The 72,089-nt window shown below is 35.4% G+C and overlaps 4 protein-coding genes and 1 long non-coding RNA gene across 5 annotated transcripts; 3 read left to right on the forward strand and 2 right to left on the reverse strand.

Moving 5' to 3' along the window:
* Positions 1-15,241: 15,241 nt before the first annotated feature.
* On the forward strand, positions 15,242-17,368 carry LOC105789543 (uncharacterized). The gene is made up of 5 exons (XM_012616915.1): positions 15,242-15,265; positions 15,416-15,547; positions 15,601-16,586; positions 16,681-16,894; positions 17,042-17,368. Exons 1-5 carry the CDS (start codon positions 15,242-15,244, stop codon positions 17,366-17,368), a joined length of 1,683 nt encoding a protein of 560 aa, XP_012472369.1.
* Positions 17,369-19,909: 2,541 nt separating this feature from the next.
* Positions 19,910-21,103, forward strand: LOC105789544 (uncharacterized). The gene is made up of 2 exons (XM_012616917.1): positions 19,910-20,168; positions 20,271-21,103. Exons 1-2 carry the CDS (start codon positions 19,910-19,912, stop codon positions 21,101-21,103), a joined length of 1,092 nt encoding a protein of 363 aa, XP_012472371.1.
* Positions 21,104-33,624: 12,521 nt separating this feature from the next.
* Positions 33,625-34,522, reverse strand: LOC105789812 (uncharacterized). Its single transcript, XR_001132319.2, has 2 exons — positions 34,254-34,522; positions 33,625-33,921 (listed from the first exon to the last, which is right to left on the reverse strand). It is a non-coding gene; the product is annotated as an uncharacterized LOC105789812 (long non-coding RNA).
* An 8,997-nt stretch (positions 34,523-43,519) lies between these two features.
* Positions 43,520-44,905, forward strand: LOC105784849 (uncharacterized). Its single transcript, XM_012610771.1, has one exon. The coding sequence runs from the start codon at positions 43,520-43,522 to the stop codon at positions 44,903-44,905; it is 1,386 nt and encodes a 461-aa protein (XP_012466225.1).
* Positions 44,906-51,055: 6,150 nt separating this feature from the next.
* On the reverse strand, positions 51,056-54,421 carry LOC105788085 (protein LIGHT-DEPENDENT SHORT HYPOCOTYLS 10). Its single transcript, XM_012614792.2, has 2 exons — positions 53,676-54,421; positions 51,056-51,337 (listed from the first exon to the last, which is right to left on the reverse strand). Exon 1 carries the CDS (start codon positions 54,218-54,220, stop codon positions 53,693-53,695), a length of 528 nt encoding a protein of 175 aa, XP_012470246.1. The 5' UTR covers positions 54,221-54,421; the 3' UTR covers positions 51,056-51,337; positions 53,676-53,692.
* Positions 54,422-72,089: the final 17,668 nt, after the last annotated feature.

Here is a 72,089-nt window from a genome sequence, read left to right on the forward strand (position 1 = left end):
ACAAGGTTTGAACCATTGGAGTTAGAAGTTAGAGAATTTGTGCCACCCAAGTTGTCAATTGCAGAACCACCTAAACTCGAACTAAAGGTACTCCCTTCCCATTTGAAATATGTTTATTTAGGTGAATATTCTACTTTGCCTATGATTATTTTAGCAGAACTAACGAAAGATAAAGAGGAACAACTGATTACTGTTTTAAAGAAATTTAAGAAAGCAATTGGTTGGACCATAGCTGATATTCGAGGTATAAGCCATTCTTTTTGTATGCACAAAATTATTTTAGAGGAAGGAGAAAGAGCTCGGATTGATGGGAAAAGGAGGCTCAATCCTATTATGTAAGAAGTTATGAGAAAGGAAGTGATCAAATGGTTAGATGTAGGAATCATCTATCCTATTTCAGATAGTTTGTGGGTAAGTTCGGTGCAGTGTGTGCCGAAGAAAGGTGGAATCACGATTGTTGAAAATGAGCCTAACGAGTTAATTCTAACGAGAACCACTACCGGTTGGAGAATATATATTGATTACAAAAAGTTGAACAAAGCCACTCGGAATGACCATTTTCTGAATCAGATGTTAGATCCTAAGGTAGTCATGCGATTCCTACATAAGCATGTGTTTACACGATTTGGGACACCAAGAGATATTATTAGTGATAAGGTTCTCACTTTATGCACAAATGGCTTAAGTGGTTGCTTGACAAATATGATGTGACGCACAAGATTGCTACTGCCTATCACCCCCAGTCCAATGGGCAAGTTGAAAGAGTGAACCATGAAATCAAAGGTATCCTTGAAAAGGTAGTACATCTTAGCAGAAAAGATTGGTCTTGAAGGCTTGATGATGCATTATGGGCCTATCAAACAGCATTTAAGACTCCATTAGGAATGACTCCTTATCGGTTAGTCTTTGCAAAGGCATGTCATTTACCATTAGAGTTGGAGAATAAAGCTCACTGGGCTTTGAAGCAGTTGAACTTTGATCTTAAGCAAGCCGGTGAGATAAGGATATTACAACTTGATGAGTTGGAAGAGCTGAAGTTGTTTTCCTATGAGAATGCCACAATGTGTAAAGAAAGATCAAATAGATGGCATGATAGTCATATACAACTTTGCAAGTTTAAAAAAGGTCAGAAGGTGTTGTTGTTTAATTCAAGGCTGAAGTTATTTCAAGGGAAGCTGAAATCCTGATGGAAAGGACCCTATACCATATACCGAGTTTATCCTTATGGAGCTATTGAATTATATGACAATTACGGAGTTACGTTTAAAGTTAATGATCAACGTCTCAAACATTACTGGGATGGTGAAGTTGAGCGAATTGAATCTTTGCTCAAATTAGCAGACCCTTAATTTTTCATAAACTCATTTTGTAAATAAATAAATAATTACAACTTATTTTCTTAACTTATTACATTTACTTAATTTTGTCTAAGGAGATTGGAACTTAAGCGGGAATGTTGTGACCCCTCCAACCTTTCCTGAGAATTAATTTAATGTAATTTGTTAAGAGGAAATTTTCTAATTAAAATTTTTAAGTTTCATTTTGTTCAGTTTAAATTTTAAATTTTTATGTTAATAAAGGAGGTCAAATTTGGCCCAAGTACTAATTAGTTTTTTTTTAAGATACAGTCTGAGTTTGAGGCCCAAGATAGCAAAAAGGAGGAAAAAAAGGCTTTGTCGTTACACCCATTACTTGCCACCCAAGTAACTTTAATGTAGCTAAATTTTTGCTACATGTTGCCCTAATATTTCCCTATATAAACCTTTCTTCATTCTACTAATTTTCATATCCCTCAAAGCAATTTTCTTCCACCCTAAAAATCCCTACATCTCTTCCTTGTGCCGTCAACCTCAAATCCCGAAAGAAACCCTAGTCTTTTTCTTTCTTTTTACTGAAATCCCCTATTGTTGCCGCAAAAAGATTGTCGCCGCACCATCCTTGCTATCACAAGATTTTTGCCGTAGCAAGTTATACCAACTTTGCCGATTTCTCTTTTCTCTCTTGCGTAGACACTCTGCTGAATTTTCGAGAAAATATCATGTCTCACAAAAGAACTAGATCGTCAAAGACTACTCCTGAAAACCTAATTGTGGTTGATGAAGAAGTGAAAGAGCGATTTGTTTTAATTTTCAAGCATCAACCTACGATGCCGAAAAAAGTTTTTAACTTGAAGAGGAATGATGTGATGGTTGTTCCTGTGCCAATTAAAAAGATAATCAATGCTCTCAAATCAAAACTATTATGTGATGCTTGTTCACTTCTCGATGATGAACTAGTTCGAGAATTCTATCCTAGTTTGACTATGCAAGATGCTGCTGAAGTCATCGTTCGAAAGAAAAAGGTACCCCTTACTTCTAAGTCCATCAATGATTTGTTAAATTTACCTAATGTTGAAGAAGATGAGTACTACCCTACGATGAGCAATATCAATTGGGATTTTCTTCAACAAGTGCTTGATGTTGTGACAAATCCGAGATCCCAATGGATTATAAGAAAGTATGAGAGTCATTCTTGTCGAAGAGATTACTTGAAACCAGTAGCAAAGGTATAATTTTATTTTGTTCGCTATAGTTTTATGCCTATCTCACACAATTCCACCATCTCGATCGAACGGATGCTCTTGTTAAATGCAATCTTGATAGAAAAATCCATTAATGTTGGGAAAATTATCCTCAATGAGATTCATGATTGTGCTTAAAAGAAGGCAGAAAGTGCTTATTTCCCATCATTCATCACTTCACTTTGCTTAAGGGCCCGTGTTAAAACACAAGCAAATCTGAAGGGGCAATATGTTCAAGGGTATATTACAAGTCATGATCTTGAAAGGTTGGTAGAAAGAGTGCATGAGTTGAACCGAGGTGAGCAAGAGGAACCAACTGAGCCAGAAATCGAAGAGTCAACAAATAAAATAGAAACTGAAGCTGATTCAATTTCAGACACTGAAGAAGAAGAATCTAATGAGGAACCAAATAGTCCTCAACCAGCTGAAGGAGCTGAAAACCCTGAACCTAGGGTTGAGCCAGAAGAAGAACCAGTCAAGCTAAGTGTTGAACCTGAATATACAACTCCATGCCGACTTCTGCAAGTTCTTCAAGGATATGTGCAAGTTCATAGACAATCAACAACAAACTTAATGGAAATATGCAAAAATTAGAGATGATTCAATTCGAAACACTTTAAAAAATATCTCTAATACTTTTGTTTCTGAGTTCCCAGATGCTATCTTTGAGACATGGATGGTAGAGACTAATGATGCAAGGGAAGATGGAGCTAAAGAAGATAAGGGGAATAAGTCAGAAAAATAAAAGGGGAGATTCTTGTCTTGTTATTTATTTAATTGTTTTTAGATTTTTAAGAATTTATTTCTTTAGTAATTAGGATTTAATTTTTGCAAAATAAAACATAGCAAGCATGAATAAATACTTCTTTAGAAAGAAAAAGATTAAGTGATGTGGCAATGGGAATGAACATGTCTAGGATTGGGTTATTAAGAAAGACTTGGTATTTAAGCAGTCTTAATGACTCACCTCTCTTTCTTTACAACCCTACCTGGTGTTCAGTTTTCATTCATTACTTTATTCTCGCAATTAGGACATTGATCATTTTTAAATGAGGGTAAGGCAAATTGCTTAAATTTTTAAAATTTTCAAGTATGTTTCGAATCATTCTTTCATAAGTATGTCTTAATAAATGAATGTTTAGAGAAATTATTTTTAATAAGATAGCTTGTACGCAAGCATGAATGATGATTTTATCTGAGTGATTGTATGTTATCATGAAAAATGGAATATTTTTATGATCTTAGTCTTAGGTAATGTTTGCCATGAAAACTTAGTTTCTCTTGAGATTAGACATGCATGAAGGTTTATATCTTTAGAATTGACTTAGTAACTTTCTTGAGGCGAAATCTAGGGACATAAAATCTAAAATGATATAGGCACCATTTTTCTTTGGATCGTTTGAGCCTTTTCAAGCCCACCTTATGATATTAGACCCTTGAAACTATAATTTTGAGCTTAAAGGTCTGTTCATTGTAATAAACCTACATTATAAGTCAGTACCATCTTTTTAAAATTATCCTAATTTTGTGCACCTATCTTAACTAAAGTTGTCTTGGGAATCAACATTTGAGGAAATTTTCATAAAGATGTATGTGCTTATACTTAAGAAAAACAATAAAGACAAAGATAGAGTGAAGAAAAGTTCGCTCAGTCTCCAAAAAGGAGAAATTGTATGAGCTTGAGTTCAAAATAAGTTTGAGGGTGTTCCAAAGGTTCAATTAAAGAAAAAGGTTGAATTTCAAGAAATCCAAGACAAGTTAAAGGTTAAGATTTTGAAACCGAAATGTCTCATCTCTTAAAATCCCCACCTTCAACCAAGCCCCATTACAACATTATAAAAGACCTATTGATTTGGTGATTATGTCACCTACATTAGTGGGGAGGAAGTACTAAGTTCAACATATGAAGATCATAAATAAGCCTTATGATTGTTTTGCTTGATTGATGAGAAATTGTGTTGAATAAAGAATATTATCTATGGTTGTGACATACATGCAAACTATGATTCATGTTGATATCTCTTGAAACTTAGAATAAAATTTTCAAAATGTTTGTATATGAGTTACTTGTTAATAAAGAAGGTCTATGAGCATGAATTTATTGATGTATGATTATGAGAAAAAGATTGATGCTACTTACACTCTTAGCAAAATTTGCCTTAGCAAGACTTTGTGTTGTGCATGAACATTACTCGGGACGAGCAATGATTTAAGTTTGGGAGTGTGTAAACTAAAAAATATATAGGATTTTTCCTATATAATTCATCACCTTTTTACTTAAATTTGTTGTTAAAACCAAGTAATTGTTTAATAAATTAATGAAATATGCAAAAATATGAAATTAGGACATAGAAATTATTAAAATGTGATTTTATACTTTATTATATAGTTTTCATGCATAAAATGGCTTATTTTATGTTAATTTGAGCATATTATATTTTTAAGCTATAAAGTGGGTCATGCATTATTAAATTAAATAATAAAATATAAAGTTATATTTAATAATTCATTTTTAATATTTCATTAATAAATTGGGTTTTAATTAATTAAGTAAATTGATTAATTAAAGTGGTTAAATTATATTATTTGGTCCTCTAAACTATCTACTATTTTTGGATAGGTCTGAAAGTTTTCTTCTAATTGCAAAACCGTCCAAATTGGGGACCAAGTCAACCCAATTTTTGGCTGCACATGGATGGCATAAACCATTTTTTGGTTTAATTATACAAATTCCTTGAAGAGTTAAAGAAATCAGAGATTTTCTCAAAGATTTACTGATGACCGAGTCTTAGTCTTGAGTTGTTGTGGCATTCAAATTGATCAAAAATAAAGGAAAAATCAGCCACCTTTCCTCAATTCATGGCTGGCCACTCTTGGATGAAGTTTCAAAGGATGGACACTCCTATTTTTAGCAAACTAGCTCAATTGCCTCACCTATAAATAAGAGCTCATTTCTCACTTTTTCAATCATCCCTCATCCCATCATCTCTCACTCATTCATCATTCTCTTAACTCTTTTAGCTATCTTTCCCCTTCATCATCCTTTCGTAAGGATTTTAGCAATTAATCCTCTTAAAGAACCCTTGGTCAACCACCTTGGAGAGTCATCAGCAAAGGAGCAACGCAAAGAAGCAAAGCAGTCTCGTCAGTCAGAGTCTTGGGTGACAACCACTTTGAATTGGGTTTAATCTTTCTTTTCTTTAACTTAATATAAAGATGTTTGCTATGTTTTCTTTGTTCTTGTTTACAACAATGTTAGCTTAATTTTATTTAAGTTAGGATGATTATTTTGATTAAATAATATTTATTTGATTCATGCTTATAATGTTTGTGCCTCAATCGATCATGTTTTCAATTAAAATTAAGTCTGTATTTCATTCATACGTGATTGAAAAGCACCTGAATTAGCTGAGCGATCCTAACTAGACGACGGCTAATGGACGCATAATTGAAATGTGCATGCTCAATTTAGATCCTAACCCGATTGAATTGTAGGCTGCAAACAACTCTTAGCAAGCTCTATTATCTGCATAGTTTTTAGATTTGTGTAATTAAATTGTTTCAAACCTAACACGTCTCTGTTACCTCACACGAATGCTAAGAAACCCTTAGTAAATAAGGATCAGTAAAATGCATATTTACTAAGTAAAGGATTCTGAAAAGACTTGACGTGGTTTCCAAACTCATGAAAGATCGACTTGCTATGGAATGTTTTTCTAAATGTTATTAAGCGTGTTGATAATAAATTGAGTTTAATTAAAGTAATTGTCCTAGTTTATTTATGTTATAATTGTTGCAAATTGTGTTTAATTTTACTAAAATCTATTTCATTCATATAGTTTGCATACTTAGGATAATTTGCATTAGGGATCATTGCATTTAGTTTAATATATTTTAATCACCACTTCTCAACATATTGTGTTTTTATTTACCAAATTGTTAATATAATTTTACAAATTAAGTGACTTAGCACAAATACAATCCCTATGGAGATGATAACTCGATACTTACTTATTACTTGATAACGACTGTGTACACTTGCACAAACCCCAACGTTACAGGTATTTAACCTCCCAATCAAATTAGAGGATTATTAACATTTCTGTTGCAATTCAGAAAAGGAATCTTCTTCAGTCTTTACTACTCTTTCTAGACCCACCAACTTGTTGTGATAATACTTGCTAACTTCTCTAAAAGCCCCCACTCCAAAGGTCATGCTCAACAGACATGATCTCCAAGACTTGGGCCATAAGTGTTAGACGATCTTCATCAGAAGTGGATGTAAGGTAAGAAAAGAAAGATTCTCTTAGCTAGGGAGGTAACAAACTCTATTGTTGCTAGAATGTAGAGTTGAGAGACAAATAAATGGGCACTGACTCTAAAAGAGCTCACTAAGGGAAGATACTTCCTGTTCCATCAGGGAAGCATTTTGTATTTGAGGAGGGGAAATAGTTGATTCAATCCCTAAAATTGACTCCAATGGATTTTCTAGCAATATAAGATCAAAGGTAAGTATAGGAGAATTCGGTAAATGGGCAGACTCTTCAAGTGATGGAAGGATTTCAAGAAGGGCAGGAATTGTTGGTGTAGGGATAACTGCAGTAACAAGCTCCCTATGTGGTCTGTGCCATAAGAGTGGAGGGCAATCGCTACTACCAGACTCCTGAGTGCTCTCTTTCGCTCTAATTCTTTTCTTAGTTTTCTTTGTTGCTGCCTTATTGGAGATCCGTGTATCCGATTAGTGATAATAGAGCTCACTTTTACGTTTCATAGCTCAAGTGCCAAATTATCTTAAATTATGAATATGTGTGTATTGTGATATGTGTTTATATGATATGTGACCATATTATGCAATTTATCTATAAACATGTTTTTTAGTATTGTGATATATGCTTGAATGCTAAGTGATTATATTAGTATTATGATATATGTTTGAATGTTACGTGATTATATAAGAATTGTGATATATGCTTAAATGTTATGTGATTATATGTGTAATGTGATATATATGCTTAAAAGTTAATGTGATTACCATGTAAATGAACTAGTAAATAATGCATGAGTGAGTATAATATGACACTAGAGGTTGAATTGTTGTGGTTGTGCTTTATGGTTGTTTCGTTAATGATTGATGAGTTGTTTGCATGGTAGTTTTTATAGGTATTCACTGAGCTTGTTAAGCTCACCCACTCCTTTTAAACCCTTGTAGAGCAGTTAAGTGTCAGTGTGCGCAGTGATCCAAGCACGTCCTTTTCCATTATTTTGTAGGTGTTATTGTTATTTGTTTTCATTTTGGGAATAAGGCAATGTGGTAGACTTTTACTAATATTTGTCATGATGTTTTGGATGCCTCTATAGACTATTTGTTCCTAAGTTATGAGATTTGTTTATATTATATTGATTATTTCTCAGACTTCCTTTCAATGTTTGAGACTGTTATTACTGTCGTTTTGATGTTTGTTTGGTGACGATATGTTAGCATGATGGATTGGTGCATGTTGAAATGATTTATATGCTCAAGTATGTTGTATTTTTCTAGTTTGGAGCAGAGGTATCGATATTCGTGTTGTAAAAATGATACTTTTATGATTTTCAAATGTGTAGAAAGTCAAAATCGTAATTTGGTATCGATACCATACCAAGATTATCGATACTCGGGGTAATTTTATCAATACTTTTTCAATTATATGGATACTTTCCAGGTTTTTATTTTTAAACGAGAAACAGAATACTAATTTGGCACTGATTTTGCAAACGATATCAATACCGTGCAAGGAAAATATCGATACCCTTGTCCTAGTATCAATACCTACGTCATTGTCTTGGAAATTTTTCTAAGTGGTCTTAATGCATGTTCAATTACTACTATAAGTTTATTTAAAGTATGTTTGGCATGTTCTAATGATGATTGATATATGTTTGATAGATAAAGAGGACGATTTCTTAATGATGTGACAATTTACTATGAGTATGACATGAGACGATAATGTGGCATCCTGATATTCGGGCTTGGTGACCAGGTCGGGTATAGGGTGTTACACTAATTACAAACCTAAAAATAATTAAACCTAAATACAACAGGTCTAATTTTAGGAACCATAATTTTTGGAAAAATTATAAAATAAAAAATATTATATAATATCCAAAAACATCCATTCACATACATAATTTGAAAACATGCATAGATTAAGAATGCCACTTATAAACTTAATCAATCAAATAGAGAGTGTAGATAATTCGGTAATCAAATTACATTATAAACGTAGCACAACCTGGTTTTGGTACCAAATGTTGAAAAACTCAATTTAGAAAACGAGTTTGTATGCACAGCCGATTTTTAAAAATCTTTTAAGACTTGAGCACTTAGTGTTATTTATAACAATAAAGTTAACAAAATTAGTACGTTTGTTTTTCGCTTGGCGAGACTAGTAGATTCCAAGCTTTTGACTAACACAAACTTTTTTTGTTATTCTTGAATCCTCATTGTGCTTAGAGAGTGAGTTCTAAATCCTAAAGTGAACACACAACAAAAAAATGTAACTTTATTGTGGGGAAAGTTAATTCTCTCCATCGGTAAGAAACCAAAATCGAGTTCTCATGAAAATAGAATTTATTTTAGAAAAATAAATATCACTATGTTTCAACAGAGTAACTACACTTAGAGTTGTTTTTCTACTTAACTCATAGTCCTTATATATTAGAGAAGAACCACAAGAGTTTTACTTAACTAAGAAGAAAAAATAATAATAATATTTTAATAGAAAACACTAACTCCCACTAGAAGTATCCATAGTGGACAGTGCACATTGCGTTCAAAACTCATTGTGCCACTCATCCCTCTTAAAATGAGCTTATTGGGCCTCTTTAATATATTTAGTACACTAATATGTGTTATCTAGTTTTTAAATCAACTCATATAATTTATTTTACTCAATAATAAGTTTTATATTTTCAAAATATTATTTATTTAATTAACTTAAATAAATTTAATTAATTTTGTCAATCATGTTTTTTTTCCACAAGAATTCAACAATTATCTAAAGGTAACCACAAGTTTTCTAGCACGAAACCTACATAAAACTATAATTCGCTCAAACTCAAGACTTCGTTGTACAAAACCAATTTTCAATTTATGCCATAAATGGTATCAATATCATTCTAATAGTCAACTAACGAATGATTGGATACTATGATTCAAATCAATATACCTGTACGGGCCCAATTTTACCCCGGCCTTAAACACCAAACACAAAACACAAAACATAAATAGATTTAAAAACAAAAAATCCCTAAGCCCAATAAAGCCCTAACCCAACATTCAAACCAAACTACCCAAAACTACCCAAAAGCCCAACAACCCGAGGCCCAATATCCAAACCCCAATGGCCCAAAGTATCAAACCAAACAAGTCAAACCCTAGCGCTACAGTGTCGCGCCTAGGGTATTCAGACCCTCGACCTTCTGGCGTCGCCACCTACCACCGCCGTTCATCACGTCCAATCTGTCCCCTACTCTCTGCCTCTGTAGTCCGTCTTCAAGTACCTACAAACAAGCAAGGAAGTGACAACAACAATAGTAGAAAAATAGTAACACAATCGGCTATAAAAGTCGAAGCAAAATGTAACCTTTTTCTCTCCTGGACACAAACATTTTTTTAAGAAAAAAGAAAAGAGAAAATAGTTTCAAAGGTGATTTCTTAGCATTTCCGATTCTTATTCTTTTCTTCTGCGTTCATTTTTATTTTTTTTATTTTTTACTTTTCTATCTCTTTATATACGAAATAAATAGATAAAAAATGGGAGTAAAGAACTTACCTGAAATACCCCTCGGCCGCTTATCGGCCTTGATAAGGTGGGTTCAAGGTTTTTTTTAACTCTCGAGTTCATGTAGTTCGGCCTTCAAAAGGGTTTAAAACGGAGGCCAAAGGTAACCCCTCGCGCAACTCCGGCCATAGGCTATGGAGGCGGCGGCGGCTATGGCCAAAACCCTAGGACAGGTGGAGGACCGAGAGAGAAAAGCTAAGAGCTTTCTCTGTTTTTTAACAAAAAAAGGAAACTGAATAGGTTTTTTATACTATTTTTATTTTTATCGAGAATGAAACAGCTGCTTTTGCCCCGACCGCTCCGGGGGATCCGCGTTTTCATAATGGGGTTATTTTGCATGCAAGACCCTCCCTTTCGTCTTGTAAGCGTAATTGGGTCTTTACTATTTTTATATTTTGGCCATTGAATTTACTAATAGTTTCATTTTGGTACAACCTGAAACACCGTGATTGGGGGTTGGGAATATTTCCCAGTTGGTCCCTCGTCCTTTGAGCGTGTTTCATTTTGGCCCCGAGCCACCTTCTTTGTATATTTACGATTCTGACCCCTAAATTTCGGCCCGTTTTCAATTCGATCCTTAATCTACTTATTCATTTTTTTGTTTGATTTTATTAAAAAAGGAAACAAAATAATTTTATTTATTACTTCATTTAATGTTATTTATTTACTTTCGTTTTTTTATTTTTCTTTTTTATGGTCAACATTACATAGGTTTTATCTTATTTATTTATTCATCTTTTTATTTGATCCGTTTATTAATTTTTAACCGATTATTATTGCAATCTTATTCTATTAGTTATTTAATTGTTATTTTCAAGCATTTTTAATATTTAGATTTATTAGTATTGTTATTTCATTATAATTATTGTTACATTATCACTTCCATTATTATTATTCATATATTGGCCCTAATGTTTGTTAATTTTAATGTTATATGTATAATTTATGATGATGTATGTTATGTCATTATTGTTATTGCATTTTATGATTTATTATTTACCCTTTAAATATTCTACAAATATAGTTATCTTATGTTGTTATCGTGCTACATCATATGAAACAATTGTTTGCCTTCACATGATATTTGTATAAATTAAATTTATATCTTGTTAAATATTATACTACCTTTTACTCAAAATTGAAAAAAGAAAAATTTTAAAAATAAAATAACATTCGTATTTAGAAACTCAAGAAAATCGTATCCTAACTTACGGGGTTTTGATTTTCTCGAAAATCTAAATACACAAATCATTTCAATTAAATTTTTTAAATCTCATCGGGAATTAAAAAAAATTTGTGTCCTAACTTACGGGACATAATCTTTTTTTATTATAACATGGGATAATCAAACTCTTTCAAAATAAAATTTTTCGGCATTTATTCTCGTATCGAGAATTTTAGATATCGTGTCCTAACTTACGGGATGTGATTCTTTATCTTGAATAACGCGAAAGTATGCTTCTCTCTTTAAATTTTCATTTTAATACAAGGATCGTATTTTTAATTCTTCCAAGTTCTCAATTTTCGACATCAAGACATTAGCTAATCAACTAGGTACCAATTTTTGGGCGTTACGAGGGTGCTAATCCTTCCTCGTATGTAACCGACTCCCGAACCTGTCTTCTGAATTTCGTGGACCAAAATTGTTGTTTTAATAAAATCAAATCGTTTATTAAAAATAACCACTTTTCAAGGTGATCCGATCACACCTCAAAAAGGATTGGTGGCGACTCCCATTTTCATTTTCAAAATCCAAGTCGACCTCATTTTCATCAAAAAAAATGGTGTCAACAGCTTGGCGACTCCTTTGGGGTCTAAAATAAGAGAGTCAAGCCATGTGTTGATTATTTTTGTCTTTTGTCGAAGATTGAAAACTTGACAAGATCCTTTTATTGCACTTCATTTGCCTTTATTTTGGCCTTTATTATTTTGTTTATAATTACTACTTTATTCTGAGTTTAGATGTATATTTTTGCACATTGCATTGCATCACCGTTGGTCACCCCCTATTAAGTGGGAGTGAGAAGCTACGCCTTCGTTAGGTTTTCACCTCCGCATGGGATAGTGAATCGCTTCCGGGATACATCTGTACTTATGTCTTCGTGAGATTTTCATCTTCGCATGGCCATAGTGAAATGTATTCCCCTGAACTGAACTCGGTCCATATGAGCCTATAATGGGTGAGGATCGAGGAATCTGCTGGTTCGGGTACCTTTACTTTAGAACCAAACCACATGTAGTGAGCCATAGGAACCCACCTAGATGGAACTACGCCAAACCTTAGTGCTTACCCAAATGGATGTTGTATTTATTGTCATTTACTTTAAATCTTCCTCTGTATTTAATACTAATTTGCTTTGTTTGTGATTGCATGGCATTTTCATTCTAAAAGAGGTGTCGATTCACGTTCAGTATCTAGATAGAAAGCTTATCATGGAAAAGGGGTTTTTTGATAAAATATAAGATAATGCGGCTGTGCGAATATGGGCTGAGATGACACAACGGGAGAAAGGCGATAGTCTTATTGAGGGGCACATGTCAAAATTGTGGGATTTCACTCGTATCAGTGTAATCCAGAATGATCTTCGAGAAATGAAGGAAATTTGGGATCAATGGGATAACGAGACCAAGCAGCTGTTCTTTTGTAACTACGGTGACCTGCCTTATCTGCTCAGTGTCAAAGTGGACAAGTATTTATTTCGAGCCCTTGCTCAATTTTGGAATCCTGCCTACAGTTGTTTCACTTTTGGAAAAGTGGACTTGACGCCTACTGTGGAGGAGTATACGACCTTGCTTCGGTGCCCAAAGATTAAAGTCGACAAGGCTTATTCTAGAGCTGCTTGTGTCCCTCCGTTGTTAAAGAAATTGATGAACATCACTGGGATGAGTGAGTAATGGGTTGTTGCCCAAATCTAGCAGAAAGGCGACAGTAAATGCGTTCCTTGGAAAAGCTTGCGAGATTTAGTGCTAGTACACCCTGATGTAAAGAAAAGGGTCGATGTCTTCGCTTTAGGTATCTACGGATTAGTTGTTGAATGGAGGGCTCCTTGGTTGATTCCTGATGATATATTATACTGGTGCGGAGATTTTGACTGGGTTCCTCTGCTCGGGATATGGGAAGCTATTGGATATGCTCCTCTACTTGTATCAAGACAGTTTAGATCACGACAATTCATACCAGCAACGCAGGGACTGGCCGAATGTGAATTTTCCTATAAGGAGGATAATTACAAGAAAAAGGTTCGAGAAATGTCTATTGCATGGAACCAAACTCGTCGAATGAAGATCTTAGTTGTGGGATCGGTAATGACCCCCGAGTACAGTCAGTGGCGTGATCAAAGGGTTAACAATAATATCTCGGCGTCAAATCCAGAAACTGCTCGATCTTTAGAAGAACAAGAATTTGAAAAGAGGAGTTTTGAGTTAGGGAAGAAAATAGAACAACTAGAAGAAGAAAAAATGCAATTAGGACTGGATGTGGACATTCAAAGAATAGAGGCCGACAAATTAAGAAAAGGAAAGAACAAGGCAGAAGAAGATTTAGACAGCCTGAAGATGGATTACAAGAAGTTGCGTAGGTCAATAAGAACTGCCGACTTGGGTAAAACGTCTGACCAATGGTGACAGGAAATCCAGGAGGAAAAGACGAAAGCTAATCAATGGAAAAAGAAATTTCAGGATTCTCGAGCCAGAGAAGTTGCTTTGAAAAAGAGTCTACTAGTCTGCCAAAATGAGAAGACGGAGTTGAAGGTCCGAGTAACTGAGCTAGAAAGGTCACTTCACCAACACCGTAGTCGTAATTCTGCAGTTGAATTAAAGGAAAGCTTGGACAAAATTGAAGAATAAAACGGACAAGTAGGAGAGCTCCAGGATGCATTGCAAAATAGGGAACTCCGAATAGAGCTTCTGGAAAGAAGTAATGAGCAGTGGCAAGGGCAATTCCATCGGTCTCAAGATCAGATTAGAGACAGAGATTATATTATGGGCGAGGCAGTGACTCAAGTACGCGAGGTAGCTGATTACCTGCAAACCCTAGCGGTTCGGGCAGATCTATTAAGTTTAAAGTATGAGTCAGAATCGGATCGCGGCCAAGAATTAGCTTGGCTTCTTAGAAAGGTTAAGGCTTTGAGTATAATGGCAAAGTCGTATATGTAATCTATTTTATGTAAAGAAACTTCTTCTCTAGTAAAGTTTTCTAATGAAGTTGAATTAGAATCAGTGCCTCTTTTTGGATTCATATCATGCATTTACATTACATCATATGCATCAAGTTCATAAAATGACTCTAATAATTTAAAATATGACAGTTACCCTGGAAACTGACAAAAACCCGTCGATCAAATATCGCTACGGTACTCGTCGTCAAAAAAAAGTAATGGATCAGAGGTTAGAAAAGCTAGAACAAATGCAAAAAGAAATGCAGGATAAGATGCAAGAACAATTGGATAAAATCCAACAAGACGCACTGGAATCCCAAAGAATTATGAGCCAACTGGCACAATTATTGGTTGATAAAGGAAAAAGCCCTCTAATCAATTCGGGAGTCGATCAGGAGGACCCTGTTTATCCTCCAGGCTTCACTTCGACGAATACCTAAGCACAACCAGAGATGCGCCCGCAGAGAGCACCTGTCACTATTAGGCCCCAATACCAGGATGGCACCGCAGTACCTACGAATTTTCAAACAGGTTCGGGTTCTAATCCCGGAGAGAATCCTACCAATCCCATGGTTCCTAATCTTGATGACGTGGCAGAAATGGAGAAAGCAAAAATGGATCTGTCAAAACAACTAGAAGACCGGTGTAAATGGCTAGAGGAGAAGTTTAAAGCCATGGAAAATGCTGATTACCACTGAGGAATGGACGCTAAAGATTTGAGCTTGGTACCTGATTTGGTCCTCCCTCCCAAATTTAAAATGCCGGAGTTTGAGAAGTATAACGAGACAAGTTGTCCTGAAGCTCATATGACTATGTTTTGCAAAAGAATGATCGGATACATCAACAATGATTAACTACTGATTCATTTCTTCCAGGACAGTTTGATCGGGTCGGCGGCTAGATGGTACAATCAATTGAGTCGGGCCAACATCCATTCATGGAAAGATTTGCCGCAGGCCTTTATAAAGCAGTACAGACATGTGATGGATATAGCACCCGATCGAATGGTATTGTAAAACATGGAAAAGAAACCTAATGAGAGCTTCCGAAGTATGCTCAGAGATGGAGGGAGGTGGCAGTGCAAGTTCAACCACCACTTTTAGAGAAAGAGATAACCATGCTTTTTATCAATACTTTGAAAGCTCCATTTCTCAATCATATGTTGGGCAGTGCCACTAAAAGCTTTTCAGACATAGTGATGTCTGGAGAAATGATAGAGAACGCCATAAGATGTGGCAAGATAGAAGCAGGAGAAAGCACTAAAAGGTCAGCACCAAGGAAGAAGGAGCACGAGATAAACAATACAAGCACATTTAACAAGGACCATTCTAAATCAATCACAGTGGGACAAGCAAGAGCAGTAACTGCTAATCAGCAAGGTTCTTCGAAACAGGAATCTAGTCCAAGGCCAAATGTAGAGAGACCTCAATTCACACTCATCCCAGTGACGTATAGGGAGTTGTACCAGAACTTATTTGATGCACATGTGGTATCTCCATTTTACCTAAAACCTATGCAACCTCCATACCCTAAGTGGTATAACGCAAACGCCCAATGCGAGTATCACACGGAAACTAAGGGGCACTCGATTGAGAACTGCACTACACTCAAGAAGTTAGTTGAAAAACTTATCAATTTGGGGATCGTAAAGATCGGTGACTTATCAGGACCAAACGTAGCAGGGAATTTGTTTCCCAATCATGATGATAAAGGGGTGAATGAGATAATTGAGAATGGAGGAAGGAGAGTTAAAGCCAATGTAGCAGAGATAAAGACCCCCATCGAATGGGTTTGGAAACAAATGATGAGAGAAGGTCTCATCAAGCAAGATTCAATAAAAAGGTCTGAAGGAGCAAGGAAATTTTGTGAGCTCCACGCAGAAGAAGGCCACGACATCCAAAAATGCACTGAGTTCAGAACCATGGTGCAAAACTTAATGGATAACAAAGAGTTGGAGTTTTATGAAGAAATCAAGGGACAGAGGGAGAAGTTTATGCTTCAGAGGAAGGATCTGAGGGGAAAGCACAAAAGGATAATTACCCAGTGGTGATTATTTCAAACCAATGAGCAAAGAATCTGGGATACAAATAGCGCCAAAGGTCATAATCTAAAAACTTGTATCCTTTCCCTACAAGGATAGCAAAAAGGTTCCTTGGAATTACGACTGCAATGTGACAATCACAGGAAAAGAGAGCTTGGTAAATGCTTCAGAAGAGGACGAAGGATTCTATACACGAAGTGGAAAATGCTATGATCCGGCAAATGCAAGAGTGGAATCTGGAAAAGGAAAAGCCTTAGCAGTTGAGCTGGGAAAAGCAAAAATGGACAAAATTGAATCGCATGTCAATCAGCTAGTAACTAAAAATGAGGCTAGAGAATTTCTAAAATTCTTAAAACATAGCGAGTACAGCGTGGTAGAACAATTACATAAGTAACCGGCTCGTATCTCGGTGCCTGAGTTGCTTCTAAGTTCAGAGATACATCGTAATGCGTTGATTAAGGTGCTAAATGAAACTTATGTCGCTAGCGATATCTCAGTGATTAAGTTGGACCGCTTGGTTAACAATATAAGTGTCGACAATTTCATTTTCTTTAATGATGATGAAATACCGCCGGGGGGAAGAGGAGCCACCAAATCCTTACATATCACCGCTCGTTGCGGGGAATATACGTTGTTGGGTGTGCTAATTGATAATGGATCGGCCTTGAACGTCTTACCCTTATCCACCTTAAGCAAGTTACCAGTGGATAGCTCTCACATGAAATCATGCCAGAATATAGTGAGAGCATTTGATGGTACCGAAAGGAGGGTGATGGGAAGAATATAAATACCCCTCTTGATTGGCCCAAATACATACGAGGTGGATTTCTTAGTCATGGATATCAAGCCTTCGTATAATTACTTGCTGGGAAGACCCTGGATTCATTCAGCAGGAGCGGTGCCTTCATCATTGCACCAGAAGTTGAAATTGGTAACAGAAGGCTGGTTAATTACGATTAGCGCTGAGGAAGATATCATTGCATCGGTAACTAGTGACGCACCATATTTGGAAACGGATGATGAGGCGATCGAATGTTCCTTTCGATCCTTAGAATTCATAAATGTGACTTTTGTCGTTGAGGGAAAGAAGATCCCGATGCCCAGAATATCCAGAGTCACGAGGATGAGACTACAAATGACAGTTAGGAGAGGAGCTGTGCCCGGAAGAGGACTGGGAAGATGCCTTCAAGGAAGGATAGAGGCATCAATGGTAAAGGAAAAACGAGACCGTTTCGATTTAGGATTTAAACCAAATGCTAAACAAATAAGGAAAGAGTTGGAGAAAAGACAAGAGAGGAGGAAGGCGCGTTTGAACGGAGGAGAAGGTGATTGGGAACCTATGACTTTCCCTCAAATATCCAGGACCTTCGTATCAGGGGGAACCGTGTATTCTGGACTAAGAACTCCAAGAAAGAAGATCACGAAGGAAATGTTAGGAACCCTGAACATCAATGCCATATTTGAAGAAGGACCTGAAGAAAGAAGTATATCAGGCATCTATCCCTTTGAACCCGGGAGTGTTCTAAATAATTGGACCGCAGAAGAAATGCCTGAAGTTTTTAGAGCTTTTCCAGAGTAATATTCAAAACATACTAATTGTTTTAAACCTAGAGAAAATGAAAACTTTTTGTGAGATGAAATGGGCTTATATTTGAACATTTTGACTGCAATGAAATATATATTTGCAATTTCTTTTTTTGAGTATATATTCTTTTAAGATTCTTTCATTCTTTCGTATGAATAGTCATCTTGGATGCTTTTATTCCAAATCATTCTTTCATTAATTCATGACCATACTATAAATAAGAATTCTTAAATTCACACATTCCCTGTATATTCTTTGGTACCTATAACAGGTCCCAAGATATCAATGACATGACTGACTCTACTATGGACTTAGAAAACCCTTTTGAATGAGATATGTGTTTAGAGCAATCTCAAGATTTTGAAGATAACATAGATTGCAACCTATCTCTGGACTTGTTGAGGATGGTAGAGCAGGAAGGGAAACAAATCCTACCTCACGAAGAGACGGTAGAGACGGTGATCCTGGAAGAGGGAAATGTGGTGAATATTGGCACATGCATAGCTGAAGAAGTAAAACAAGACCTTATTGAGTTGCTTCGAGAGTTTAAAAATGTCTTTGCATGGTCATACCAAGATATGCCTGGGTTAAGTACTGATATCGTAGTTCACCGTCTTCCTATAAAGGAGGATTGCAAGCCCATTCAGCAAAAACTCCGAAGAATGAGGCCGGATGTTGTATTAAAAATAAAAGAGGAGGTGCAAAAGCAATTCGATGTTGGATTCCTGCAAGTAGTTAAATACTCCGAATGGGTAGCCAACATCATACCCGTCCCTAAGAAAGATGGGAAAGTACGAATGTGTGGAGATTACAGAGACTTAAATAAAGCTAGCCCAAAGGATAATTTTCCCTTGCCTCATATTGACACTCTGGTAGATAACACGGCGGGGCACTCACTGTTTTCTTTTATGGATGGTTTCTCGGGATATGAAGAAAACTATATTCATAACCCTATGGGGGACTTTCTGCTATAAAGTGATGCCATTTGGATTGAAAAATGCGGGAGCCACATACCAAAGAGCCATGGTGACCCTTTTCCATGATATGATGCATGAGGACATTGAAGTATATGTTGACAACATGATCGCAAAATCCCAGACGGAAAGAGAACATGTGCAGGTCATAAGAAAGTTGTTCTTAAGATTAAGAAAGTTCCAACTCAAACTCAATCCGGCCAAATGTATCTTTGGAGCTAGGTCAGGGAAACTTCTGGGGTTTGTAGTCAGTGAAAAAGGGATTGAAATTTACCCAGACAAAGTCAGGGAAATTCGAGATTTGCCTCCACCACGTACTCAGAAAGAAGTTAGAGGTTTCTTAAGAAGGCTGAATTATATTGCTCGATTTATTTCACAATTGACTGAAAAATGCGACCCCATATTTCGTCTTTTGAAAAAGCACAATCCAGATGTGTGGAATGAAGAATGCCAGGAGGCTTTTGACAAGATAAAACAGTACTTGTCCAATACTCCAGTATTGTCGCCACCAAGGCCAGATAAACTATTGATTCTGTATTTAACAGTGTTCGACAATTCCATGGGATGTGTGCTTGGTCAACATGATGAGACGGGAAGAAAAGAGAAGGCGATTTATTATCTTAGTAAGAAATTTACTGAATGTGAAATGAGGTATTCGCCTATTGAAAAATTATGCTGTGCTCTGGTCTGGACGACGCGAAGATTGAGATAATACATGCTCTATCATACGACTTGGTTAATTTCAAAGTTAGACCCTTTAAAGCATATGATGGAGCCGACTGCGTTGAATGGGAAGATGGCTAGGTGGCAGATTCTACTCTCTAAATTTGACATAGCCTATGTAAATCAGAAGGCTGTTAAAGGAAGCGCGATAGCAGAATTTTTGGCTAGCAGAACTTTAGAAGACTATGAACCTCTGAATTTTGATTTCCCAAATGAAGATTTGATGTATGTTGCAACTGCTAAAGAGGATCCCCACGAAAATCACCCTTGCAAGTTAAGCTTCGACGGAGCTTCAAATGCTATAGGCAATAGAATTGGGGCAGTCCTCGTGTCCCCTAGTGGAGATCATTATCCTTTCACTAGCAAATTGGACTTTGATTGCACCAATAACATGGCTGAGTATGAAGCTTGCATTATGGGCATCCGAGTAGCCATAGAGCGAAAAATTAAGATTCTAGAGGTATACGGAGACTCTGCATTAGTAATTTACCAGCTCAAAGGGGAATGGGAAATGAGAGACCCGAAGTTAGTCCGCTATCGAAAATTGGTTTTGGAATTGATTAAGGAGTTTGATAGTGTCACCTTTTGTTATCTCCCACGAGATGAAAACCAGATGGCAGATGCTTTGGCCACTCTAGCCTCTATGATCAAGGTAAACAAACTAGAAGATATGAAGCCTATTCAGATCAACATTCATAAGGCTCCAGCCCATTGTTGCAACATTGGCAATAAAGAGGAAAAGGATGATCACCCCTGGTATCATGACATATTACGATATGTAAGGATTCGTGAGTACCCCGACCATACGACAGAGAATGATAAGAGGACATTAAGGAGATTGGTCATTGATTATGTCCTAGATGGGGAGATTTTGTATAAAAAGGGAAAAAATCAAGTATTGTTGAGATGTGTGGATGCTGTCGAGGCCAAGAAAATTTTGGAAGAAGTGCATGAAGGTATCTGTGGAACGCATGCTAACGGTTTCACGATGGCAAGACAAATTATGAGATTTGGGTACTATTGGTCCACCATGGAAGTGGATTGCATTAGTTACGCTAAAAAGTGCCATAAATGCCAAATTTATGGTGACAAAATGCATGCACCACCTTCACCCCTTCACGTTACGATTTCTCCATGGCCGTTCTCCATGTGGGGAATAGATGTCATCGGGCCAATATCTCCAAAGGCTTCTAATGGGCATCGTTTTATCTTTGTAGTTATAGATTACTTCACTAAATAGGTGGAGGCTGCTTCATATGCTAATGTCACGAAGTCAACAGTTAGCAGGTTTCTGAAAAAAGAGATCATTTGTCGATACGGGATGCCTAAAAGGATCATATCCGACAATGCGCTGAACTTGGACAACAACTTAATAGCGGAAGTTTATAGTCAGTTCAAGATCAGACACCATAATTCGTCACCATACCGCCCAAAAATGAATGGTGTCGTGGAAGCAACTAACAAAAATATCAAGAAAATTGTAGGGAAAATGACTGAAACCTACAAAGACTGGCACGAGAAATTACCTTTCGTACCTCTGTCATATCGTACCTCTGTTAGAACCTCTATTGGGGCAACACCGTTTTCTTTAGTCTATAGGATGGAGGCAGTTTTACCCATAGAAGTTGAAATCCCTTCTCTCCGAGTATTAGCTGAATTAAAGTTAGATGAGGCCGAATTGATTAACTTTTTCTCATTTGCTATCTTGATTAACTTTTTCATTTCGAGATTTGTTCTCAATAACATTTTGTTTGTTCATTGTGATAATCTTTTTTTCAAACAGCTGAAATAACGATTAATGGACTGAATGTTCAAGCAAAAGGAGTTTTTCATATTACTTTAGAAATTTTTAAATAATGCTGGAACCTGAAGCAGGACTGTTGTTTAGAACACACCAATTTTGAAGTTTGAAATGTCTAAAAGGAAAAAGTCTAAGTCAAGACTATCCTTTCAAACTTTATTGTTCAAACATGGATTAAACAAAATGACAAGATGTCATATTGGTAACAAAGCCTCAATGAACAAACAAGCATTGAATGATAAGAAGAGGTTTCTCGGAAAGGAAAATTTTGCAATTATGCATAAATCTTTTGGCGCGACACCCTGGAAATGGTGTAGATAACCAAGGAGATTCAGATCCTGTACCCCTAAATCACAGTAGGAAGAGGATGGTTTTCAATTTTATGTCCCAAATTACGATGGGCTTAACCTTCAAAATCACAACGAGTTGAACTTTGAAGATTACAATGGGGGCAATCCGACTAAGTAAGAGATGAGCATTACCAACCGGACAAGATAGCATTCGAACGCATCGGCAATAATAACTCAAACATTGAAAGATCATTTTCATTTTTGCATTCATGCATACACATTTAGCCAAGATATTTTGATGCATTTCGATCATGATCACTAGGCATAAATAAGTTCATATAGGTCATGTTCCCCAAAGAATAGATCAATGAAGATGGCAGGTCTTGCTTTCCTGAGTTGACAGCGAAGCAGATCGAAGAAACCATAGTTTGCAATTAAAAGATTGAGGCCACAACGGCGAATCTTACCTTCCCAGGCGATGCAGTGGAATAGATTGAAGCTAGAACGGCAAATCTTCCTTCCCCGACATTGCAATCTCATTTCCCTAGCGGTGCAGTGGAACAGATTGAAGCTATGATGGCGAATCTCGCTTCCCCGACATTGCAGTCAAATAGATTGAAGCTACAATAGCGAATCACATTTCCCTGGCAGTACAGTGGAATAGATTGAAGCTACGACGGCGAATCTTGCTTCCCCGACATTGCAATTAAAAGATTGAGGCCACAACGGCGAATCTTCCTTCCCCGACATTGCAATCTCATTTCCCTAGCGGTGCAGTGCAACAGATTGAAGCTACGATGGCGAATCTCGCTTCCCCGACATTGCGGTTAATAGATTGAAGCTACAACAGTGAATCTTACTTCCCCAACATTGCAGTTGAACAGATTGGAGATGGCAGACCTTATCTCTCTGAAGTTGCAGTAGAGCAGATCGCATCCAGTCTGATCTCCCTAAAGTTGCAGTGGAGTAGACCAAAACCATGGATCTTATCCCCTTGAAGTTGCAGCGAAAAATATTGAAGCTACAAGTCAAAACTCTCTGAAGTGCAGTGGAATGGATCGAAGCGACAAGACACAGTGGATCGAAATAAAGCTACTTGAAAAGAGAAGTACCAGGATAAGTCGAGATTCAGCGAAACCGGGCAAAATTGGCCCTTTTAAAGTCTTCGCTTTGTTCTCGTTACACGACAACGAGCAAAGAGGGCCAGCTGTACGGGCCCAATTTTACCCGGGCCTTAAACACCAAACACAAAACAAAAACATAAATAGATTTAAAAACAAAAAATCCCTAAGCCCAATAAAGCCCTAACCCAACATTCAAACCAAACTACCCAAAAGCCCAACAACCCGAGGCCCAATATCGAAACCCCAATGGCCCAAAGTATCAAACCAAACAAGTCAAACCCTAGCGCTATAGCGCCGCGCCTAGGTTATTCAGACCCTCGACCTTCTGGCGCCGCCACCTACCACCGCCATTCATCACGTCCCATCTGCCCCCTACTCTCTGCCTTTGTAGTCTGTCTTCAAGTACCTACAAACAAGCAAGGAAGTGACAACAACAATAGTAGAAAAATAGTAACACAATCGGCTATAAAAGTCGAAGCAAAATGTAACCTTTTTCTCTCACGGACACAAACATTTTTTAAGAAATAGGAAAAGAAAATAGTTTCAAAGGTGATTTCTTAGCATTTCGATTCTTATTCTTTTCTTCTGCGTTCATTTTATTTTTTATTTTTACTTTTCTATCTCTTTATATCTGAAATAAATAGATAAAAAGGGAGTAAAGAACTTACAGAAATACCCTCGGTCGCTTTGTGGAGGTCCCTCCGTCATCCGATATCGGCCTTGATAAGGCGGGTTCAAGGTTTTTTTTAACTCTCGGGTTCATGTAGTTTGGCCTTCAAAAGGGTTTAAAATGGAGGCCAAAGGTAACCCCTCACAACAACTCCGGCCATAGGCCATGGAGGCGGCGGCTATGGCCAAAACCCTAGGCAGTGGAGGATCGAGAGAAAAGCTAAGAGCTCTCTGTTTTTTAACGAAAAAAGGAAACCGAATAGGTTTTTTTACTGTTTTTATTTTTCAGAATGAAACGGCGCCGTTTGGCCCCCGACCGCCCGTGATCCGACCCGCCTCGAGGGATCCGCGTTTTCATAAAGGGGTTATTTATGCAAGACCCTCCCTTCGAAATTGTAGCGCAATTGGGTCTTCTTGTTTTATATTTTGGCCATTGAATTTACTAATAGTTTCATTTTGGTACAAGCTGAAACACCATGATTGGGGGTTGGGAATATTTCCCAGTTGGTCCCTCGCCCTCTGAGCGTGTTTCATTTTGGCCCCGAGCCACCTTCTTTGTTTATTTGTGATTCTGACCCCTAAATTTCGGTCCGTTTTCAATTCGATCCTTAACCTACTTATTCATTTTTTTGTTTGATTTTATTAAGAAAGAAAACAAAATAATTTTATTTATTACTTCATTTAATGTTATTTATTTACTTTCTTTTTTTTCTTTTTTTTTGTCAATATTACATAGGTTTTATCTTATTTATTCATCTTTTATTTGATCCTTTTATTAATTTTTAACCGATTATTATTGCAATCTTATTCTATTAGTTATTTTATTGTCATTTTCAAGCATTTTTAATATTTAGATTTATTAGTATTGTTATTTCATTATTATTATTACATTATCACTTGCATTATTATTATTCATATATTGGCACTAATGTTTGTTAGTTTTAATGTTATATGTATATTTTATGATGATGTATGTTATGTCATTATTACTATTGTATTTTATGATTTATTATTTACCCTTTAAATATTCTACAAATATAGTTATCTTATGTTGTTATCGTGCTACATCATATGAAATAATTGTTTGCCTTTACTTGATATTTGTATAAATTAAATTTATATCTCGTTAAATATTATACTACCTTTTTACTCAAAATTCAAAAAAGAAAAATTTTCAAAATAAAATAACATTACGTATTTAGAAACTCAAGAAAACCGTATCCTAACTTACGGGTTTTGATTTTCTCGAAAATTTAAATACACAAATCATTTCAATTAAAGTTTTTAAATCTCACCGGGAATTAACAAAAAATTTGTGTCCTAACTTACGGGACATAATCTTTTTTATTAAAACCTAGTATAATCAAACTCTTTCAAAATAAAATTTTTTGGCATTTATTCTCGTATCGAGAATTTTAGATATCGTGTCCTAACTTACGGGATGTGATTCTTTATCTCGAATAACGCGAAAGTATGCTTCTCTCTTTAAATTTTCATTTTAATACAAGTATCGTATTTTTAATTCTTCCAAGTTCTCAATTTTCGACATCAAGACATTAGCTAATCAACTAGGTATCAATTTTTGGGCGTTACGAGGGTGCTAATCCTTCCTCGTACGTAACCGACTCCCGAACCCATCTTCTGAATTTCGTGGACCAAAATTGTTGTTTTAATAAAATCAAATCGTTTATTAAAAATAACCACTTTTTAAGGTGATCCGATCACACCTCAAAAAGGATTGGTGGCGACTCCCGTTTTCATAAAAAAAATAGTGTCAACAATACCAATAATTCAAATAAATAATTCAAATCAATAAACAGACGAAATTTAGAAGCCAATATGGTAAAACAAATTAACATCCACCATAACAAATATAACAAAAATAACAACGAAGGTCTCAGTTACATGTCGAATCAAAATTGAAAGTTTAAATGTATTAGAAAGATCTTTATGAAAGAAATGTTGCAACTGCGAAAGCTTAAATTTACTACAGTACCAGACCTCCTTGTTACTACCTTGAATATGTGCACAGAAAAAAACAAAACGATGCGCTAAAAAAAATCACTCAATGATGATACATTACATTTTAAAATTCAAGAAGTGTAAATATTTAATTTTTAAATTTTGCACACTATAAAAGAAATTGAGATTGAAATAAGCATTCTAAAAGCATTCAATAGCCAACAATAACATTTAATCACAAAAAAAATTCATTTAATTAATTTATCCAAATAACACAAGAAGGAAAACATTCAAACATATCAATGTCGAACTCAGCTCCCAATGACAATCAATAAATAGCTGCACAAATGCCAACAATGATAATATTTCATTGCGCGATAAATACGACCTAATTGATGACCAACCAAACACCAAATGTGAAAAACATAACAATAACAATATTCTCAGACGTTCAAGATAATCCGCACAATAAACAATGATGGGAATCCCTATAGTCTATCACATGTCGACTATATCCGATAAAATTCCAATTAATTTTATTGAATATTTTTAACAATTTATAAAAGTAGCAATTTATACAAATGACCATTATTAAAAACATTTAATGAACTATTACACGAAGTCAATTCCGAATACAAGTAATCACAAATCGAATTTCTAAGCAAGTTTTGCTTAGAATGTTCAATCTTTGACAACTTGACTTTTTACTTCGCCTTGGACGTTTCAGCTACTTCGTTCTATTTAAGAATTAAATCCAACAATTAATAGAATAAATCCTATAATTTCATGAATACAAATACTAAACAAAGTTCACTATCCGATACCGAAAACTACCAATAACTAATCCAAAATTTATTTTGAACAAAGAGAAACTAATTTCGACCATATAAAAACTTCGATACTAATTTAGAAACACGATTAAAAAAAGCTTACCACTAGATTCAGATTTTTCCTTTTTTCCTTTTTTTAAATTTTAAAAATATTAGAAATTTGAGTTTTGATTTCCACAATTCAAAATCAAATTGGTTAAATTAAAATCACTCTAAAAGCGAAGAAAATGTGTTCCCCACTTTCAATTTGGTTCGAAATGAAAAAGAATCGATAAAAAAATTGAAATAGAAAGAAAAAAAAAACTTCCCTCGATTTCGAAGGGCGTGCGGAGATGGTGAGGATCAGGTTTTTTTTCCACGCTTAAATCTTAAAAAAGAAAAATTAAACTTTTAACTTTGGTAAAATGATGTCATAAATACTTTTAACTTTCAGCATTTTACAAATAAGTTCTTAAGCTTCAATTAACTCAATTTTCTCTCTCTTTACAATTTAATCCAAGACCAATCAATACCATTAACTATCGAAAGCCCAACAATAAAGTCTCAACTCCAGAACTAGAATTTCCGATATTAAATTCACTATGGAATAATAAATTCTCAACAACCTTGCAATATTTTATTGAAATTTCACGAAATTTGATACCGGAAAATTTTGTGGCGTTACCTTAAACTTTTATTTTTAAAATATATCACATAAAATTTAAATCTTATTTAAGAGTTAAAATAATAATTTTAATAAATAAAAGGCTTTATTAATATAACATCGATAATTTAAAGATATAATTATAATATTTTAAAGTTTAAGACCAATTTAAAATGAACCATATAATTTAGAGATATATAATACAATTAACCTTATCCCAAAAACATTCTTCGAAGTTTGAATATTTGGGTTTTCTCCAACCATATTTTAGTTTAATTAAATATCAAGTGGTTCCATAAATGGAAAAAAAAGAATAAACACTCATTTAATTACCAAATAAAGTGCATTAATTTAAGGCTTTTAAATCAAAGCTTTACTTGACAGAGACGAAAGAAAATTAGCAAGATAGGATAATTGAAAGATTAGAAAATATATTTACTCTTAATACGTATGATTGGTAAGAATTATAAATATGAAAAAAACAGAAAAAAAAATAGTTTTGTTCTTATTTATTGTATGGTAGAATTAAAAAATAGGGAAAATGTTAAACTATAAGAAAAGAATGAAGAAATCAAGAAAATAATATTTTCTATTATGTTTCAACATGCAGGCTTCTCATGCATTTATACACGAACGTAGACAACTGACGTAAACCAACTAACTGCCACCTAACTACTAACAGACTAACAACTTCAGCAGTTACAAACTAAACAACTTCATTAATTACTCTAACATTACCCTAGCTTGTTTGATTTCTGAACACTAAACTCACTGAAAGACAAGACTCGAAGAGCATGTCGAAAAGAAGAAAATAGCTTAGGCGTAACTGGTTTAGTGAGAACATCTGCAATCTGTTGAAAAGATGGAACAAAGTTGACTTGTAGAAGCCCGGCAAGGATTTTTTCACGAACAAAATGATGATCTATTTCAACATGCTTCATCCTGGCATGATCTATTTCAACATGCTTCAATTCTCAGCTACTGAAACTGCAGAGGAATTATCGCACCAAATGACTGGCAATTTAGACGGGAGGATGCCCACTTCAATCAACAGTTGTTGAATCCATAGAAGTTCAGATACGCAGTTGGCTAAGCTGCGATATTTTGCCTCAGCAGATGACCTTGATACTACTGGCTGCTTCTTTGAGCACCAAGAAACCGGATTTGATCCTAAGAACACCACATACCCTGAAGTAGATCGTCGATCTTCAATGGATGAGGCCCAGTCAGCATCAGAGTAACATACCAGCTCTAGCTGACCTTTAGCAAAGTACAGGCCATGATCCATGGTGCCAGCCAGATATCTCAAAACTCGTTTGATGGCCCTCCAATGAGTGTCACTTGGGGAGTTCATGAACTGACTAAGTTTATTGACATAGAATGACAGATCAGGTCGTGTAATGCATACATATTGAAGCATACCTACAACACTTCTGTACAAATGAATATCAGCAAACGGAGGACTGCCATCTGAAGCAACTAACTTGGGGGTGCTCACCATGGGTGTTGGTGTGGGAGCTGCCCCGATCATTCCAGTTTTGTGAAGTAGTTCAGTAACATACTTCTTCTAACTGAGTAGCATTCCCTGTGATGTACGTTGCACATCAATTCCCAAAAAGAAGCTGAGATCTCCCATGTCCTTAAGACCAAATTTATTGTGAAGATGAAGGACCACATCTTCTATATCTTGATCAGAACTGCCCGTGAGCACAATGTAATCGACATAGACCATGAGTAGCAGATACTTTCCTGCAGATCCTCGAATAAATAAGGAGGAGTCAGCTTTGGATGCTCGAAAACCAAGCTGACCAACAAGGTACTGCTTAAGAGTTTGAAACCATGCGCGAGGAGCTTGTCGCAGGCCATAGAGCACTTTATTCAGCTTGCAAACAAGTTTCTGACCAGAGGCATCCGAAACTTCAAAACCAGGGGGTTGCTCTATGTATAACTCTTCAGTAAGCTCACCATTAAGAAAAGCATTATTAATATCAACTTGTCTCAATGACCACCCTTGCATAACAGTAAGAGCAAGAATAGTGCAAATAGTAGACGCTCGAACCACCGAACTAAAAGTGTCACGAAAATCAAGCCCTGCATGTTGAGAGAATCCTTTTGCTACCAATCGAGCTTTGTACCTATCTACAGATCCATCAGCCTTCTTTTTAACCTTAAAGAGCCACTTCCACCTGACTGGTCTTCGATTCTCTGGTAGTGGACAGAGTGTCCAAGTATTATTGTGGATCAATGCTTGTAACTCACTATGAACTGCCACCTGCTAGCACTCAGATGCCATTGTTCTATGAATGTCAGAAGGAACATCGCAAGGAGAGCAAGGTGCTGTGCTCAAATATGCCTTTGGCTTGAATACTCCAACTTTACTCCTAATAACCATGGAATAGGTATTACATGGGACAGGGTGTAAGACTTGTAATGGTTGAGGTGTAGGTGACCTAGGTGAAGCAGTTGGGGTAGGTAGAACTTGTGTCATATTAGGATAGTCAGACTGAAGTAGGCGTTGTAGGTGAGGAACTAGGCGTTGTAGAGTGATTATTAGAAATAGTGATAGTTGGTGTGCTAGTACAAGGTACTTGACTTAGAGTTAAGACAAGAAGTTTTGCACTAGACTGGGACACAGGGATAGATGAGACGGCTGATGAAAAAAGAGTTTTGTATGGAAACGTATTCTCATGAAACGTGACATGACGAGTAACATAGATTTTACCAGTTGTATCCTGACATTTGTAACCTTTGTATAATGGGGAGTAACCTAGAAACACACAGGGTAAAGACCGAAACTGTAGTATTGTTCTGTTAAATGGTCGAAGGTTGGGAAAACACAAGCAACCAAATGTTCGAAGAAAAAGGTAGTCTAACTTTGTTTTAAATAGTTTCTCACAGGGTGATATATCTCCCAAGGGATGAGAGGGTAACCTGTTGATCAGGAACACAACACTGCAGAAAGCTTCATTCCAGAATGTTAAAGGCATGGTGGCATGAGCTAGCATGGACAGACCTGCTTCAACTACCTGTCTGTGTTTGCGCTCAACATGACCATTCTGTGCTGATGTGTATGGACAAGTGAGACGCTGTATGATCCCTTGCTGAGCCAAATAGCTCTTTAATGCCTGAAATTCCCCTCCTCCATCCGTTTGTAAAACTTGAAGTTTTGTACCAAGTATTCTTTTAGCTTGGCGATGAAACAGTGGAAACACAGTAATAACCTTCGACTTATTCTTCAAAAAATAAAGCCACGTATAGCGTGAGTAGGCATCAGTGAATGTAACGTAGTAATGAAACCCGTTGGACACAACCGGAGCTGGTCCCCAAACATCAGCAACTACCAACTGTAAAGGAGCGGTATATGTAGTGATCAACTTAGAAAAAGGAAGCTTATGTTCCTTACCCAAATGACAAGCAACACAACCAATAGATTTATTATTGTCAGTAAATTGTATATTACATCGTAGAAGTGCCTTTGTAAGTATAGCTCGACAGGGGTACCCTAATCTAGAATGCCAGTCACTGAAAGGAAGCATTGTGCTAGCTGTAAGACACTGAGCATGCTTTGAAGACACACCATCTTCAGTAGACTTGTTGAGATGAAGCCGGTACAAACCATGATGCACGGAGCCTCGAAGAAGCACCTCTCTTGTCCGTAAATCACGCACCTGACACTGAGTAGGAAAAACTCAAACATCACCTGATTGTCTTTAGCAAACTTGGACACAGACAAGAGATTTTTAGTAATGCCAGGAACAAGCAACAAGTATCTCATGTACAATGGTTGAGACCGAGTAAGTAAAGATGATTGCCCAGTAGACAGAATAGGTAGAGCTGAACCATTGCCGACAAACACTTTACTTGGTCCTTTGTATGATCCACTGTCACCAAGTGAGGTAGCCAAATTTGTAAGATGATGTGTGGCACCAGAATCTGGATACTAGGAGTTATCAACCACTGTTTCAAGAGTTGCCACATAGGCCTAAGACTGTGCTGCGCTAGGGGATGGCATACTGACCTGTTGTGGAGAACTACCAACGAATGGATTAGACCAAATAGATGAGGGATGAGTGGGAAAACACCAACCTTGTGAACACCACTGAGCATTTTACTTAGAAGAAGGGATCCAAGGTGCAGCAGTAGGACTGGAACCAACCATGTAAATATTTGCTTGTGGGGGAGGCCTGTAGTTGTTACTCTTGTAGGAAGAGTCAAACCGATAGTAGCAACGGTCAGTAAGATGACCAGCTTTCCCACATAACTGGTATTGAATCCTCAAGCTAGAAGAATGCCCTCGCCTACGTCCACGCCCCCGAGCTGTAGACAACGATCTATAAGCAGGTATTGAACCATTATCAATAGTAGACTCGAGAGACTGATGAGACACCATGTTTGCAGAACTAGAGACTTCACAACTCACAACCTGCTGTCGAGTTTCAGCATCAAGAAGCATGGAAGTTACTCCTTGGACTGTGTAGGGCACCTGACTTGCTGTAACAATGGTAATGACAGATTCATATTCGGGAGAAAGACCATTGAGGATCGCAGTAACATACCCGTGCTCGCTGATAACTTCACCGCAACTAGCCAAATTATCATAGCGGCTTTTAACCTTTATCAAGAACACTTTCATGCTCAATTCACCTTTGCGTTGAGAGTGCAAAGACCTTCGATAGAACATCAATTTAGAGTAGTTTTACTTTCATACAAAGTGACAATCGCATTCCAGATTTTAGCACTGGTGTCCATACCAATAAGATGAGGAAGAACCGTTTGACTAATAGAAGATAATAACCATGACACAAGCGCACTATCTTGTTGTTCGAAGCGTGCGAACTCTGGGTTTTCATGAAGACCACCATTACCATAAGAAAGAAACTGAGTGAGAGGGACCTGCTGCGAGTCCAAGAAGCCTTGAAGCTTATGTGCTTTTACTTCCAAAAGTACCTGTTGTCGCCATAACAAATAGGTATTATCATCAAGAAGAACACTAATCTCTTTGTACAAAAGAACTGACTGTCAACAGCTCCGTCAGTAGTATTGAAAGCCATTTCGACGATGCAAACTGTACAGCAGACAGACTAAAGAAATGACGCCAGGAAAAAACCTATATCTGATACCATGTTAAACTATAAGAAAAGAAAGAAGAAATCAAGAAAATAATATTTTCCATTATGTTTCAACATGCAGGCTTCTCATGCATTTATACACGAACGTAGACAACTGACGTAAACCAAATAACTGCCACCTAACTACTAACAGACTAACAACTTTAGCAGTTACAGACTAAACAACTTCATTAATTACTCTAACAGAAAAAAAATAATTTTTTTAAAAATGCATAATTTTGAATAAACATATATCTCTTATATATTTTCTCTCATCTTAGAATGATTTGCTTTTATGAGTTAATAGTTCATTTGGATAAACAATGAGTGTAGCTCTAGTGAGATTGAAAATAGAGATGACGGTGAGATTAAAATAATGTTGGATATTTTTTTGGATTAAAACGCAATGGTAGTTATGAGATGAAAATGAAAATTTAGTTTGCCTCCTAAACTTATCCAAAAGTACTTAGTTGGTATCTGAATTTTTTTATGGACCTAGTTGGTACCTGAACTTGTATTAGGCTAGTATCTTTGCACTAACACCATTAGTTTATACTGACGTAGCATTGATAGTCAATCTGTTGGTAACACATTACAACCTCTCAATATTACATGTGATAGATACAAATTTAAAAAATTAAAAAACTTTAAAATATAGAAATTAATAAATATATATATATTTAATTTTTGACATAAAAGTTGAACCTAGAAAAAAAATTATACTTTTTTTATTAATTTATTTATTTTAAAGATTTTTTTATTTTTTTAATTTATACTCGTCATGTGGTATATTGAGAGGCTGTCATGAGTAAACACCAAATTGGTTATCAATGCCACGTCAATACAAACTAAATGTGTTGGTGTGGAGGTACCAACTTAGATGACAAAATTAAAGTTCATATACCAATTAAGTACTTTTGGACAAGTTCAAGGGTCAATTTACATATTAACCCATTTTTTTAATTATATTGACATGACAATTCATGTGACAATTCACGTGCGATTTATGATGACATGATACTATTTTGTTTTATATGCTACGATAAAAATAATTTAAAAATTATAAAAAATATTCAAAAATACAAAATTCAAAAATATATAAAATTGATAAAAATTTAAAAGAAAGCATGAAATATACGAAGATTGTCATGCGGGCTATCATATTTAAAACTTAACATGTTATTCAAGATTTCTATTAAAAACTCAAATAGACTATTTTCCAAAATGTTAATAGTTAAATTTGACTTTGTTTTATAAAGTTGAAGGCTAAATTAAGCTCTCTGAAAATAAAAAATTATAAATATTAAATGTTAAATTTAATATTATACCAAAAGTAAATGAATAAATAGATATAATTAAAAGTTAAGAAGGAAGAGAAATGGTTAAAAGAGTAGTGTAAAGCCCAAAATCTGCCCGGGCCCAACAGTCCAATTACAAAAAATAAACCCAAACAATTATAGCCCAAATAAATCAAAAAAAAACTTAAAGCCCAAATAGCCCACAACAAAAACTTTCAGCAGCAAAGGGAGCAAAACCTAACCCTCTCCAGCGCCGCATGCACGCCCCTGCCCTTGGGCGCCGCTCCAACTCCCCGCTCGCCGCCGCCGCACTTCACCATGCTCGTCTGACACCTGCAAAGAATTGAATGCAATAACAAATGAAGAAGCACGCCGGCAATACTAGTAGTTAATAGATAATAAGGAAAAGAAAACCATTTTGATTCGGCTATAAAAGCCCGAATCTCACCGTTGTATTTGTTACGAACACACATAAAAGAAAAGAACACAGATATTGAAATAAAAAACAGATTGGAGATTCTAAGAGGTTGATAAAGATCTTATTATATTCTTTAGTTTTCCGTTTTCATATTGTTTATTTTTCTCATTTATTTCATTTAGTTGTTCACTCATCTATTCTACAAATCCATTTTTAACAAACAAAATAAAATAAAAAAGGAAAATACCTCAAACCCTCAGCCGCATCGTCGGAGGTCTCTCCGTCACCGAAATCGGCTCTAAAGGGACGGAGTGAAAGGCCTTGTCTGGTGGCCATCGGGCCAGAAAAAGTGGCCTTTGAACGGGGTTCAAAACGGAGCTCAAAATAGCCCCATTTGCGTATCGTCGGCAACCGCTATGGCGGCGCCACGGCTCAAAACTTGGCCGGATGTTAGGGGGAAATGCCGAGAAGAGAGACCGATGATTCTCTGTTTTTTTTTTTGAAAATGAAAGAGGGAATGATTTTTTTTGTTGTTTTTTAGTATTTATAAAGGAGTGAAACGGCATCGTTTCAAGAGTGGCCGACCCGCATGCGCCCTTAGTCCCTCCACATTATTGTTTTGTTTTAATTTAATCCTTCTGCTTGTTTCTTTATTTTTTTTAATTTGGCTCGGCAAATTTGCTGCATGTTCCAATTTAGTCCGCGCATAAATGTTGCGCTTCAGGACTTGGGTATATTTCCCGATCAGTCCTTTGTACTTTGCGCGTGCTTCATTTCAGCCCCCCTGAACCTTTTATTTGCGAATTTGGCCCCCAAATTATTGGTCTGATTTCAATTCGATCCTCGGCCTTTTAAACTTCAAGTTTTTTTATTTTTTTCTATAAATATACATATTTAAAAATCAGTCTTATTTAATATTTTTGTTTAATGTTATTTACTTATTTATATATATATTTTTTTTTAAACTTCAGATTTTGTCATATACATATACATGCATACATTTTATAATACACATACATTTTAATACACATACTTATACATGTTTATATTCTATAATCTATATGCATTTTATATATATATATATATATACATACGTCTTTTATACTTTATAATTTTAAAAAGATATATGCATATATACGTTCTTATAACTTATACATATATTTTATAATTCCTAAATATACATTTTTATGTTTTATCGTTTTAAAATATGTACATGTATACATATATTTTTATATAATATTGATATATATTTTATGATATACATATATACACATTTTTATTTTATAAAATTGTCCACATAAATATACATATGTCTTTTCACATTTTTAATTTTATTCATCTTATTTATTGTTATTATTATTTATTTACTTATTTACGTGTTTATTATCATTTCAAAAGGATATTTTAATTCTATTCGTTTATTTACTTGTTGTTATGTGATTGATTCGTCTCTTATATTTATTTATTTCATTTTCGTTAATTATTTGTATTATTTATGCTTAACTTGTCATATTCATTATCGTTTTGTTATGCATATTAACACCATACATCAAAAAGAAAATTTTCTACATAAGGCAATTTTTTGCGTTTGGAAAATCGAGAAAACATACCCTAACGTGCTGGGTTTCGATTTTTTATTCGACCAAAATAGCCAAATATCTTTTTTAAACTTTTAAAATAAGGTAATATTTCGCGTTTGGAAAATCGAGGAAACGTGCCCTAACGTGTTGGGTTTTGACTTCTCGTTTGACCAAATAGCCAAATATCCTTTTAAAATTTCAAAGTGAGGCAATATTTGCGTTTGGAAATTTGAGAGAACGGGCCCTAACGTGCTGGGTCTCAATTTCTCGTTTGACCAAATAGCCAAATATCTTCTTAACTTTCAATCTATTATTCGAGTTTTCTTCAAGGATTGTATTTTTAAAACTCTTCACAGTTTTCAATCTTCGACATCAAGACATTAACTAATCAACTAGTACCAATTTTTGGGCGTTACGAGGGTGCTAATCCTTCCTTATACGTAACCGACTCTCGAACCTGATTTTCTAAATTTCGTGGACCAAAATCGTTGTTTTAATAAAATTAAATCGTTTATTAAAAATAACCACTTTTCAAGGTGATCCGATCACACCTTATCAAAACAGATTGGTGGCGACTCCCGTTTTTTCGTTTTCATTTTCAAAATCCAAGTCGACCCCGTTTCATCAAAAAAAATGGTGTCAACAGCTTGGCGACTCCACTAGGGACTAAGCTGCGAGAATCGAGCCACGAGTTGATTATTTTTTTTAATTTTTGTCGAAAATTGAAAATTTGGTTTAAATTTACGATCCTCTCATTGCGTTTCATTCGTCTTTATTTCGGGTTTTTTTTTACTTGATTGTTGTGGTGGTTAGGCTTGGTATATTGTTGCATTACATTGCATGACCCTGGGTCACACCCTGCTAAGTGGGAGTGAGAAACTAGTCCTTCGTGAGGTTTTCACCTCTGTGTAGGATAGTGGATCATTTCCGAGATACATCCATACTTATGTCTTCGTGAGATTTTCATCTCCGTGTGGCCATAAAGAAATGTATTCCCCTGAACCGAACTTGGTCCGTATGAGCCTATAATGGGTGAGGATCGAGGAATCTACTGGTTCGAGTACCCTTACTTTAGAACTGAACCTCATATAACAAGCCTTAAGAGCTTACCCTAGGTAGAGCCGTGCTAAACCTTAGTAGATACCTGAATAGGTGATTTAGTATTCTTTTTCTTTCATGCTTTGGAATCTAGCTTGATGTGCGATACTAACTTATTCTGTTTTGCTTTGGTTTTGATTGCATGACATTTTCATTTCTAAAGAGGTGTTGGTTAACATTCGATATCCAAATAGAGAAGCTCAACATGGAAAAGGATTTTCTTGGTAAAGTGGAAGACAATACGGCCGTCCGAGTTTGGTCCGAAAAGGTTCAGTAAGAAAAGTGTGATAGCCTCGTGAAAGGATACGCATCATAATTATGGGACTTCACTCGTATTAGTGTGACTAAGGATGGTGTGCAAGAATTAAAAGAGATATGGAACCAGTGGGATAACGAGATCAAACAAGTCTTTTACAGCAACTGCGGTGATCTGCCTTATTTACTTGATGTGAGGGTAGACAAGCGCCTATTTCGAGCCCTCGCGCAGTACTGGAATCCAGCTTATAGTTGTTTCACGTTTGGGAAAGTAGATTTGGTACCTATAGTAGAGGAATATACAACCTTGCTACGATGTCCGAGGATCCAAGTGGACAAAGTCTACTCGAGAGCAGCTAATGTCCCAACATTCTTGAAGAAATTAATGTGCATCATAGGAATGAGATCTTATATCGATGTGGGGATTTCGACTGGGTTTCTTTACTTGGAATTTGGGGAGCTGTCGAATATACCCCTTTGCTGGTATTAAGACAATATAGATCGAGGCAATTCATACCGGCAACACATGGGTTAGCGCAGTGTGAATTCTCTTATAAAGATGATAATTATAAGAGGAAAATTCGAGAAATATCTAATGCTTGGAAGCAAGTTCACCGAATGAAAAGGTTTACCGTAGGGGCAATGACAACTCTTGAATATTACGGGTGGTGGAGTAAAAGGGTCAATGAAAATATCCCTGGGCTGAGAGAAGATTGTGTTCAGTCTCTTGAGGAGCATCTACAAGTAGCTCTGTCAGAATTGGAGATCATCAAGCAAGACTTTGAAAAAAAAGTTCGGAATAGGGAACAAAGATAGAGTAGTTAGAAGAGGAAAAGATGCGTTTGGGACTAGATGTCGATATCCACAAGCTAGAAGCCGAGAAACTAAGGAAAGGAAAGAACAAGGCTGAAGAGGATTTGGATAGCTTAAAAAAAGATTATAAGAAGCTGTGATTGTCAATGAGAACTGCCGGTTTGGGTAAAACGTCGGAGTAGTGGCGACAAGAGATCAAGGAGGAAAAGAATAGGGCCGATCAGTGGGAAAAGAAATTTCAGGATGCTCGAGCTCGAGAGAACGCTTTGGGAAGAAGTTTGTTAGAGTGCCAAAATGAGAAAGCGGGATTAAAGGCTAAGGTGGCAGAGCTAGAAAAGTCACTTCACTCGTACCGTAGTCGCAACTCCACGATCAAATTAAGAGAAAGCTTAAATAAGATCGAAGAACTGAAAGGAAAGATAGGGGAGCTTGAGGACGTATTGCACAATTCTGAGCTGCGAATGGAGCTTCTTGAGAGGAGTAATGATCAGTGGCAAGAGCAATTCCATCATTCTCAAAGTCAGATTAGAGATAGAGATTACGTTATGGGCGAAGCCGTGACTCAAGTGCGGGAAGTAGCTGATCATCTGCAAACCTTAGCAGTTCAGGCCGATGTATTGAGTTTAAAATATGAGTCGGAATCAAGCCGAGGACAAGATTTAGCTTGGCTCCTTAGGGAGGTTAAGGCTTTGGGTATAAAGGCGAAGCCGTATATGTGATCTATTTTATGTAAAGAAATTTGTTTTCTAGTCAAGCTTTTCTAATGAAATTGAATTAGAATCAATGCCTCTTTTTGCATTCATCTCATGCATTGGCATTACATTACATTACATGCATTAAGTTTCATTAAAAAGGCCCTAATTAATCAAAATTGTCACAGTTACCCTAGAAACCAACAAAAATCCACCAACCAAATATCGCTACGGTACTCGACGTCAAACAAAAGCAATGGACCAGAGGTTAGAAAGGCTGGAACAAATGCAAAAAGAAATGCAAGATAAGATGCAAGAACAATTGGATAAAATCCAACAAGACGTACTGGAATCCCAAAGAATTATGAGCCAACTGGCACAATTATTGACTGATAAAGGAAATAGCCCTATAATTAATTTGGGAGTTGATCAGGAGGATCCTGTTTATCCTCTAGGTTTTACCCTGACAGGCACCCAAGCACAACTAGACATGTGCCCACAATGAGCACCTGGACCTCAATATCGGGTTGGCACCTCGGTACCAATGCATTTTCAAGTAGGCTTAGGTTCTAACCACGGGAACAACCCTACCAACCCTGTGGTCCCTGATCTCGATGACATAGCAGAGATAGAGAAAGCGAAAACGGACTTGCCAAAACAACTAGAAGAACGGTGTAGATGGCTAGAGGAAAAATTTAGAGCCATGGAGAACACCAACTACCAATGGGGAGTCGACGCCAAAGATTTGAGTTTGGTTCCTGATTTAGTGCTTCCGCCTAAGTTCAAGATGCCGGAGTTCGAAAGGTACAACGGGACTAGTTGTCCTGAAGCTCATATAACTATGTTTTGTCGAAGAATGACAGGAGACGTCAACAATGATCAACTGTTAATCCATTGCTTTCAGGACAATTTGATCGGGTCTACAGCTAAATGGTACAACCAGCTAAGTCGTACTAAAGTTAGTTCATGGAGAGACTTGGCGCAAGCTTTCATGAGGCAATACAGTCATATGACGGACATAACACCCGATCGAATTACATTACAGAATATGGAAAAAAAAGCCTAGTGAAAGCTTCAGACAATACGCCCAGAGATGGAGAGAAGTGGCAACGCAAGTCTAGCCACCCCTTTTGGAAAACGAGGTCACCATGCTGTTTATCAACTCTTTGAAAGCCCCATTCATCAACCACATGTTGGGGAGTGCTACTAAGAGCTTCTCGGATATGGTAATGTCCGGTGAAATGATCGAAAATGCAAAAGGAAGTAGTAAAATAGACGCGGGGGAAAGCTCCAAAAGACCGGTCCTGAGAAAAAAAGAAAGCGAGGTAAACAACGTAAGCACATATAGCAAGAGTTATTCAAAACCAATTACTGTTGGCCCTCCAAGAATGGAAGCCACTAGTCACCAGGGCCCCTCCAGGCAAGAGCCCAACACAAGGTCCAACACAGAGAGACTTCAATTCACGCCCATTCCAATAACGTACAAGGAACTGTATCAAAGGCTATTCGATGCGCACATAGTGTCTCCACATTATCTAGAGCCTATGCAACCTCCATACCCTAAATGGTATGACATGAATGCCCAATGTGAATACCATGCGGGGATACCAGGGCACTCGATTGAGAACTGCATTGCGTTTAAGAAGGCGGTGGAAAGATTCATTAAGATGGGGATCGTAAAGTTTGACAACCCATCAGGACCAAACGTGGTAGGGAATTCGTTACCCAATCTTTTTGATAAAGGGGTAAATACAATAATTGAGAATAGGGGAAGGAGAATCAAAGATGACATTGCGGAGGTAAATACCCCACTGAAATTGTTTTGGAGACAAATGATAAATGGAGGTCTAATCAAGCAAGAATCAAAGGAAATGTCTGAAGGAATAAAGAAATATTGCGAGTTCCATGCCAAAGAGGACCATAACATTCAAAACTGCACTGAATTCAGGGCCATGGTACAAAATCTGATGAACAACAAAGAGCTAGAATTTTATGAAGAGATCAAAGGACTAGAAGAAGGAGAATTTTATACCTCGGAGGAAGGACCTACGGGAAAAGCATAAAATCATCCGGTGGTGATTATTTCAAGGCCAAGAAACACAGGATCTGGAATACAACTGGCGCCAAGGGTCATAATCCAAAAACCTGTAGCCTTTCCTTACCAGGATAGCAAAAAGGTTCATTGGAATTATGATTGCAATGTGACGATCCCGGGAGATGAGAACCCGATAAATGCTTCAGAGGAGGGTAATGATGTAGGTTTTTATACACGCAGCGAAAAACGCTACGACCCGAAAAATACAAAAGGGGAGCTTATAAAAGGAAAATCCTTGCCGGTTGAACAGGATAAAACAAAGATGGCCAGAATTGAATCGCATGTTAACAAACCAGTGACTGAAAATGAGGCTAGAGAATTCTTAAAATTCTTGAAGCATAGCGAGTACAGCGTGGTGGAACAACTGCATAAGCAACTAGCTCGCATCTCAATGCTCGAGTTACTCTAAGTTCAGAGACACATCGTAATGCGTTGATAAAAGTGCTAAATGAGACTTATGTTGCTAACGATATCTCAGTGAACAAGTTGGATCGCCTGGTTAACAATATAAATGCCGACAACTTCATCTTCTTCAACGATGATGAGATCCCGCCAGGTGGTATGGGATCTACCAAGGCCCTGTACATCACTACCCGTTGCAAGGGGCACATACTACCGAGTGTACTCATCGACAATGGATCAGCACTAAATGTTTTGCCCCTGTCTACGTTAAACAGACTGCCTGTGGACAGTTCTCACATGAAATCTTGCCAAAATATAGTGAGAGCATTTGATGATACTGAGAGGAAAGTGATGGGAAGAATCGAGATACCTCTCTTGATTGGTCCAAATACATACGAGGTGGATTTTTTGGTAATGGATATCAAACCATCTTACAATTGCCTATTGGGGAAGCCTTGGATCCATTCTACAGGGGCTGTACCGTCGACACTTCACCAAAAGTTGAAATTGGTAATAGAGGGCCGATTAGTAACTATAGGTGCAGAAGAAGACATCATTGCATCAGTTACCAACGACACGCCATATATAGAGGCCGATAGTGAAATGATAGAATGTTCATTCCAATCATTGGAATTCGTAAACGCAACATTTGTCATCGAGGGGAGCAAAATTCCAGTGCCTAAAATATCCAAAGCTACGACAATGAGTTTGCAGCTAACAATGGGAAAGGGAGTGTTGCCTGGCAAGGGACTTGGAAGATACCTCCAGGGATGGGTCGAAGTACCGATCTTGGTTAACAAACAGGACCGTTGTGGTTTAGGGTACAAGCCTGACGCAAGGGAAAGGAAGAAGGAATTGGAGAAAAAGCGAGAGAAAAAAAGAGCACGTTTGAGCGGGATGGAAACCGAATGGGAACCAATGACCTTTCCCCATATATCTAAGACATTTGTTTCAGGGGGAATTATCTACCCCGAAGGAAAGAATGAAGTTGCGGAAGGAAAGACTAGAAGGTTGGACATCAATACCATATCTGAAGAGGAAATGGTGGAAAGAAATTTATCGGTAATTCACCCTTACGAACCTGGAAGTGTTCTGAACAACTGGACTACAGAAGAGATCCCTGTAACATTTAGAACTAATTCAGAGTAATATTCAGAACACTTGTTACCCTAAGCTTGGGGGTAATAAGAATATTTTGTAAATGGCACATGTCCAAAATCTCATTTCAATGAAAACTTATCATTCAGTCTCACATTGAGCAAATATTCTTTCATTCTTTTCATTCCATTTATAATCATACTATGCATACAAGTATTCTTAGATTCTTTTTATTTGGGCCTCCCTTTGTCCCAATAACAGGTCTTCAGATATCAACGAGATGAGCGACGATGTTACTAACTCAGAGTCCCTATTTGAACAAGACATGAGTATGGATGATCCTCAGGATTTTGAAGATGAACAAGACAACGTTTTATCTCCGGATTTGTTAAGAATGGTGGAGGAAGAAGAAAAACAAATCCTACCCTATGAGGAATCAGTAGAAGTCATGAGCTTAGAAGATGGAAGGAAGGTAAAGATTGGCGCTGGCATTATTGAGGAAACAAGGCAAAACCTCATTGAGTTGCTTAAAGAGTTTAAAGATGTCTTCGCATGGTCCTATCAAGATATGCCCGGGTTAAGTACTGATATCGTGGTACACCGACTGCCTATAAAAGAAGAATGTAAACCAATTCAACAAAAGCTCCGAAGGATGAGGCCTGATGTCTTGCTAAAAATAAAAGAAGAATTTAAGAAGCAGTTTGATGCTGGTTTCTTACAGGTGGTCAAGTATTCAGAATGGGTAGCCAATATAGTCCATGTTCCTAAGAAAGATGGGAAGGTGCGAATGTGTGTGGACTACCGGGATTTGAAAAAGGACAGTTCCAAAGACAATTTTTCATTGCCCCATATCGATACCTTAGTGGACAACACGGCTGGATACTCACTATTCTCTTTCATGGATGGTTTCTCCAGGTACAACCAAATTACGATGCATTCTGAAGACATGGAGAAGATCACCTTCGTAACGATGTGGGGGACGTTTTGCTACAAAGTGATGCCTTTTGGATTAAAAAATATGGCAGCAACGTATCAGAGAGCCATAGTAACATTATTCCATGATATGATGCATAAAGAGATAGAAGTCTATGTCGATGACATGATCGCAAACTCCAGAACAGAAAGGGAACCCGTGCAAGTTCTGAGAAAACTGTTTCTAAGGTTAAAGAAGTTCAAGCTAAAACTTAACCCAACCAAGTGTACTTTCGGGGCTAGGTCAGGAAAGTTGCTAGGATTCTTAGTCAGCGAAAAGGGAATTGAAATTGACCCAGACAAAGTTAAAGCCATACAAGAATTACTTCCGCCGAGTACTCAAAAAGAAGTTCGAGGTTTTCTAGAAAGACTAAATTACATCGCTCGATTCATTTCACAGTTATGACCCCATCTTCCATCTTCTTAGGAAACACAATCTAGGTGTATGGGATGAGGAGTGCCAGAAAACTTTCAAAAAAGTTAAACATTGTCCAACGCCTCAGTACTGATGCCACCTTGCCCTGACAAGCCACTGATACTATACTTGGCAGTATTTGAGAATTCCATGGGGTGCGAGCTCGGCCAACATGATGAGTCAGGACGAAAAGAAAGAGCGATCTACTATCTCAGCAAGAAGTTCACTGAATGCGAAACGAGATATTCACCAATTGAAAAATTATGTTGCGCCTTGGTTTGGACAACTCGGAGATTGAGACAATACATGTTGTACCATACAACTTGGTTAATCTCAAAGTTAGACCCTCTGAAATACATGATGGAGTCAACCGCTCTAAACGGAAGGATGGCCCGATGGCAAATTCTACTATCTGAATTTGACATAACCTATGTGAATCAAAAGGCTGTAAAAGGGAGCGCGATAGCAGATTTTCTAGCTAGTAGAGCCCTGGATGATTATGAGCCTTTGAACTTCGATTTCCCAAATGAGGATCTGATGTATGTGGCAACTGCTGAAGCAAACGCACAAGAAAGAAATGCTTGGAAATTAAACTTTGACGGAGCCTCAAATGCTGTAGGCAACGGGATTGGGGCAGTCTTGGTATCTCCAGACGGTGATCATTATCTGTTCACTAGTAAACTAGATTTTGATTGCACAAATAACATGGCGAAATATGAAGCATGTATCATGGGAATCCGTGCGGCTATGGAACGCAAAATCAAGGTACTTGAGGTATATGGAGATTTGGCATTGGTAATTTATCAGCTCAAAGGCGAATGGGAAACAAGAGAACCCAAGTTGATTAGTTATCAAAAGCTAGTCCTAGAATTGATTGAGGATTTTGACGACATCACTTTTTGTTATCTCCCACGAGACGAGAATCAGATGGCCGACGCTTTGGCTACATTGGCTTCCATGATCAAAGTGAATAAACAAGAGGATGTGAAGCCTATCCAAATGAGCATTTATGATGCTCCAGCCCACTGTTGTAACGTTGACGAGCCAGCCCACTGTTGTAACGTTGACGAGGAAGAGGAAAAAGACGACAACCCTTGGTATCAAGACATATTGCGACACGTGAAAAATCACGAATACCCAAACCAAGCAACTGAGAATGACAAGAGAACGTTGAGGAGACTGGCTAGTGACTACGTCTTAGATGGAGAGATCCTGTACAAAAGAGGAAAGGATCAGGTGCTGTTAAGATGTGTGGACGCTGTGGAGGCCAAGCAAATCTTGGAAGAAGTCCATGATGGTGTTTGTGGAACACACGCTAACGGTTTCACTATGGCCAGACAAATCATGAGATTCAGATATTATTGGTCTACCATGGAAGGAGACTGCATCAAATATGCTAAGAAGTGCCATAAATGCCAGATTTACGGAGACAAAATTCATGTGCCTCCCTCACCTCTTCACGTCATGACTTCCCCATAGCCTTTCTCCATGTGGGGCATGGACATCATTGGGCCGATATCGCCAAAGGCTTCAAACGGACATCGTTTCATTTTTGTAGTGATTGACTACTTTACTAAGTGGGTAGAAGCTACTTCTTACGCCAATGTCAGAAAGGCAACCGTCAGCAAGTTTCTAAAGAAGGAAATCATATGTCAATATGAAATTCCCTAAAGGATTATATTTCACAATGCATTGAACTTGAACAATAGCACGATAGCAGAGGTCTGTAGTCAATTCAAGATCAAGCACCATAACTCATCACCATATCGTCCAAAAATGAATGGCGCGGTGGAGACGGCCAATAAGAATATCAAGAAGATTGTGGGGAAAATGACTGAGACCTATAAAGATTGGCACGATAAGTTACCATTCGCCCTCTATGCTTATCGAACGTCTGTCAGGACTTCCACCGGGTCAACACCATTCTCTTTGGTTTATGGAATGGAGGCGGTGCTACCAATTGAGGTTGAAATTCCCTCCCTTCGAGTTTTATCAGAACTAAAGTTAGACGAAGCAGAATGGGTCAAATCCCAATATGACCAGCTGAACTTAATTGAAGGAAAGAGGCTGAAAGCTATCCGTCATGGTCAAATGTTCCAGAAGCGAATGATACTAGCTTACAATAAGAAAATTCATCCCAGGGACTTCTTTGAAGGGGACTTGGTACTGAAGAAGATCCTTCCCATACAAAAAGACTTTAGAGGAAAGTGGATGCCAAACTGGGAGGGACCTTATGTAGTAAAGAAAGCCTTTTCGGGAGGGGCATTAATTTTAACCGAGATGGATGGTAAAAGCTTGGCCAATCCTGTGAATTCGGATTCAGTGAAGAAGTACATTGCCTAAAAAAAAGGGAGAGGCCAAGGTGAAAACTCACAAAGGGCGCCTTGAGACCAAAAGGGTTTTGAATTGAAAACCCAGGAATGGGCAGTTCAAATATTTGATCAAAGATAAGGAATACGGTAGTCTTATCATCTCCGAGTTAATAAGAAAGAGAGATGCTACATCTTGGGGCATCAACAAAGTATTTCAGGACTTCTAAACACATGTCAAGTTCAAAAGGGTCCTCAAGAAGTTTGCGGCAGAGAAGCTCATGCTACGATACCTGGGGCACCTATTTTCATTTTTTGTATTTTTTGACAAAATACGCCATCTTGATTAGTTTATTCTCATTTTGTATTCTAGTAAAATTTGCTATCTTGATTAATTTGTTCATTTAGAGCTTTGCTCTCAACAAATTTCCATCTTATCCATTGTGATAATCATTTTTATCTTATTCATTTCATATCTCAGCAAAATTTGCTATCTTGATTGATTTGTTTGTTTAGAGCTTTGCTCTCAACAAAATTTTATTTTGTCCATTTTGATAATCTTTGTCAAGCATTTCTCATTGAAATAACGTTTAATGGACTGACAATACTCATGCAGAAGGAGTTCTGCGTATTACTCTAAAAGTTTCTAAATAATACGAGGACTTGAAACAGGACTATTGTTTAGAATTAACCAACTTAAGGGTTAGAAGCATTGGAGAAAGAATAGTCTAAATTGAGACTATTCCTTTGAGGATACCAACTGAATAAGAAGGCATCAGTGGTAGAACTTTGAGGAACAGCGAGTAATGACAACCTAAGCATTAAAAAGGGATCATTCTCATTCATACAAATATCATACATACACATCTAGTTAGGAGCATTTGATTCATTCTGATCATAACATCCTAAACACTAGGCATAAGTTGGTCCATAGAATGAATTTTGCAGGTCGCTTTCCTCGGAGAACAGATCAATAAAGTTACCCATACCCCTGAGGTTACAGTGGGATGGATCAGAACCACAGATCTTATCTCCCTAAGCGGTAGTGGAGTAGATCGCATCAAGTCTTATCTCCCTAAGCAGTACTGGAGCAGATAGAACCACAGATCTTATCTCCCTAAGCAGTAGTGGAGCAAATCGCATCAAGTCTTATCTCCCTAAGCAGTAGTGGAGCAGATCGCATCAAGTCTTATCTCCCTAGGCAGTAGTGGAGCAGACAGAACCATAGATCTTATCTCCCTAAGCAGTAGTGGAGCAGATCGCATCAAGTCTTATCTCCCTAAGCAGTAGTGGAGCAGATCGCATCAAGTCTTATCTCCCTAAATAGTAGTGGAGCAGATCACATCAAGTCTTATCTCCTTAAGCAGTAGTGGAGTAGACAGAACCACAGATCTTATCTCCCTAAGCAGTAGTGGAGCAGATCGCATCAAGTCTTATTTCCCTAGTAGTAGTGGAGCAGACAAAACCACAGATCTTATCTCCCTAAGCAGTAGTGGAGCAGACGAAACCAACCTTATCTCCCTGAAGTTGCAGTGGAGCAGGTTGAGGACCACAAATCTCATACCCATGAAGTTGCAGCAGAATAGATTGAAGTCATATCTCTCTAAAGATGTCGTGAAGTTGATCAAAGCAACAAGGCGCAGTGGATTGGAGCAGTACCAAGAAGTCAAGACTCGACGAGACAGGGCAATTTTGGCCTTTCTTAAAAGTCTTTGCTTCACTCCCGTTGCACGACAATGAGCAAAAAGGGGCAGTTGTAAAGCCCAAAATCTACCCGGGCCCAACAGTCCAATTACAAAAAATAAACCCAAACAATTATAGCCCAAATAAATAAATAAAACCTAAAGCCCAAATAGCCAACAACAAAAACTTTTAGCAGCAAAGAGAGCAAACCCTAACCCTCTCCAGTGCCGCATGCATGCCCCTGCCCTTGGTCGCTCCAACTCCCCGCACGCCGTCGCCGCACTTCACCATACTCGTCTGACACCTGCAAAGAATTGAATGCAATAACAAATGAAGAAGCACGCGGGCAATAATAGTAGTTAATAGATAATAAGGAAGAGAAAAGCATTTTGATTCGGCTATAAAAGCTCGAATCTCACCGTTGTATTTTTTTACGAACACACATAAAAGAAAAGAACACAGATATTGAAATCAAAAACAGATTGGAGATTCTAAGATGTTGATAAAGATCTTATTATATTCTTTAGTTTTTCGTTTTCATATTGTTTATTTTTCTCATTTATTTCATTTAGTTGTTCACTCATCTATTCTACAAATCCATTTAACAAACAAAATAGTATAAAAAAGGAAATACCTGAAACCCTCTGCCGCATCGTCAGAGGTCTCTCCGTCACCTAAATCAGCACTAAAGGGACGGAGTGAAAGGCCTTGTCTGGTGGCCATCGGGCCAGAAAACGTGGCCTTTGAATGGGGTTCAAAACGGAGCTCAAAATAGCCCCATTTGCGCATCGTCGGCAACTGCTACGGTGGCGGCCACGACTCAAAACCTGGCCGGATGTTGGGGGGAAATGCCGAGAGGGAGAGAGACCGATGATTCTCTGCTTTTTTTTGAAAATGAAAGAGGGAATGATTTTTTTTTGTTGTTTTTTTAGTATTTATAAAGGAGTGAAACGACGTCGTTTCAAGAGTGGCCGACCCGCATGCGCGACCAAACCCGCCTAGGGGATCCGCGCGTTTTTGTTAAGTGGGCTATTTGCGCCCTTAGTCCCTCCACATTATTGTTTTGTTTTAATTTAATCCTTCTGCTTGTTTCTTTATTTTTTTAATTTGGCCCCACAAATTTGCTGCATGTTCCAATTTAGTCTGCAGATAAATCTTTAGCTTGAGGACTTGGGCATATTTCCGATCAGTCCTTTGCACTTTGCGCTGCTTCATTTCAAATTGAACCTTTTATTTGTGAATTTGGCCCCAAATTATTGGTCGATTTCAATTGATCCTCACCTTTTAAACTTCAAGTTTTTTTTATTTTTTCTATAAATATACATATTTAAAAATCAGTTTTATTTAATATTTTGTTTAATGTTATTTACTTATTTATATATATATATATATATATATATATTTAAACTTCATATTTTTCATATACATATACATGCATACATTTTATAATACACCTACATTTTAATACACATACTTATACATGTTTATATTCTATAATCTATATGCATTTTATATATATATATATATGTATATACATACGTCTTTTATACTTTATAATTTAAAAAAAGATATATGCATATATACGTTCTTATAACTTATACATATATTTTATAATTCCTAAATATACATTTTTTATGTTTTATCGTTTTAAAATATGTACATGTATACATATATTTTTATATAATATTGACATATATTTTATGATATACATATATACACATTTTTATTTTATAAAATTGTCCACATAAATATACATTTCTTTTCACATTTTTAATTTTATTCATCTTCTTTATTGCTATTATTATTTATTTACTTATTTACGTGTTTATTATCATTTCAAAATGATATTTTAATTCTATTCATTTATTTACTTGTTGTTATGTGATTGATTCGTCTCTTATATTTATTTATTTCATTTTCGTTGATTATTTGTATTATTTATGCTTAACTTGTCATATTCATTATCATTTTGTTATGCATATTAACACCATACATCAAAAAGAAATTTTTCTAAATAAGGCAATGTTATGCGTTTGGAAAATCGAGAAAACGTACCCTAACGTGCTGGGTTTCGATTTCTTGTTCGACCGAAATAGCCAAATATCCTTTTTAAACTTTTAAAATAAGGCAATATTTCGCGTTTGGAAAATCAAGAAAACGTGCCCTAACATGTTGGGTTTCGACTTCTCGTTTGACCAAATAGCCAAATATCCTTTTAAAATTTTAAAGTGAGGCAATATTTGCGTTTGGAAATTTGAGAGAACGTGCCCTAACGTGCTGGGTCTCAATTTCTCGTTTGACCAAATAGCCAAATATCTTCTTAACTTTCAATCTATTATTCGAGTTTTCTTTAAGGATCGTATTTTTAAAACTCTTCAAAGTTTTCAATCTTCGACATTAAGACATTAACTAATCAATTAGGTACCAATTTTTGGGCGTTACGAGGGTGTTAATCCTTCCTCGTATGTAACCGACTCCCGAACCCGATTTTCTGAATTTCGTGGACCAAAATCCTTGTTTTAATAAAATTAAATCGTTTATTAAAAACAACAACTTTTTAAGGTGATCCGATCACACCTTATCAAAAAAGATTGGTGGCGACTCCCGTTTTTTCGTTTTCATTTTCAAAATCCAAGTCGACCCTATTTCATAAAAAAAAAATGGTGTCAACAAGTAGTATTAATTTCCACCGAAGGTCCAGATTCTAATTGGACGCTTCTCCCATCTGTTGAAAACCAAAATTCCAGGGTGAGGTGTTTCAAACAGATTTCACTGAAGGTGTGTTTCAGTGAGAAAGCGATTTTAGCTTTGGATTTAAACGCACCGATGGTCCATTGACATTCAAAGAGAGTATAAGTGAACAATAGTTTCTCCTTAGCAAAAGATGGAAAATAGTATGTATTCTATTTTTTTTATCAAATATATTTAAAATTTATTTTCTTTTCATTTTTAGAGTACTCTCTTTTTCAGTTTGTCATTCAACCAAAAATGTTATGGACATATAAAGATATAAATGTTTAGTAAAATTAATTTTATACGACACCTAAGGATGAGATAAGATGGGATATGAGCGAGATATGATGAAGTAACCCTAGGATAAATCAATGTTGCATGCCGAATAAAGATCAGGAAAACGACAGAATAATAATTCAGAATATTATAAGCAGGGCCTTTCATCTTTTGGTAATAAGTAACTTTTTAACTTTTTCGTTTCTCTTTCTATGGGAATTACGAAGTATCTCAAAGTGAAGAGAATTTTCACCGAATGAAGCTGTGTTTTGACATCATTTTGCCTCTCAAATGCGATGTCTGAAATAACTGCAACAGTTATATAAATTCGCATTTAGAAGAATCAAGGTTTAGCTTAGTTTTATTAATTTAAAAACTGAGATTCAACAAATTTGTTTTTAATTGATATTTAAATTTTAATATCGACAATTTTTTAACTTATTTTTAAGATACTGCTTCCTTTTGTGCCAAAATATAATTGCATTTAGCAGCAAGCGAGATCTAACCAATCAAATCAAAGATAAGGCCAGCTCGTTGGCACCCGTATGATTGCTAGCATTTTTGAATTAATAGGTTTGAAGGATGGAGTAGAGTTTAGTGGGAGAGGAAACTTAAAGGCTGATCAATATTTACGACTAAAATGACTAATTATTATCAATACGATATGAATGTTTTGCGTAGGAAGCTTAGACATAAAATGGACATTCATGAAAAGAGAAAACGCAAACAAAGTAGAAACTGATCAAGAGAGTTATGTACACCCAACTGATCCCTTCATTATAGCTATTGCCAAATACCGAAAAAGAAAAATACTAATAAAGAAGGCCGAAACCCCCAAACTGAGCTGAATCTTCGATGGAATTTATCATATTATATTCCCTTCCATTTGATTCTTTTTCTCATGTAATCCCTGCATAAATTAAGTAGATATTACTATATATATGCATGTAATCTCAAAAGCACAAACCTAATAATCTCAAAAGTCTAAATCTTTCTATCTGCACCAACATAAAAATTAAAGAAAGAAATTAACAAGCTAAGATACTACATCCATCCAACAAAAAAATTTCCAAGATTGTAAATTGTAAAATTGCTATCTAGGTTTAACTAACTGACCAATATTTTTTTAAAGAAAAAAGGTTAATTATATATGTTTCAAAATGAGACGCACAGGAAAAGCCTCAAAGAATTCATATGTTTTGTCTCAGCTGATCATGTAAAACTGAAAGTGGATCATAAAGGCTGCACTACATTTTTCCTAAGCTGATAAAGGAATGCTTAAATTTTATAATAATCTAACCGGATAATTCTCAAAACTATACCTGAATATATAATTTTATATATGAACTTTGATTTTAGATAATTGTACACATTAAACTTCAATTGTGGTTTAAATGTATGTACAAAATTTTTATTTTGGTTAAATTATAAAATATTGAAAAAATAAATACATTAATTTATTTTCACATCATATAAACATAATTATTTTTATATGCAATATGTTAATGTTAGATGTTGTTATATGGTGATTATGTTAGTAGTATGTGAAAATTGAATTAAATAAAATTTTATATATAAAATTACACAAAATCAAAATTTAAATACAACATTACATATTAAATTAAAGTTGTTTTATCCTGATCAACTGTATATTCCAAGAAATTAATAGCATACATCAAGAGCCAGAAACATATACTATATATAGAAAAACAAATTGAACATGCAAAGATCTTTCTCCTTGCATTTACGTGCAATGGTCGGGATGCAAACGACATTACAAGTATAAGAGATTATCTAGCAAAATCAAAAGGAAATGGACATGATATGTGATATGTTTCCTAAGAATCATTGTTTTAAAGAAACACAAATTGCTATCTATAAGTTCAAATGATATATAGCAGAATAAAATAAATTCTTTGGCGCTGCCAAAAAGAGTTATGTATTTGATGATGAAGAAGAGCGACAAGAATACGTGAGGTGGTAAACTTTTAAAGTAAACACCAACATAAAAATTCGAGTGATTTTGTTTCTTAAAAAAATGTGTTCTTTTGATGTCTAAAGTTAAGTCATTTGGTGAACGTACCCAACAAAAGCTTTAGCTCCAGCGAAATCTTTAATCAGAAAACCAAAGTATATATTGCAAATGGAATATAACTTAGTGTCCCACAAAATCTGATATTGGGCAGCATGCAATCTATGGAAGGTACAAAGGGCAACAAGAAAAGTAATTGATTAATGCAGAAATGCAAAATCTCAAAACTAGCCTTGCAAAGATCTTCTGCACTAGAGAAAAGAAAAATATAAAAATAAGAATCTGTGGGGTATTCGTAAAATTGTTGTTATCGTTAAGGTTAAAGAAACAATTGTTAATTGAAAGAGTCTAGAATTAAAGATTCGCAATTATGTTAATTTAATTGAGCAAAAGCCAAACAAAAAACATGGATATACACTAAAGTATTAACTAAGGTGATTTATTAAGAAACCTTAAACATTAAATAGTCCTTTGCTTTCAATCATTTGCATATTTTATATTTGCAAATGTGGAAAGTGTATGACATAAATCTCACTTAACAATTCATGGCGGCATACAATCTGCGGAATTTTAAAACCGCCACGTCAAGGAAAAGTTGTCATGAAGCAACTAACATTACCTTCAGCAACTATTTTCACAATCAGATTTTGCAAAATTTTGTTTATAAAATAAAAAGGATTTTGCATAATTTTTATCTGTTGTCTGTCTGTCTGAGAGAGAGAGAGAGAGAGAAAGAGAGAGGGGGGGGGGGGTTGGAAGCCAGAATCCTTATTACACGAAATAAATTATACCATCGGTTTGAATGTCCCATAAGAGTAGAAGATACCTAGCTAGCTAGTAAAAGCTATTCTGGAAACATCCAGATGGGTCCATCACTCCAATGTTTTTCCATATCATGTCACTATATATGCAAATTAGGGTTCTTGAAAGTCATAAGTTTTCAGTGAGAGCCAAGGAAATTGCCTGTCTACAATATTGGGAACTGAGTAATCTGTATTAGTATTCCTCCAATTAGGTAAACAATTAGATTTGATCTGTTGTCAGTATGTCAGTAGCCTTCCACAAAGCAGTCTTTTAGTTGAGAAACTACATAGAGTTAGTGGTCTCATGAAATGAAGATACTACCACTGCTTCCTAGATCTAGCATTTTGAAAGTGAAAGTAGCTATTGAAATTTAGAAAAAATTGAGAAGCGGATGGATGATAAAAATAATTACCATACATCGTCCAAAGATTAAGAGAAGTGAATGGTGGAGCTGGATTCATCACCTCCCTTGCCTTGATGCGGCTTCTTCTTTTTCTTCTTATAAGGGATCCCCCTTGCCTTGGCTTGACACTCCCTGACCTCTCTGAGATAAACCCGAATAGCACCGCTGGCAAAAGGGTTGGTCTCAGGTGACCCTCCATTCTCTTCATAAGCAGCTCGAAGCCTCCCAATTAGAGCATCGAGGCTGCCCCAGGCTTGCCTAAGGGGGCATGTGCAAGGAGCAGGCGGCTCAGGCTGTCCATAGAACATGCATCCCTGCAGGTGAACCTTGGTCTTTCCGAACTGATCCAGATATCGAAGGAAGTCCAGCACATGGTTGCAGTTGCACTGAGAAAGAGGAACTGGGGGCCTCTGGTTCTTCAGGTACTGCCCGAAAGTATTCCAGTCCCTTCTCTTCTGTGACTCATAGCGGCTAGGTGTTGGGGGCAGCTGTTGATCACCGGGATTAACCCTTGATGGTCCTTCCGCTATATCCTTCCCTCTTTCACTCGACATATTGTTGAGATCGAGGCAGATTGATTAATTATCTTTTGCTAAATAAGGCAAGAAGAAATTATAAGGGGGCTGGGGAAAGGGGAGGTGAAAGGAATAGTTGAAGCAAGAGAGTGGAGGAATATGAATTCCACATCACGGGGCATGCTAGACATGCCATTGGGCCATAACAACATGTTGCTTTCTATTCCTCCTTTTCTTCATCTTTCATTTGTATATTCTCCTTTTCTTTTTCTTTTTCTTTTTGTATTATTTTCTTAAAAATAATAGTTTTAGTACTATACAATTAGCTCTACAGTTCCCATATCAAAGCATACAATAATTATATCTTCTTTGTCGACATAAAACATTATCATGTTAAACTTGAAGATCTAATTACAATTAAAACCTGATTCTCTCTGTTGATGATTTCGCTACAGTTTCTACAAACAAGATATCCTTTTGAGATAAATATATATTTGGAAAAGTAGCACAATTTATTAAACCCATAAATTTGATAGTTTTGACGAGGGAAAAATACCAGGCAAAACGTTCAACACCCCAAAACAATGCCAAAAGAGATCCTAACCAAAACCCCAAGTACAGCGAACCCAGATACAGCTCAATCAGAAAATGGATAGGAGACTGTGAGCCCGATTAGTCCCTGTCTTGGCTAATTTGTCTGCATCAGCATTGCCTTCCCTGAGAATTTGAATAATGTCCTAAGAACCAAAGCAACAAAAGCTAAAATTCCTACAGAGATAAGGGGTTCTGAGCAACAAAAGACATTATTTCTCTTGTCAAATTCAAAGTTTTACGAATTCCAGTAAAAAAAATATTAATCCTTTGGTTCTATAGAGTGTTTGAGATTATTTTTAATAGTTAAATATTCCAAATTAGGTGATGTGAATGAAATCAACTACTGAGATTTGCTGTTGCTGTTTTGGTTGTCATTTTCAAAGGCAACGGCGACTGATATTATGTTAAAATTATTGTACAGCCCCTGTATTATTGTAGAGAAACATCTTGGTCACTATATATTGAAATGAACAAAACTATCTCTAACAAATAAAATAAACAATTTTGTGATAGTTTAAAACAGATTAATTTTATGGATGAATTTAATTAAATGACATGATAATTTTGAATAATGTTGTATATTTATCATTGGAATTTGGAACTTAAAAACTCAATTAATTGCATTTAACCCAATTGATTCCGTAATTTATTTATCTATTAAATACAATAATTTGAGTTTGTTAAACTACAATGAGCTGGAGGTGAATATATTTAATCATATTTAAATTAATGTTACATTATTTATCATCTCTGATTTATGAAATTAATTATTTTTTATGTAATGATTCAAACTATTGATAATCCCTCCCTAATACTTAAATAGGAAGATAAATATATTTTAACGTTTTGAACTCATATCCACCTGCACCGATAACAATATTAATCTCAACCAAAAAAGAAAAATGATTTAAATGTTTAACTATTATAAAAATTGATCATTTTACTCATTTTTTTATAATGTATAGGGATATTTATGCTTTTTTGAAAGTATAATGATTAAAATGCATTTGGTGTCATCTATACTTATATTTAATCTTTTACTAAGTTGGTGTCACTGTTTAATTGAGCACCTTCTTAGTTATGAAAGTATTAAGATATCCTCTCCCATGCAAAATAAGTTACATTTTATGACATTATTATTATTTATCTTTTTATATAATAAATCAATAAAAGTTTGATCATAATAAAATTTAAACTCGAAACACATGCATAATAAACAATTAATTTTATTATTGTAATTAAAGCATTAATTAATTATAATATTTTTTAATAAATATATTTGTTATATAATTTAATTAAAAATACAATTTGTCCTATAATATATAAATACCTATAGGATACTTTTTAAGCCGATAGAACGTACATAACCATGGACGAATACATTACATGCTCTATACTCGTCAATTCAAGTTATCCGGTTCTAGAACTAAGCTACGTTATTTTCATTCATTTGTTTTGTTAGGTCTTTGGGAACATAATCACCATGCATGCCAAATTCAATGGCCCCTTGTTGCCTTGAACTACACTCCTCTTTGGCTGGCAGTGCTTTTAGTAAAATTTATTAAATTAAATTTGTTAATGCTCTTAATTTTTAAATTTGGAAAATTAATTAATTTGTAACCTATTTTTTATAGGATTGTTAGACTGTTGAGGTCTATAAAAATAAAATCTACTTAAAAATATAAATTAGTAGATAATAATAAGTAGAGTCGTATCTACATAGATCGATATCAATTTTACTTTTAAATGAAAAGTACAATAAATATGAGGAGGTTTTAGAAAATCAAAACTAAATTTTAATTAAATTTTATTGAAGAAAGAAATAATTAAATCTTTGGGAAAACCAATTAGGAAAAACTCTAGACAATGGTAAAATTTTCGTTTCATTTATAGATTTGATCATCAACACAATAGTATCTTCAAATCCTTTAATAAGTTAATTCTAGTTGTTGGCTCAATGGCAAACATCCAATCTCTTATTACTTGTTTAGTAACCTAATGGCCACTCTTTTGAAATTACTTCCCAAACCAATAAATATCCTTGTAACTCAATGTTTGATATTTAACTTACTGACAACATTAAGAATGAGAGAGACCTAATTCTAACCAACAAACTCACCTCAACGGAGTCTATTTAAACTAGATCACACACCCGCACCACATAATCATAAACTATAACATAAACAATCGTGAAATTCTTCACAAGTATTAGAATTAATTAAACAATTACAAATTTAATTATTCTAATTGACAAGTCAATTGTTTTACGCTAGTGAATACTGGCCACATGTTTAACAAACTTGAATAATTGTAATACAAATAGAAGATGTGAAACTGCTAAAGAACAAAGAAGAATTAAACACAAATTAAGTCTCACGAATTTATTGAATCAAAATTCGACATCCTTTCACTAGAAAAGGAAGTTGAGAAACTCATAGAGAAAATAAAACACAAAAATAAAATAAAACTAAGGTGGCTATGTCTTGGTCTTAACCTAATAATGTCTATTCATAGGAAAAAAATAATATACTAGAGAAAATACAAAAGTTCCCTTAATTAAATAAAATAGTTTTTTCTAGGTTTCTTGGCAATTTTCACGTTAAACTTTCAAGCCATTTTTTAGTGCCTTTTTGACGTGTTTTGGGCTTAAGTCATGAAATATGTTCGATTAGGTCTTTTAGTTCCTTTATACTTGGTACATTATGGGCAAAATCGAAGTCATGTAGCTCAAGTTATGGCTAAAATACTAAAGTTGTGTTGTGTTGGAAGTCCTATCTGCAAGAACTTGCCAAAAATAAACTTTAAGCTCACTTTTCTCCTTTATTCCCTAAATCAATACTAAATAAAATATAAGTCTAAATAGTATAATTCAAGGGGAGAAATATTACAAATATGTTGAAAAATAATGTCGTAACATCCCGCTCGGCGAAGCCCTAAATATTCGAAGCATTGTTTATAGAAGTAAGGCTTAAAGAGTAAGTTTTAAGCGTTCAACGTTAGGATTTGATTAAGTTTAAGAAATTTTTAGTGCGCCTGCAATGCCCTGGCTTGGCAGGTTCTGAAAGAAAAGGTTCCATAGGGAATGTCACGATGAAACCTTTATGGCAATAAGGTATGAACAAGTAAGGCTGGAACGCATCAGGGTATGTGGCAAATCAAGAATATTATTGTGTGCATGGTCCTCTAAAATAGAAATGGATAAGAAATCATAAAAAGGACAAGGCATGAAAAATCAAGGAATAATGATATGAATTTATACATATATGGATATGGCACATGGTCATAAAGAAGTATGATTGGTGAAATAGTATTCACTTAGATGCACTTTTTGGTGTTTAGAATGGGCGAACTCCAATATGAAAATAAGTAAATAAGGATTCCATGTCAAATTACTATGAGTAGTGAAATGAGACTTATGGTTAAGTAAAATGATCTTTAGGATATGATTTCACGCCAGTGGCATAACACACCCCATAACCATTATGGCCCCATGTTAGTTAATCTGTGAGGTAAGCTAGTTAGGAACTAACCGAACGTGAACTAGAAGGGTTATAGGCTAAAGGAAAAATCAAATAAGTTTCTTGGAAGTGGCAAGTTTTGGATGAGACAACTTAGTATTGATGTGATGTTTACCAGGTTCCAATAGAGACTTGGGTTAAGTTAAAAAGACACTCAGGTTTGGTTAAGGGGGAGTTATTTTCTTCCCCATTTCCTCTAAATATCTATGGCTAAAGAAAGATAGAAAAATTTCTCTGAGTTGAGTTTGAAATCATGGATATTTCTAGTGATTTTCTTCACATCAAGGTATGTTTCGTGACTCTGTTTGTCAAGGGAACATAAATATGTAAGTATGTTTGGAGAAATAGGGCTTGAGAGATGTTTGGGTTTAAAATAATAATAATGGTTATCCAGATGGGTTCTTGGAATGACATAAATGTGCAAGTGTACACAATCGTTAATGTAACAACCCGTTTTTCAATGGTGTTAGAAACAGTGGGTTCAGGGCCACCAAATCCTACGAGTAAGTTCATAAATATTATTATTTAATATTTACAAGTCAAATGTGACTTTGAAAAGGTTTTTTATTTGATAACTTATGTTATTTAAGAGATTTATTAAGTTCGAGTGGTAAGACCTTAAGGTCAAGTAGTTTTAGAAAATAATGTATCGGGACCTCGTTTCTATAAACCGAAATGTAAATATTTTTATAAATATTTATGGAGTGTCATTTAGGAGGTATTAAAGTTTCATTGAAATTTTTAACATTTCAATAGTTAATTAATTAAAAGGACTAAATCATAAAAGATATAAAATTTGATCACTTTTTGATTTGAGTGATTAAATGGCCTTTTGAATAAATGAAAAGGGACTTAAATGGTAATTAAAACATTATGAGAATTGGTGGACGTTAGTGGGCTTATAAATTGTTAAAGTTTGATTATTATAAGGGTAAAAGAGTAAATTACTAAATAAGTATATTATAATAAAAACATGATAAAATCCATTATCATCTTCCTTATTTGAAATCCACCATTGAAACCCTAAATAAGAAGAAACCATATTCAACCAACTTTGTTTTGGTGATTTGGTAAGCAAACTTTGCCCGTTTCTAATAACTTTTACGTCTTTGAGATCGTTGCAACTAGGTCTAGCTAGCCTGTACCTTCATTTTTGAAACTGTTAAAGATTTTGAATTTTTCCATTGATGAATCTATGTGATTTTAGATGTTAAATAATGAATTTGAAATGTTGGTTGATATTTTAAAGTATTTCGTTAAGTGATTTTGATGAATTTTTCGATTAGGGACTAAATTGTTAAAATAGTAAATATACAAGGATTTGAGTGCCGTGAATATTCGGATGATGTGAATTGGCATTAAAAAATGGTTAATTTTCATGTTTTAGGCTCAGAGACTAAATTGAATAAAAGTAAAATTTTTGGGGTAATTTTGTAAAATGTCAAAAATGACTAAATTGCATAAAATACATTTTTTTTGCTATCTAAATTAATGGATTGAATGAAAATATTAATTTAGATCAAGATCGGGTGGAAAATCAAGGAGAATGAAAAATTACCAAAATGCCCTTATACTTTGACATTTTTGCAATTGAGCCAGGTAAGTTCGTACGTTTAAATAGCGTTTTAAATATGTTTGATTTAATGCTATTATGTCATATTATTATATTATGGCTCGACGGAACGATGTTTTGATGACTTTCGAGCCCCATTGGCACCTTAGGAATATATAGGATATAATTGACATGTCATTAGGGTTACCATGTTTCGGGTGCTGGTCCTGAATGTCCTACCGGTGGCTGAGTTCTGACATGTGTTATGGATACTTGACAACTTGTGTGAGCAGCACCGTGTAGCTACGTCTCGACCGACAGCTTGTGTGAACAGACCCATTTATGCTCGAGAGAGAGCATCTCCGATTGACAATGTCATAAAAGTATGGAAAGGTATGAGATGTTGATGATTAAAGTATATATAGCCATATTCATGGAAAGTGTGAATGCTTATATGCTATGTTCATGAAAGCTAATATATCATGTGGGGATTTTGTTAAAGTTATGTGTTTAATCACTAACTTGAGTTGTTGTTGATGTGCTTAGGCTATGCCAAGCTTGTGGATATGATTGATGTTTATTATTATGCTTGTACTATGCATAGAAAATGGGTAAGAAAAGAGAATGAAATGGTAAGTATGTAATTGGGATGTATTATGATGTTATAAATGGTTTAATGTGATAAATGATGTATTTATATGTGAGTAAACTGCTTATGCTATGGATGAATCTACCTATACTATGGAATAATACATTGAGTTGAGAATTAATAATGTTGTTAAAGCTTATGATAAGCATTGGGGACGGAATGGAAAGTAAGTAAATAGAAATTTGTATAATCTTATAAAAGGTTGTTGATTATATATATTATTTATCATGAAATCCTATCATGTTATGAATGATCAATATATACATGCAACATTAATGAACTTACACATTTGTGAGTTGGTGATTATGGTATGATAAATCTTGAGGCATTTGTATAGGTTTATTTTTAACCTATAATTTCATTATTGAAATGAAGCATTATGCTTATGGTTTATACGAGCTTACTAAGCATCCATTACTTACGTAGTTATTTTTCTCTTACTTTACAGATTATTAGAAGCTCGATCGGATTGGAAGCTAATTGGAGATCCATCACACTATCCATCAATTTTATCGGTAGATTTTTATGCTTTGGTCGTGGTTATAATGGCATGTATAGGTGTTTTGTGCTTGATGATATGACCACTATGTTTGGCTTGTAAATAGGGTTTTATGATTGAGGACATTTTGACATTTTTGGGCTTGATGGCTAATGTTGAAATGGTTTAGTGATGATATGTTTTGAATGGCCAAATAGAGATGCTTGTGTGATATTGGCATGTAATGTTGCTTTGAATTTGCGAAACTTATGTTATTTTGATGCCTTGATGGTTGGTGTGCTTTTGGCACTTTGATGCTTAATGGTTGGTGTAAAATGATCAAATTGATGCATGGTTTTATGGCCAAAGTAGCATGTGTTGGCATGTTTCCAAAGTGATCATTTAAGGCATGTTTTGATATAGGATTTAATCAAATATGTTTGGTTGAATTATGATCATTTGGACCTAAATTTGGTATGTATATATTGGATGTTGGAACCATTTAATAATGGCTAGTTTTGTGTCATTTATATGGTTTTGAAACATAAGAGAAATGGTTCAAATGGTAAAGTTATTTTGTTATGGTATGAATCTAAATTGGTAAGGTTGGTATATGTCAAAAGTGGTATGTTTTGGTATGGAAACAAGTTAGTTGCTAAATGGTTAAATATGCACATGTTTAGATAAATGGTATGTTTGCATTTGAGGTGGTGCCTATATAGCAAATTAGTTGTATGTATAAATGACCTAATGAATTGGTCTTATTATGCATGCTTTGGTATGTTTGAAAGCTTTATTTTATATGCAAATGTCTTGTAGGTGTGAGCTTGAAATGGGTGAAAGGAATGACTTGAAATTGGCCTATTTCTTTTCCACACGGCCTAAGACACGGGCGTGTGTCTCAATCGTGTGTGACACACAGCCATACGACATGCTCGTGTGTCCCCTGTAGATATTTTAAAGGTTGCATTTCAAGAGTTACACAGCCTGGCTCACGGGCATGTGGCTTGGCCATGTGACCCAAGTCAGAGAGTTACACTGGCATAAACATGAGCTGGGACACGGTCGTGTGTCCCTACTTCGAATGTCCACACAGCCTATGACAAATGTCTTTTTCATATATATGTTTGATAACATTATAAAGTTACATGTTTCATATATCAACTCACTAACCTTGTGAGACTTGTGATGTGTATAGGTAATTAATGAACTCATCACCATGATATTGAAATACCTTGTAAAATGTTTAAATTACATCCTTTACGGTAAGTTAAAGTTAAAGTTTATTTGATGATTGATAAGGTTGACAGGTTAGTTTGTTTTGTTTTGGATAGTTGTTGTCTTATAATAGATTATGAAATGTTGTGGTTGTATTTTCTTGGCACATTAGGTATATCTTGACCATGTGTATATATGGGAATTTTGAACAAAGTTTGGTAGGTTTGATTGTGGATGGAATTGATGAAATGGTGTAGTTGATAGGCTTATGAGTAATGAATATGTTATGGACGAATGTAAATTTATTTGAAGTTCGATATGTGGTGTCATTGAAGGCATATTGGTTAGGCACTTAGGTTGATTGCTATTTGGTGTATTATGGTATGTTTTGCTGCAATTTGAATAGGTAAAAATTGTTAGAAATGGTTTGGCTTGGAACCTAAGCAATGGAATATGTAATGGCTTGATTTTGAAGTTGTTTTGGATTTGCACGGCCTAGGACACGAGCTGTCACACGGCCGTGTGCCACACAAGGCCACCTTACACACCCGTGTGTCTTATTGATTTTTAGGTGCAGGTATTCCACATGGCATCAGGTTGTTACATGACCATGTGACCTTGAATTACACAATCTAGGCTCTGTCACACGGTTGGCCACACAACCATGTCTTTGAACCATACAGTCTAGGCTCTGTTACACGGCCTGGCAACACAACCGTGTGACCCTTGTTTTTTAGTTTTTATCATGTTTTGCTATTTTGTTTCAGATAAGTCCCTATTTGTTCCCAAACTATTTTAAGTCCCCTGTAAGCTCAGTTTAAGGTCCATAACTGTAAATATGCATGAAAGATATGTAATATGAGTATTTGGTATTTAAATTAATAATTGAAAGGTTTTATGTTGTCATTTGTTTTGTTATGTGTTGTAATATTTCGTAACCCTAATCTGGCGACGGAGACAAGTTAGGCGTGTTACATTTAGTGTTGTTGAAATGGAAATATATGAGACATTGAGAGTGTATGTTTGCTTAATTGGTTGAAATAGACAAATTGTTATTTGGGCAAGTTATTGTGAGTTGATGTTAATGGTCATTTTGAAAACAGTGAGTGATGTCGAGATGTTAGACCTTAACGTCACGATGAAAAATCGACAGTGAGTGACATTGCGATCATTGACCTCCAAAGTCATGACGTTAACCTAATAGTTTTAATATTTTACAAGTTAATCCTCGATCGACCTCAGGTTATCAAAAGAGCTTTTGTAAGCTTGTTTAAACATTAGATATATTTATGTAACATGTCATGATTACATATTGAACATTATAGTATGTATAAACTATTAGATTGAGATCGTAGTTACTCCAACAATAAATGTGGCATTCCGTATCTTAGACCTGACAATCGGGTCGAGTATGAGGTCTTACATCTTTAGTCTAATCATAAATGAGCAAACCAATTGAAAGAATAGTGTGTCATTTATCAAGTCCAACTGGGGAGATGCTTTGTCTTGAGCATCGAAATGGATGACTCCTAGAAGATAGAGAAATAGATGTGACTAATTGGAATGACAGTACATCGAACAGAACCCAAGTAGAATAGATCTTAAATTTGTTTATAGATTTATTCACTTGTGACGTTCATAGTGTGGCATACCTTAATCCTAAGTTGATGATATGTTCCAACTAAATATCAAGTTTGAGAGACTCCCTTATCCAATTTAAGAGTAGAAAAAATGTTGAAAGCTTCCTCAAACACTATTAAAGCTCCAAATAATGCAACTATGGTAGGCAGATTTACACATGAAACAAATAAAACACACAAACAAAATATGCAATAAATAGAAAATAAAAATAAATAAGAACTAAAAAAAAGAAAATTATAAACTTTCGAGCAATCTATATCGCCTCCATAGAAGAAATTCCAAGAGGTCCTTGACATATTGACTTGACGTTTTTCATTCATTCTTAAGATCAGGACCTCTCTTGGAAATTGAGCATATCAGGTTTGTTGTATCTTTGACCACCTAGATAGCCACATCAAGATCCACTTCTCTCCAAAACCTAGCCAACTCTATAGTGCATTTCGGGGTACTATAGTCTCAGGAAATATAACTTAATGTCATAAAAATTAGTATCACCTTGGACTAAACTTCCTACATCAGAATAAAAATATCGTGAAGTCCTTCAGTTGGCTTCTCCACCACAATCGTTGGAAAGTGTGATGACCCTTCCATACTTTCATTTTTTATCAGGTTTAGCTCATCAACAATGTCTACCTCTATACTTACTCTTATGTCACTCGAAAGGGAGACGCTATATTCAACATTCACAAACTCTTGTTGAACATCTATACTTAATGTAACACCCTAAACCCAGCCTAGACAATGTGGCCGAATCTCGGATGTCACATTAAAACCGTTGAAAACATTTATTTGTTAAAGTAACTAGATTTCAATTGTTTTTACGAAAACTCAAAAATTTCAAGTATCGATTAATTTTATTTTGAAAAACACTTATTTAAAATGTGAATATTTTTGAAGTTTATTATAATGCCAAAGAAACTCATCATAAATCATTCAAGCAAAGGTTTTGTAATATTCTTAATTATTTCCTTTTAAAATGATTTTGTTAAAAATCTTTCGCAGAGTCTTTTGAAAATATTTAGAAAACCACAATTTTATAGGCTTGTTTAAAATAAAGTAAAATCACAAGTGATCTAAAAGATATAAAATATTTGTAAATTCATCAAGCATGCATGCGTGACAGTTTAAAATTGTAAAATAAAGAAACAATCCAATTAAACAGTCCAAAGTCCCAAAGTCCAAAATAACATCCAAAAATAGTTTATAAACCCATTATTAAAAGTATCCATCTGAGAGGCTCCTCTGTTTGCCGAGTCCAAGCCCTAAGTCCGTGTATTACATAAAAGGTTCAGAACTAATGGGGTGAGCTTTTAAAGTACAGTGTGGTTCTTATATCAAGTTAAATAACAAATAAACACATATTGATTATATAACATAATCAAATTTGATGCACATGATCATGACAGTGCACTTTTTGTAAAACAATTATGCAAGTTTTTATAAAACATCCTACTCATCACCGCACACTACAAAATGGGTTCCCCTTAACTCATCCATCCAAACACTTCAATGTGGATGAAGCTACCAATATTTGTAGAGAAGTTGCCATGTAGGTTGTGGACAAAGCTACCATATAGGTTGTGGATAAAGTCACCAATTCTTCCTCCTTACAATATCCCACCCCATACATGTGATATGGCCATACTGAACATATATAAACATTTTATTCATTTTAGGATATCACTTGTCACATTGGGCATGTTGAACATGCAAATCGAATAATATCATGTAGAGCATGTTTTACCATGCAAATCGGATTATATCATGTAGGCCATGTTTAACATGCAATCTAATCTCAATTTTAATGGTAGTGGCATGATTTATATATTATGCCTATCATATAATGTCATCATATCACACATCATGAGAAACGAGAATATGCACATAATTTCACAACATTCCTCAAATCACATCAAATAACACATACGATCATTAAATGATCAGTTCGAGGTACTTACTTGAGTATAACCCTTTTTATGGGTTTAGCAACACTTTTCGAATACATAGTGTATTCTCAACTATTCATGTTATAGAGATTTTTAACAAGGTTTCAATTATAATTAATTATATTTTATCTGGCAAAAACATCTCATATATATATTTGTAGTAAGTTAACCCATACCTGATTGTAGATCCAAAGCAAAACACCATTCTAAGAATGCCTACACTTGGATCTACTCGATAAGTTACCTACTTATCAACAAAAATGATCGTTCATTAGGGAGTTCATTTTAAATGCTTTATGCCATAAGTACATTTAATAACACTCCGATTAGTACTCACCCTTATAGAAGTCAATTGTAATATGATCTCGTTCCCAATATTAGTAACTTTCCGGGATGGTACCGATCGGCCCTTCAACAAAAAGTAGTATACAGTATGTTAAAATTGAAGGAAAATATACTATAGCCTCTACAAACATTCGGCCTAAAGGAAAACGAGAGAGGAGTTAGTGGTTTTTCATTCCACTACCATACTCACCCTAACCCGAATAAATCAGAAGAGATGTTGGATCACCGGAGTCTTGCATCGGAGAGGAGATTAAGTCTAGAGAAAAATCACTTGAAAGAATGAGTCAAGATGCAAGATTTAAATAAAATAATTTAAAACTAAGAGAAATAGAGATATATGATTTCGATTACTAAAGAGGATGAAAGGGGTCGAAAAAATATTGAAGAAAATAGAAAGGTCAATGAAGCTGGTGGAGGCACGGTGGCATGGCGACGGTGTTCGGTGTAATGGAATTTATGCAAGTCTACACAGTCGTTCAACTAATAAGTAAGTAAAATGAGTTATCGTCTCCACAGGGGCTGTGTATGTTAATCGATTAATTGCAAAATTATAAATCACTAAAAACTCAATAATTTTGGATAGTGATGATTAAATTAACTAGATGCAAAAATTGACCCTTAATTCAATTTTAATCTAAATTCAAATTATCTAAATGTATGAATGAATGGCTTTAGCAACAAGAACAATCAACATGAAATAGGCTAGGATAATTATATTAATCAACTCAATTCATTTTCATCATGCTTAACAATGTTCGGAAAACATTCCATGGCAACTCGATCTTTCATGAGTTTGGAAGCCAAATTAAGTCCTCTCGAATCTTTTACTTAGTGAAATATGTATTTTACCAATCATATTAAACTAAGGGTTTCTTAGCATTTATGTTTGCAATAGTTTAATCACATAAACCTAAAAACTATGCAAGATAATAGAGCTAACTAAAGATATTATGAACCTCTAATTTTAGTTAGGTTTAATAATCTAAATTGAGAATTGCACTTTTCAATTATGCATCTACTAACTGTCATTTGGTTAGGATCGCTTAGCTAATCTGAATGCATCTAATCACATATGAATGAAATACATCTTGATTTTAATTGAAAACATTATCAACTATGGCACAAACATGTAAAACATGAATCAAATAAATCTTACTGAATTAACATAATCATATTAGAAAATAGGATTTAAAATATCATCATTGATGTCAAAAATAATAAACACATAGCAAACATAAGTAAATTAAATAACAAGAGGAAATGGTAAACTCTAATTTAATTTAGTAGCCTTTTGGATCTTTTCTGATTGATGTGTTCCTCTATTTTGCTCGATGCTCTTTTTGCTAAGGGTTTCCTAAGGTGGCCAGCCATGGAAGTATCTTGACAAAGCTTTTGCTGGCTAAAGGATGGAAGGGGAAATGGAATGGCTATGCAAGGGAAACAAAAAGGGAAATGGAAGAGAGAATGATGAATGAGGGAATGAATAAGAGATGAGTGTTGAGGGATGTGTTATGAATGAAGGGATAATCTGAGAAGTGGGATTTGTATGGTATTTATAGGTGAAGGTAAGGGTAGAGTTTGCTAAAAATAGAATTTAAAATCCCTCTCTTTTCTTTTATACATGGCCGACCAAAAATTATGGAAAAGGGGATGACTTGGTTGCTTGTTTTTGAATTCAAAACAATGCTATTAATAGGCATAAGGTGGAAGGTTTCAAAGACCAAGTTGGTGGGCCAATTTTTTATTTTTGTCTAACTACAAGGATATTTAGTTAAATACCCCAAAGCTTTTTTTTAGGCAGCATCTACTTGTACCAAAATTGGGCTTTTATTCGTCCTTGTTGGATAGTTTCTCAGTCCAATAATTAATTAGACTTGTTTATCTTTTAGCACATCTTTTACTAGGTCAAATTAACACCTTTATGACCTAGTTTTGCATGGTCTTGATGTCCAAATAAAGTGGATGTGTGCATGTCCATACATTATTTATGTTAATCACATCTTCCATGGTCCTCCTGCATAGTGAAAATTAACATATTAATATTTAACATGAAAATAATATAAATTAGGTGCAAAAATCATGTAATTAAGCATAATTTCAGATACTTTATAAATTCATGTTCAATATTAATAATTAAGTAAAATTCACTTATTTTAATAACAATTACTCAAGATTAACATATTTATTAAGTCAAAAGGTGATAAAAATATATAGAAAAATCCTATATAATTTTGAGTTTACACACCCGTAAACTTAAACCATTGCTCGTCTCGAGTAATGTTCATGCACAAAACAACTTTTTGCAAAGGCAATTTTTGCAATATGATAAAGCAGCATCAATCTTCGCACATCATCATGCATCAATGAAATCATACTAAAAAAATACTTTTTATTAATAAGTAGCTCGAACGAAAATATTTTTTCCAAACTTTATACTAAGTACAACATAATGTCAACATCAGTCATAGAATGCATGAATTTCCAAATCATATATAATATTCACCAATCAGTATGCTTTCCTTATCAACTAAACATAGCAATAACAAGGTTTAAATATTGGTATTCATATGTTGAACTTAGCAATTCCTCTTCACTAATATAGTCGGTATAATCATCACATCAATAGGTCTTTTATTAGGTTGTAATGGGGTTAGGCTAAAGGTAGGGATAAAGATAAGTGAATTTTTCAGTTCAATCATCTTAAATCTAACTTTGTCTTGGATCCTTTTGTGTCAAAACCTCCATACAATTGGGTCTTGGAACACCCCTAAACTTATTTCGAACTCATGCTCAACCTTTATTTTTCAGACTTTAAGCAAACTTTTCTTTGTCTTTGAAGAAACTTACCTTTGTTCTTTCATTCTTTTTTTTAAACATGAGAAGAGCATGTAAATCCTTTTTGTATTTTTCCTCAAACTTTGATCATCAAGACAAATTTAATTAAAATAGGTGCAAAAGAACATGATAAAATTAAAAAAAAAGATGATAATACGGCTTATGATGTAGGTAATTTGCAATAAATAGGCCATTAAGCTCAATCATTATGTTTCAAGGGTTAAATTAATAAGATCAACTTGAAAGACTCAAACGATCCAAAAAAAGTGTTCCTATATCATAGTAGATTCTTATACCTCCTAGGATTTTTCCACAAGAAAGTTACTAAGTCAATTCTAAAGAATCAAACCTTCATACTTGTCTATTTCTAAAGAAATCAAATTTTCATGGAAAATACTACATAAGTCTAAAGAACATACAAGCATTCCATACTCAAGATAACATAAGAATAACTTAGATAAAATTAGAAATCATGCCTGCATTTGAAAAAACTTATGAACAAAAATTCTTTCTGAACACTAATTTATTTCAGCATACTTAAGAAAAACATTAAAACATACTTTAAAATTCATGCGAAATGCCTTACCCCCTTTAAAGGAAGTAATGTCCTCATTGCGAAAACAAAGTAATGAATGAAAACTGAACACGAGGTAAGGTTGCAAGAAAAGAGAGGTGAGTCATAAAGACTGCTTAAGTACCAAGTCTTTCTCAATAATCCAACCCTAGACATGTTCATTCACATTCCCATTACCACATCACTTTGCTTTTCTTAACGAAGAGGCATAGAGCTTATTTTATTCATGCTTTCTACTTATTATGCGAAAGCAAAAATTCTAACTAGGAAATAAATATAAACACCTAAAAAGAAATAAAAACTAAAGACAAGAAATTCCCCCTTTTATTTATTTGACTTATCCTCCTTGTGTTCATCCTTTGATGTTTCATCCTTGCTTTCATTCTCATCTTCCTTCCATGACTCGAAGATATAATCTAGAAACTTAGGAACAAAACTGTTAGAGATACTTTTAAAAGTATTTCTTACAGAATCATCTCTAATCTTTGCATATTTCCAATGAGCATGTTGTTGGTTATGCATAAATTTCATCATATCCATCATAATTGACAATTCCGATTTCTTCATAGTATTTGAAGAAGTGGGCATAGGAATAGTCAACTTGGGATCAACGCTTGGTTCAACCGACTCATTAGCATTCGACTCTTTTCTTGGTTCAAAGGCTTCTGATTCCTTTATAGTTCTGGATTGTTCGGTTCTTCCTCAGATTCTAATTCTTCTGTATCAGAAATTGAGTTAGCCTCAGTTTTGGATTTGTTTGATGACTCATCAGTTTTTGGTTCTGTTGGTTCACTCGGTTCAGTTGGGTTTAGTTCATTGATATTCTCCACTAACCTTTCAAGATCATGGATTGTGGTGCAACCTTGAACATACGGGCCTTTCAGGTTTGCTTTTGTTTTAACTTGGGCCGTTAAGCAAAGTGAAGTTATCAAAGTAGAACTATACCTTAGCCAATGGTTTTAGATATTCCCTCCGGTAAGAATGATTACCATACTTTATTATAATCTATTAAGATTTTATATTTGTCACAACATTTAACACTTGTTGAAGAAAATCCCAATTTATATTTTTCATCATGGTAAAGTACTCATATTATTCAACATCAGGTAGTTTAAACAAATCATTAATGGACTTAGAAGTTAAGGGTACTTTCTTCTTGGGAACAAGAACTTCAGTAGCATCTGGCTTAGTCAAATTGGGATAGAACTCTCAAACTAACTCTTCTTCAAGTAATGGGCGTGCATCGCAAAAATAGTTCCAATTGAGGGCATCAATTGTCTTTCGAATCGGTAAAGGCACAACGATCTTATCACTGCTTTCCAAGTTGAAACCTTATTTCGACATCATAGGCTGATTTTTGAAGATGGAATCAAAATTTTTTTTCACTTCCTTATCTTGAATCATAATGGGATTTTCGACAGAGGTCTTGAAAGATCTAGTTCTTTTCCGAGACATGGTGATTTTTCCCAAAAAATAGGTAAAATTTCGGCAAGGGATTTTGCAGCAATGATAGGCTTGCAGCAATGACTGGTTTACGGTGGTGCACAGCTTACGATAGCGACAGGGTACGGCGGTGATGGAATGCAGTGACGATATGGTTGCTCTGGCAAAAGGCTCGTGACGACAATAGGCTAAGGTTTTTGCAACAAGGGAAAGATATTAGAGAGATTATTCAGGATTTAGGTTGATGACTAAGGGGGAAAATAATGAGTGGATAGGGTTTAAGCTAATTGCTTGAAGGGTTGTGACAATTATGGTGGTAGAGAGGGGTTTATATAGTGGTGAATTAGGGCAAACTTGTAGCAAAAATTATCTACAAGGGTGACTTCGGCGACAAGTATATAGGAAGCGAAAAAGTGGTGGCAAAATTAGGATTTTTAGGCAACCCTTGGATGACAACTTGGGATAAATTTCTCCTCTTCACTGTTTTAGGCCTTGACCCCAAACTGTATTTACATACTGGAGTGCTTAAGATAAAATAAACTGATTAATACTTGGGCCAATTTGGTCCCCTTATTAAACATAAAAAAATAAAATTAACATTAAAAATAGAAATTAAAGTTAAAAATAAAAATTTTAAAATTAATCAAAAAAATTTCTTCCTAAAAGATTACATTAAATTAATTCCAAGGAAAGGCTGAAGGGGTCACAACGGTCCCACTTAAGTTCCAATCTCCCTAGACAGAATTAATTTAATGTATTAATTTAAAAAAAATAATTTCTAAGTATTTATTAAAAAGTAAGATCATAAAAATTAAGGGTGTATTAATTTGACCGAGGTTTTAATTCGCTCAACTTCACCATCCTAATAGTGCTTGAGATGTTGATCATTAACTTTAAACGTACCTCCATAGTTGTATAATTCTATAGCTTCATAAGGATAAACTTTATAAATGGTATAAGGTCCTTTCCATCAGGATTTGAGCTTCCCAACGAATAACCTTAGCCTCGAATTAAACAACAACACTTTTTGACCTTATCTGAATTCACGTTGTATATGACAGTCATGCCATCTCTTAGATTTTTCTTTACACATCTTAGCATTTTTGTATGAAAAT

The sequence above is a fragment of the Gossypium raimondii genome, chromosome 11 (assembly GCF_025698545.1).
Source record: "Gossypium raimondii isolate GPD5lz chromosome 11, ASM2569854v1, whole genome shotgun sequence".
NCBI lineage: Eukaryota > Viridiplantae > Streptophyta > Magnoliopsida > Malvales > Malvaceae > Gossypium > Gossypium raimondii.

What these genes read in the sequence shown, in the direction of transcription:
- LOC105789543 (XM_012616915.1), top strand. Translation starts at nt 15,242, where the DNA reads ATGGACGCTAAAGATTTGAGCTTG. An exon ending in AAAAGGATAATTACCCAGTG is followed by an intron (nt 16,587 to 16,680) that starts GTGATTATTTCA and finishes CTACAAGGATAG; the next exon opens with CAAAAAGGTTCCTTGGAATT. An exon ending in AATCGCATGTCAATCAGCTA is followed by an intron (nt 16,895 to 17,041) that starts GTAACTAAAAAT and finishes GCGTTGATTAAG; the next exon opens with GTGCTAAATGAAACTTATGT.
- LOC105789544 (XM_012616917.1), top strand. Translation starts at nt 19,910, where the DNA reads ATGGAGCCGACTGCGTTGAATGGGAAGATGGCTAGGTGGCAGATTCTA. An exon ending in CGGAGCTTCAAATGCTATAG is followed by an intron (nt 20,169 to 20,270) that starts GCAATAGAATTG and finishes CTGAGTATGAAG; the next exon opens with CTTGCATTATGGGCATCCGA.
- LOC105784849 (XM_012610771.1), top strand. Translation starts at nt 43,520, where the DNA reads ATGCCACCTTGCCCTGACAAGCCACTGATACTATACTTGGCAGTATTT.
- LOC105788085 (XM_012614792.2), bottom strand. Translation starts at nt 54,220, where the DNA reads ATGTCGAGTGAAAGAGGGAAGGATATAGCGGAAGGACCATCAAGGGTT.